General features: G+C 42.7%; 1 protein-coding gene across 1 annotated transcript; it reads left to right on the top strand.

Moving 5' to 3' along the window:
- The first annotated feature begins 37,215 nt into the window (after window positions 1–37,215).
- LOC138351166 (uncharacterized) lies at window positions 37,216–55,046 on the top strand. The gene is made up of 3 exons (XM_069302807.1): window positions 37,216–37,413; window positions 40,693–40,905; window positions 54,936–55,046. The coding sequence occupies exons 1-3, from the start codon at window positions 37,216–37,218 to the stop codon at window positions 55,044–55,046; spliced, it is 522 nt and encodes a 173-aa protein (XP_069158908.1).
- The last annotated feature ends 17,043 nt before the right edge of the window (window positions 55,047–72,089 follow it).

Here is a 72,089-nt window from a genome sequence, read left to right on the forward strand (position 1 = left end):
AGATGAAGGAGCTACGACAGATGAAGGAGCTACGACAGATGAAGGAGCTACGACAGATGAAGGAGCTACGACAGATGAAGGAACTACGACAGATGAAGGAACTACGACAGATGAAGGAACTACGACAGATGAAGGAACTACGACAGATGAAGGAGCTACGACAGATGAAGGAGCTACGACAGATGAAGGAGCTACGACAGATGAAGGAACTATGACAGATGAAGGAACTACGACAGATGAAGGAACTACGACAGATGAAGGAGCTACGACAGATGAAGGAACTATGACAGATGAAGGAACTACGACAGATGAAGGAGCTACGACAGATGAAGGAGCTACGACAGATGAAGGAACTATGACAGATGAAGGAACTACGACAGATGAAGGAGCTACGACAGATGAAGGAGCTACGACAGATGAAGGAACTATGACAGATGAAGGAACTACGACAGATGAAGGAACTACGACAGATGAAGGAGCTACGACAGATGAAGGAACTATGACAGATGAAGGAACTACGACAGATGAAGGAGCTACGACAGATGAAGGAGTTACGACAGATGAAGGAACTACGACAGATGAAGGAGTTACGACAGATGAAGGAGCTACGACAGATGAAGGAGCTACGACAGATGAAGGAACTATGACAGATGAAGGAACTACGACAGATGAAGGAACTGCGACAGATGAAGGAGCTACGACAGATGAAGGAACTATGACAGATGAAGGAACTACGACAGATGAAGGAGCTACGACAGATGAAGGAACTATGACAGATGAAGGAACTACGACAGATGAAGGAACTACTACAGATGAAGGAGCTACGACAGATGAAGGAACTATGACAGATGAAGGAACTACGACAGATGAAGGAACTACGACAGATGAAGGAGCTACGACAGATGAAGGAGCTACGACAGATGAAGGAGTTACGACAGACGAAACACCATCAAGAAGAAGCAAATGCTGAGCGCAGCAATAGAAAGTTGTCGTCCTAGAATGTGGTAAAGGACAGGGGTCTTAAAAAGACATTGACAAAGTCGCCTACAGATATCATAAAGACTTCCAACTCATTCGCCGTGCTGGCAGACCAACGCTGTGTGGAGACGGGAGTTCCCTCGAACGTCAAGACAACGAAAGGGGCGCAGGTCCCTCAAGGTACTCACAAAGTAACGGAAGTACCTAAGCAAATTTTGGTTGTTGGAGATTCCCAGGTGAGGTATCTGAATAGATCTTTTTGCGCCAGAGATAGGGGGAACAGGTTAAGGGTTTGCTATCCGGGAGCAGAAATTGGAGATATTGTTAACAACATGGACGATATTATGGCTGGAAATGGGAACAAACTCATTATTTGTATTAGTGCAGGGGGGTAATGATGTTGGACGAGTTAGGAGTGAGGAACTGATACAGAGGTTTTAGACAGTCATAGAACTAGTTAGGAGCAAGGGAGGAATCCCAATCATATGTGGCATTCTTCCAAGAAAGGAAGGTGGAAATGAATGATTGTCGAGGGCACTTGGTGTCAATTGCCGACTGGACAAATATTGCAAATCAAATGCAATATCATTCATATATAACTGGGAACACTTCTATGGGAGGAATGACATGTATGCTCGGGATGGGGTGCATCTATCTAAGGCTGGGGTTGTTGCTGTTGCGAACTCGTTGGAACCTGTGGTTGGAGGCGTTTGAACATAAGAAAAAAGGCAACTGCAGAAGGCCTATTGGCCCATACGAGGCAGCTCCTATCTATAACCACCACAATCCTACTCATATACATGTCCAACCCGCACTTGAAACAATCGAGGGACCCCACCTCCACCACGTTACGCGGTAATTGGTTCCACAAATCAACAACCCTGTTACCGAACCAGTATTTACCCAAGTCTTTCCTAAATCTAAATTTATCCAATTTATACCCTTTGTTTCATGTTCTGTCTTGTGTTGATACTTTTAATACCCTATTAATATCCCCTCTGTTGTGTCCATTCATTCACTTGTAAACCTCTATCATGTCACCCCCTAACTCTTCGCCTTTCCAGTGAATGCAATTTAAGCTTTGTTAATCTTTCTTCATATGAAAGATTTCTAATTTGGGGAATTAACTTAGTCATCCTATGCTGGACACGTTCAAGTGAATTTATATCCATTCTATAGTACGGCGACCAAAACTGAACTGCATAATCTAAATGGGGCCTAACCAGAGCAAGATATAGCTGAAGAACCACACCAGGTGTCTTGTTACTAACGCTTCGATTAATAAATCCCTGTGTCCTATTTGCCTTATTACGAACATTCATGCATTGATCCTTTTGTTTTAAATTCTTACTAATCATAACTCCCAGATCCTTTTCGCAATCCGACTTCGCAATCTCAACACCATCTAGCTCGTATCTTGTAACTCTATCATCATTACCTAGCCTCAGAACTTTACATTTATCAGCATTAAACTGCATCTGCCAATCTTTTGACCATTTCAAAACCCTATTTAGATCAACTTGAAGTGATAGTGAGTCTTCTTGTGTGTTAATTTTCCTACCGATTTTTCTATCAACGGCAAATTTGCAGATGTTGCTACTCAAACCAGAATATTTGGTTTGAGTAGCAGAAAAAATCATTTATATATATTATAAACAACAGAGATCCCAGGACAGAGCCTTGAGGCACTCCACTAACAACATTATCCCACTCTGACTTAGCCCCATTTATACTAACTCTCTGTTTCCTTTGGAATAGCTATGCCCTAATCCAACTTAATATAGCACCCCCAATACCATGAGCCTCTATTTTTTAAGCCAGTCTTTCATGTGGCACTGTATCAAAAGCTTTGCTAAAGTCAAGGTACACAACATCACAATCCTTACCACTGTCAACTGCCTCAACTATGCAACTATGTTGCATAGCTGCCTCAACTATGCTATGTTTGTTTGGTTTTAAACTGTTAGTAGATAGTGGTATGGGAATTGATATTGAGAAAGGAGGTAATAAAAGTACGTGTTTGTGGGAGAAACAAATTGGCACAATGATAAGGAAAGGAATGGGACCTCAAAATAACAATATACTTATGGGTATATTACACGAACAGTAGGAGTCTAAGAAACAAAATAAACAATTTAAATGCTCTTGTTTGCACAAAAAATAGATATTATGACACTTACCGAAACGTGGATGAATGTAGAAAATAGAGAACTATTAGCTGGATTTCAAATAAATGGATTTAAACTATTTCACACAGAAAACTATGTTAGATGAGAAGTGGGAGTAGCTATATATATATATTAGGAAAATTTTGAAATGTAGTCTCAAAGAGGGAATCAAAACTGAGTCACACACAGAAACTATTTGGATAAAATTAAACGAAAAAGCAAATAATCTTTTTATAGGAGTTATATTCAAGCCACCAAATTTAGACAGAATGGAAGCAAAGCACCTAGGGGATGAAATATCTAGAGCATCTAGGTTTAACAATATTTGTGCCATGGGAGACTTGTATTTTAGTGGAATAAACTGGATTAACAGAACAGGGAATAACGAAGCAGAAGATTTTATAGAATTAATTGACGATTGCTTTCTTACGCAACACATTAAAGAACCAACTCGGGAAAATAGTATTTTAGATTTAGTGTTAACTAACAGGGAAACACTATTATAGTATAATAGTGGATGTACGCTATTATACTCTTAGAGAGAATATTGACATAGTAGCACTCCAGGAAACTGGGGATAGGGATGGTAGCATTCTGAGGCTAAATGGCTATAGAGGTTTTCACTTATATGCTGATGGAGGAACTAGGGGGGTCTCATGTTATGTCAAAAGTACCATACCTGCCGAGATAACTGGAATCCCTCAGAGATATAGAGGTTGTTACGGCCCTCTCGGGTCGCAACCGGGTTCTTTCTCTGATGTTGTTAGAGGTAGGGTATCCGGCCCCAAGCTAGTAGTGGCTTTCCAGGGATGTGATCCGTAACGCAAGTAAATTAAAGGGGAAGGGAAATAAAGGCAAAAAACTTAATAATATAATTATTACCGTCACCATAAATAAAATATAAAAGATTACACGGGGGAGGTATAAACACTAGAATGTACAACGTAGTCTTCTTCTGAAGACTCTGGACGTTCACAGTGCTCAACGATGCTAAGCTCTTGGTCCTCTTGTGGCCTCACGACGAATCCTTCGATTCTCTTGAGTCTACCCTGGCCACAGGCCAGCCAAATCACAGTTCCACTGGGGGCACCATCGTGGAGGCCATCAACCACAAGTCCAGCTGGTAGCTGGCAGGTTCCAATCAGCAACGCTGGTTAGGCCACTCCACGACCGATACTAGGGTAGCGAGCCCTAGTCAGGAGCCTCGTGTGATCCCACAGACCACTCTCCTCGCCACAACACCCCAGTGGTTAATCGTCTCCACCAGTCAGTCCCGGGTACGACAATCCCTCAGCTGCCTCGTCACAGACAGGCTAACACCACAGTGTTCATCCGGGGGGGTGACTCACAGCTGCTGCAGCAAATACCTGGAGACAAGACGGCTGCCTTGGGTAGACTGATCCAACTTCCATTACAGCAGTCCCAGGTCGACTCTGTAAGCAGACACGTCATCAGTAACAGGGACACTCTAGGGCACCTCACTTACCGGCTCAGACCCAAACGCCCACCTATCCACTCCATAGATGGCGTTGCTGTCTAAGCGCCACCTCACCAGAGGTCAGCAGCGGCTGTGTTATGGGCTGATCAGGACGGGAAACTAGCCCTTGTGGCTGGTATTTCCTGTCCTCACTTGATGGCGCCGTCCATTTGGAGGGGGTTTCGGGAGCTGACCCACAGATGGCGTGGTTGTCACTGCTCCGGGCTCGGACGCTAGACTTGGGTCCGTAACACCTCCCCACCAAAAAGAATTTGGTTTGGGGTTCTATAAAGAAAGACACAAACCAAATTAGTACGCGGATACAACTCCAAATGGACTCACGTACTTTATAAACTGGAATGGCGAGGATGTCTTTTCCACAGAACTGTACTACTGGAGAACTCTGGCACAGATGAAACTTGAAGATGGTAGGCAATGACCTGCCTGTTGCAACTTCCCACACCATCACCGAGATGTCAATCCGAAGCATAATCTCACATCTCCCGAGTAAGGATCGATATCTACGCAATCTGGGGCGACTCGACACTTCCTTGTGTCATGGTACCGATGATGGCTGGTCACAGACGGCTTTTCTAGTACCGGTCCGGTAGTCCTTCAGGGAGACGGGAACCTAGAATACAGGGGTCGGATTATTTAGAGTCACAGCGACAGTTAAATCAGTACTCACAGCATACTCTTCTACTAGGCCCACACCTAGTCCCAACAGGGCTGCTCGTACATCGAGGATGGCATTCGCTCTGCCAGCGTCAGGTCGACCAACGTTCCGTATAACGCTGCATTTAGGCTCAGCAATCACGCGGGGGGTGTCAACCTGTCGGAAACAGTCACTCATAATATCACATCTCGTACCTCCTGTATCTACCATCACCTTCCAGGTCCCTTCTTTGCCTGCAACACTTGCAGTGCAAATCTCCAATCCCTGGGATCTCTTCACGATGTTCATGGGAGCCATCATCCGTCGGGTCGTCCACTGGTCCTTACTGAGAGCACACACGAGAATAAAACAAAATACCGCTAGGAAACATTTGGTTAACTGAGGGATTAGCTTCCTGAGCCTGTAATGTCCATAGCCAGCTATAACCATTAGCCTGGTTTGGACCGAAGAGGGCACTAAAACCTTCGCACATACCTCACATACCTCCGACGTCTGGGGAATCTCTGGCCGGTTCAATGAACGGTGTACCTTGCCATACCGCAAGTACTCATCCGCCTTCACTCCAGACTCTTTGGTATCCGTGGGTGCTTGCACACGAGACCTCTCTTCATGCTCAGTCGCTTCTGCCATCGTAACCTCATGTTCCTTATCGGGAGAAGAATCAGGAGACTCTGCTAGAATGCTCTCAATCTATCGGGTAGAGGAAAAATTAAACATAGTATTTAATTCTGGGTCTGTCTGTACCTGGACATTACCACTGCCTGCTGTTACCTCAGACCTTGCTGTTCCGGCTGACTCGTCCACAATCCTGGGGTGTTTGTAGTCCCAAGCTGTTACCAAGTCGTTGGCTAGTATCACGTCAATCCCAGCTATAGGGAGGGTATCGACTACTGCCAACGCACATGTGCCGCTGAAGTAAGGCGAGTCGAGATGTACCGGCACTATGGGGGCGACATACTGCGTCCTAGGAAACCCGACTAGGACAACCTTTTGTCTCCTATCCACACTCACTCCCTCGGGTAACGAGCTACTCACGATCAGGGACTGGGCTGCTCCACTGTCTCTGAGCACTACAACAGATCTACCAGTATGACCACTCGATACATACCCGCTTGAAGTGTGAGGGGAAAACAATCTGGATTCTTCCTGACTAGTCATCAGGGACGGGGTTCCCTCTGGTGGTGTCACACAGCTCACTAACATCACCTCCCTACGTGGGCCGCTACCTCTTCTGCCTCGGCACATAGCAGCTACATGCCCTCTCTGCCCACAAGTCCAGCACACCATATTCCTCCTCGGACTCCGGTGTTTCGGACTGTTAGGACTAGTCCTTCGAGGGCTACTTGGGGGAGTCTTCTCAGCGCTTCGTGGGATGGGTCTCTCCTCTTCCTGATGAGGTTTGTCAAACCGGCAGGGGTAATTCCTCGGGACGTACTTAGCAGAAGGCCTATGCGTTAGGATGTATTCCTCAGCCATGGTGGCTGCCGCACTCAAGGTCTCTACCTGCTGTTCCTCTAGGTACGTCTTTAGATCTCCAGACAGACAGTCTTTGAAGTCCTCAAACAGTATGAGCTGCTCGAGGTCTTCTTTGGTCTCCACCTTCCGAGAGGTACACCATTCCTGGAAAAGTCGCTCCTTGATTGTGGCGAATTCGGTGAAAGTGTGCTCTGAGGTCTTCTTCAGGTTTCTGAACTTTTGCCTGTAAGCCTCGGGTACCAATTGGTAAGCCATGAGCACTACCTTCTTCACCATGTCATAATCGCCAGAGTCATCAAGGGACAACGTGGAGTAGGCGATTTGGGCCTTCCCAGTCAAGACAGACTGTATCATGATGGCCCAATTCTCCTTTGGCCACTCCAAAGAGGCTGCGACTTTCTCGAAGGCCGCGAAGAACTTCGAAACTTCCTTCTCGTTGAACTTCGGGACCATTTTGATGTTCCTTACTGGATCGAAAACACTTGTTTCCATTCTTTGCCTCCCACCGCCTTATCGCAATACTTCTAGCTCATGTTGTCTCTCTTTTTCCTTTTCTTCTCTATCTCGCTCTTCTCTTTCTCGTTTCTCTGCTCTTTCTCGCTCTTCTCTTCTTTCTTCTCGTTCTAATTCTAAACGCCTCATCTCTAATTCTTTTCCTAATCTCTCTCTTTCCATTTCTAATTTCTTATCTTCTCTCTCTCTAGCTTTCTCTTCTCTCTCTTTTGCGATTTCTAGCTTTTTCCATTCTATTTCACGGTGGATCTCTAGTTCACGCATTTTCACAGTAAGTAAACTTATATTTAGTTCACTCTCATCACTTTCGAAAACACCACCCTTACCTTCCTTTTCAGTGGAAGCTATCTCCTCACCTTCTTTTGTACTTTGTGCCTCACTTTCTTGTTTCTCCTCGGCCTTCAAATGCTTGTGAACCTTGGACAAGATCTCCACACGGGAATCACTGGCACGTATCTTAATCTCCAGGTAGGCACTTACTAACACGAGTTCCTGTTTTCCCAGATATTTCAATCCGGCAAGACAGTCCTCTCTGTTCAGAAAAGCCTGAACATCGTCCAGATCATCGATGGTAGCTTTTTCTGCCAATGTCACTGAGATGGAGCACTAGCACTTAACACACCACTTTCACTTTAGCATTTCACGCACCGAGCACTGTTCTACGTCAATATTGCACTTTATCGCACCTAGCGCCTCACTTGCCAATATTGCACGTAATCACCAGGCACCGCACTACACAATATTGCACTTAATCACAGCGAGCACCGCATTACACAATATTGCACTTAATCACAGCGAGCACCGCATAGGACGTATAACGTCCTAATAGTCACACACAGGGGGAATTATTTACAGGGCTTGCGCCACTTCACCACCCCTGTCAAACATACTTGACAAGGGGTCGGATCCCGCTGGGGATGCCAATTATGTTACGGCCCTCTCGGGTCGCAACCGGGTTCTTTCTCTGATGTTGTTAGAGGTAGGGTATCCGGCCCCAAGCTAGTAGTGGCTTTCAAGGGATGTGATCCGTAACACAAGTAAATTAAAGGGGAAGGGAAATAAAGGCAAAAAACTTACTAATATAATTATTACCGTCACCATAAATAAAATATAAAAGATTACACGGGGGAGGTATAAACACTAGAATGTACAACGTAGTCTTCTTCTGAAGACTCTGGACGTTCACGGTGCTCAACGATGCTAAGCTCTTGGTCCTCTTGTGGCCTCACGACGAATCCTTCGATTCTCTTGAGTCTACCCTGGCCACAGGCCAGCCAAATCACAGTTCCACTGGGGGCACCGTCGTGGAGGCCATCAACCAAAAGTCCAGCCGGTAGCTGGCAGGTTCCAATCAGCAACGCTGGTTAGGCCACTCCACGACCGATACTAGGGTAGCGAGCCCTAGTCAGGAGCCTCGTGTGATCCCACAGACCATTCTCCTCGCCACAACACCCCAGTGGTTAAGCGTCTCCACCAGTCAGTCCCGGGTACGACAATCCCTCAGCTGCCTCGTCACAGACAGGCTAACACCACAGTGTTCATCCGGGGGGGTGACTCACAGCTGCTGCAGCAAATACCTGGAGACAAGACGGCTGCCTTGGGTAGACTGATCCAACTTCCATTACAGCAGTCCCAGGTCGACTCTGTAAGCAGACACGTCATCAGTAACAGGGACACTCTAGGGCACCTCACTTACCGGCTCAGACCCAAACGCCCACCTATCCACTCCATAGATGGCGTTGCTGTCTAAGCGCCACCTCACCAGAGGTCAGCAGCGGCTGTGTTATGGGCTGATCAGGACGGGAAACTAGCCCTTGTGGCTGGTATTTCCTGTCCTCACTTGATGGCGCCGTCCATTTGGAGGGGGTTTCGGGAGCTGACCCACAGATGGCGTGGTCGTCACTGCTCCGGGCTCGGACGCTAGACTTGGGTCCGTAACAGAGGTATTGAAAGTATTAGCTTGCGGATACAATTAAAGGACCGAGAGTTAAATTTCATTAATCTATACATCTCTGATAGCTCCCTTGATTTAAGATACTTGCCAGATTTCTTCTTTTCTGAAGATACACTTGTGGTAGGGGATTTTAATGCCAGACATCCAGCTTTAGGATCAAGGGGTAAAGCAAATAGGAATGGTTGCAGATGGTACCAGTTTTTGCAGGAACATGAAGATGTTCAACTGCTGGGCGAGCCCTCTCCTACTCATTTGAGGGGAGGGAGATTAGATTATGCTTGTTTGATAAATGCTGAGGGCATAGAGGGGAATTGTCTTACTGTGGATGAAATGCTAAGTGATCATTTTGCATTACAAATACAGCTTAAACTAGATAAAAAGCATGCCTGCCTTCAGAGGAAAAGGTTAAAGTTTAATGAGGGAGAATTAAGGGGTCTTGTTGGCCATATTAAGTCTTAGTATGATACTTATGAGCCAGTTTCGGCAGAAGCATTTTATGAAGATTTAATTAAGGAGGTAGATGTATTTAATGCAACATTGAACCGGAAACCATCTAGTATAAAAAGGCATCCCCCCAGAAAAGAAAATTATACACATGACCAGATGCATAAGGGGTGGACATTGACAATGAGGAGAGCTCACAGGGATTGGAATAGAAATGGTAGGACTGAGGAAGGGAAGAATGCTTTACTGGCAGTTGCTAGGCTGTGTGGGGAGAAGAGAAAGGAAATTAGGAGCAAGTATTGGCAGGAATTTGCAGAGAAATTTGGGAGTAACAGAAACTTGAAGGAAATCTGGCAAGACATAAATAAAATAAGGGGTAAAAAGCATAATTTTGTTGCACATCCAGACCCGCAAGGAATTGCAAATGGGCTCGTAAATAAATGGGCGGAAGCTGCCAAACTTAGTTCATTACCCGCTGTAACGAGAGAGTCATTAGATTCTTGGAAAGATCTAAGAAAATATTTTATACTTATAGCAGGTAACAGTGGTGATGTCACTTGCACAGGTATTACCAGAGAAGAACTAATAACGGCGATTAAAGTTGGGAAATCTACCGCACCTGGGGAGGATGGAGTAACTTATGAAATACTTAATGAACTTGCCATTATGACGAAAAGCCCACTTTTAGACCTCTTTAATATTAGTTATAAAGAGGGCAGTATTCCCAGTAAATGGAAAAAAGCTATGATCATCCCTATCCCTAAAGCCAATGGAGAGTATAGACCTGTGTCTTTAACCTCGTGTTTTTGTAAAATGATGGAGAGGATCATTTTAAATAGACTTTTATATATAATAGGTGATCAGCTGTCTAGTAATTTGTTCGGGTTCCTCAAAGGAAAAAGTACCTCTGATTGTATTATTAAATGTCTAGCTAATGAAAATGATTATTATAGAATTTTCATTGATTTACAAGGAGCTTTTGATAAAGCCAACAAAGAGGTTATTTTATATGAATTAGCTGGTCTTGGTGTTAAAGGGCGATTATTGCGCTGGATAGGGGATTATCTTTACGAAAGGAAGGCTCAGGTGTGGTATCAAGGTTGTATGTCAGGTGTGAGGTCTTTTGAACTCGGCACACCTCAGGGAGGAGTGTTGAGTCCCACCCTGTTTAATGTACTAATGAATAAGATAGCATCTGAGAGATACTCAAATGGGGTAACTCCGATCATATATGCCGATGATATTTCAAAGGTTCAAACAGTGTTGGACAATTTCGGAAACCTGTGTCACCATATGGGACTGGTGGTTAATGAAAACAAAACTAAGTTTGAATGTAGAAGTCGGAGCCCCATTGTATTGAAAATAAACGGTAAAAATATAGAGAGAGTTAATATATATAAATATTTAGGCATATATGTTGTATATACCCATGAGAGTTTGGAAGCTGAGATGAACAGACTGTTGGGTCAATGTCGTAAGAGATTACAACCTCTGAAGACCTTGGCATGCTCTGGAAAGGGAGTGGGAGTCCCTGTGCTACGAATGATATACTTGAGTACTGTAAGATCTCTTATTGATTATGCTTCACCTGTCATTTCTTGTTTTGGTAAAGGTAGGATGGGCAAGTTGGAGAAGGTACAAAATGAAGCCATGAGAATTATCTTAGGATGCCCACGAAATGCTATGATTGAGATAATGAGGATGGAGTTGAATCTGCAGAGTATTGGGGATAGAATTGAAGAGATAAATGTAGCCTCTGCCATTAGATTAATGAGAGGTGGGGAGCTAATGAATTAATCCTCTCGGTTCAAAAGGTGGGAAGTAGTGAACAGTGTATGATGAAGAAGAGAGTATATATGAATAAATTATGTTATAAAGTATGATGTTATTACAGAGTGTATTGCTGTGCCCAAGAGAAAATTTACACCACCATGGGAGGATTGTAATGTAGATGTAGTAATTACTCCTTTGCATAAGAAAAAAAGTATGTATGAGATAGGAGAGCTGAGGGCAACATATGATTGTATAATTAGAAAACTGCCTACAGAAAACACTCTACATGTATATTGTGATGGGTCAGTAGCTAGGGATGGGAAGGCAGGATGTGGAGTCTTGATCAGGGAGTACACTGACATCGGCACTGTAGATACTATTATTGGACGCCGCTTAACTGACAATGTCTCTTCAACACAGGCTGAACTCCAAGGAGTATTAGCAGGATTACAGGAAGTAGTCAAATGTGGTAAAAATGCTTGCTTCTTTATTGACAGCAGAGGAGCGTTAGTCTTTAAATAGCAGACGCCCAGTATATCAGAATATTGTGATAGAGTGTAGAGAGAATGTTAAGAAATTAGAAAAAACTGGGTATAAAGTAAGATTCATGTGGATCCCTTCACATGTGGGAATACTGTTGAATGAGGTAGTTGATGACATAGCGAAGAGAGCCACTGAAAAAACTCTTGTTGATGTTGTATGTCAGTTAACCTTGAAACAAATAAAAACAAGAATCAAGATGATCCAAGAGGGTGAAGAAATGGTAAAGAGAATGGCAATGGTGGACAGTAGTAACACACTTAAGAATTATTCAATAATAAATACAAATTCGTCCTTCACTTATGGTAAAGGAAAGTCTACTTGGAAGGATTCAATTTACATGAGATTAAGATTAGGATATAAATATATCTGGCAATACGGTGTTGATGTCAGTGAAAAAGATAAGGAGTGTAAATTATGTAGTATCAGGCACTCAGTATAGTGTGGAGGAAGAGCTTGGACACGGGGGAGATACCAGATGCACTTAAAGTAGCAGACATAGCCCCTCTACACAAGGGAGGGAGCAAAGTATTGGCAAAAAATTATAGACCAGTTGCACTAACATCGCACATCATAAAAGTATTTGAGAGAGTGATTAGGAGTCAGGTCACCAATTTCATGGAGACCAATGACCTTCACAACCCAGGCCAACATGGATTTCGAGCGGGAAGATCGTGCCTCTCACAGCTACTTGAGCACTACGACAAAGTCACTGAGGCATTAGAAGAGAAACAGAATGCTGATGTGATATACACGGACTTCGCAAAGGCTTTCGATAAATGTGACCATGGCGTGATAGCACACAAAATGAAGTCAATGGGAATAACCGGTAAAGTAGGACGCTGGATACTCAGTTTCCTGTCAAACAGGACTCAGTGAGTAACGGTCAACCATATAAAATCTAGTCCAAGTGCAGTGAAAAGCTCTGTACCTCAGGGTACAGTCCTTGCACCGCTGCTTTTCCTTATTCTCATATCAGATATAGACAAAAATACAAGTCACAGCTTCGTATCATCCTTTGCAGATGACACAAAAATCAGTATGAAAATTACCTCGGCTGAGGACATTGGAAAACTTCAAGCTGATATTAATAAAGTTTTCGACTGGGCATCAGAAAATAACATGATGTTTAACAGTGAGAAATTCCAGGTACTCAGGTACGGTAAAAATGAGGACCTTAAACATAATACAGAGTACAAAACACAATCAAATGTACCCATAGTAGGAAAACAGCATGTAAAGGATTTGGGAATAATAATGTCTGACGACCTAACGTTTAAGGAGCATAACCAAGCAAATATTGTGACAGCCAGAAAAATGATAGGATGGATTATGAGAACTTTCAAATCCAGGGATCCCATCACAATGGTTGTACTCTTCAAGTCACTTGTGTTGTCCCGTCTTGAGTACTGTTCAGTACTCACCTCCCCCTTCAGAGCAGGAGAGATTGCTGAAACAGAGGGAATACAGAGAACATATACGGCACGCATAGACGCAATAAAGCACCTAAATTATTGGGATCGTCTCAAAGCCCTCCAAATGTACTCACTAGATAGAAGACGAGAGAGATATGAAATCATATACACCTGGAAGATACTGGAGGGCCAAGTACCAAATCTACACAGTAAAATAACAACGTACTGGAGTAAACGATATGGAAGAAAATGTAGAATAGAACCAGTGAAGAGCAGAGGTGCCATAGGCACAATCAGAGAATACTGTATAAACATCAGAGGTCCGCGGTTGTTCAACGTCCTCCCAGCAAGCATAAGAAATATTGCCGGAACAACCATGGACATTTTCAAGAGGAAACTAGATTTATTCCTCCAAGGAGTGCCGGACCAACCGGGCTGTGGTGGGTATGTGGGCCTGCGGGCCGCTCCAAGCAACAGCCTGGTGGACCAAACTCTCACAAGTCAAGCCTGGCCTCGGGCCGGGCTTGGGGAGTAGAAGAACTCCCAGAACCCCATCAACAGGTATCAACCAGGTATCTAGTATGCCCCACGCCCACACCTTAGAACATTATGTATTAGAGTGTCAACTTATTGAAAACTATAGAAATAAGGAAATAAATAGTGTACCACATCAAATTGTTTGGATGTGTGATAATGTTATGATAGACAGTATACTTAGGAGCTACAAGAATTTTGCCCCAAGAGTGTAACAATTATATGCTGTACTTACTATATTAACTTGGAATGTTAAATGGGATTCTTGTAATGTTATTTGTCTATTTGTACTCACTGCATTTGTGCGCCCCTTGAGGGACTTGAAGTAGAGGGGGGTAGAAATAGCCTAAGCTACTCTACCCCTTTGAGATGTATTTATTGCTTATCTCAATAAACATACTTGAACTTGAATTGAACAGGGAAACACAAATTAATGACATTGAAATAGGGACTTAACTAGGGAACAGTGATCACAAAGAAATCAGATTTAGCATGGAATGGAATAAATCTGTAGGAGAAAATTTTGTTAAAGTGCCAGATTTTCGAAAAGCTGATTTTAATAGCCTAAGGAAACGTGAACCTAGCGATAGGTGATATAAAAATGGATTTCGATGTGGATTCAAAATATAACTTATTTAAATATATTTTAAACGAAGCTCAGGAACGTAGTATAACATACAAATTGAATAGATCGAATACTAAAGACCCGAAATGGATAACAAAGGATCTGAAGAATCTTATAGGTAGAAAGAGAGCATGGTACAAAAGGAATAAGAATAGAGAAGTCAGTTTAGAACATTTTAAATAAATGACAGAGGCAGCATAATCAATAAGAGATCTCACAGTATGCCATGTGATTACTATTGGATGTGAAATGTAAAATATGATTAATATTTGTGTACTGTATGGGTTTGTGAGCCCCTTGAGGGACCTTACACAGAGGGTAGAAATAGCCTTAGCTACTCTATCCTTTTGAGATGTATTGCATTACCTAATAAAAGTATTCCCTCTACGTCTCATATCTAAACTTTACCTTCACCTGTGCCTCTCCATCTTTACTTACCCCCAACACTTAAGACCACGGTAGAGTTTTGGTCTACAAAATGATCTGGGGAAATTCTGGCATGAACCTCTCCTACTGTCAGTACTGCTACCTATGTTTAGGTTTTGTGCCCATTGGGCATCCAAAATATAGCGATATGACTGAACGTGTAAACCCACGTATAAAAGTATTACATGCTGGGGGCGCTCCTCTTTTTAATAATTACGACAGATATTAAAATATTGCAGTCTTATATACTACCGTAAGTTTATGTAATAAATATTTACTGGTTTTCTTAAATTTTATTGCAATTGTAGATTACACAATAACTTGTAATTACAGATTTAATATTTTTACTATGAAAGAACCAAACATTCCGAATATTTGATTAAAGATTTTAAATTTTCATTGACTAAGAAAACGAATTTCTTTTTTCATGGTAGACTTAAGCGCATCACGTTAATGATCGCTGAACTTCGTTTTCTTTATCGTCGGCGACTCTTGGGCGACCACCGCCAACTTCAGTAATCTTCCACCAGACTCACACTTTATGATTAAATGTTGGATACGGCGACAGAGAAAGGCTCGTTGACTTGATGCTCCACAAGCAAGATGAATGCAACTTGCTATTTACTGAGTCTGAGTTACTCTCGACCCTAAACAAAGGTACAGCCACATTCCTGGTGAGAATTTATTTATTTATTTATTTATATACAAGAAGGTACATTGGGTTTATTAGAGTACAGAGACTTGAGGTTATACATTCTTGTAAAGCCACTAGCACGCTTAGTGTCTCCGACAGATCCTTAATCTAACATAATTATAAGAAGGTAATTTCTAGCAAAATTTAAAAAAAATTACAGGTCCATTGTAAGAAAGTACAAAAATACATTGTAAGAAAGTAAAAAAAAAATATATTGCAAGATGGTACAAGAATGCATTGTAAGGAAGTATGAAAAAAATACATTGTATAAGAAATTTGGCAGAAAAATAGTACGTACATTAAAATAAATTTAAGGTTTACCTACCGGTACATTTTAGCATAATTTGAGGATTATTGAAAAGATATAATGTAGAAAACTATGTGTATAACATGATACAAAATAACATAAATCATTTCAATGGTAAAGTTGTATGGCATAGTACATATTATAGGAAATTGGGGAACACTAGATACAGTGCGAGTTTCAAGCACCAGGTAGAAAACTATGAAGATGAAATCAGCTACAGTTTTATTTTGTTTTTTTGAATAAGGCAAAAGTTTGACAGCTTTTCAATTTGTTAGAAAGTGAGTTCCATTGACTAGGTACCTTTATTTGCATAGAGTGTTTACACAGATTAAGTTTGACTCTGAGGATATTGTAATTGGGACTGGATAAGGTCTCTCCTTCAAACACTACTCAGCCCTTAGTTAACTAAAACTTAGAGACCCCAGAGCTCCACTATACTCATCAGTCCACTCCTCGTGATCTTCGACGGTTGATCGCCTTATATACTACACACACGAGAATGCTGTACTGGGCCCCTAGCACATTCCAGGATCTTCTCACCTGCCACCACCTGAATCCGCTTCCTTCATTAGCCAACTAATTGACAGTGAAACAGGAAACCATCAATAAGGTATAATTCGCCAAATATGGATCCCCAATCAGTTATAAAGGGAGGGATAAATTTATGTTAAGTGTGGAATTAAATCGAGACCAAGGGAGTATATATATATATTAAGTAAATGCTTACTGGGTTGCAGAGAGTGCCTAGTGAAAGGCACGGGGTCCTGACACCAAACAGAATGTAAAGTAACCGCTGGGGATTAATTCTACTAAACATCATAAATACTAAACAAGATATATTAAACTAAGCTTATCAAATGAAAACAAAAAGGAAACACGCCCTATCTGAACACTCCCTAACTGAAATGCATCCTACTGAAATATGAGTTAAAATCAACTGTACTAAACTCTTAAGCACGTTACCATAACCTAAGACCAGCCTGATGTTCGCCTGGCCTTCTGGAGGTGAGATGGGGACCCCAGGATGCTCCACACCACACTACCAGATGGTAGTGTGGTGTGAGATTCAGATTTCGTCAGATTCATCTACACGTTCACTGAATTCTGATAATCTGCCGACGTCATTATGTATGAGGTCAATTTTTTTTTTATTGGAGTTAAAATTAACGTAGATATATGACCGAACCTAACCAACCCTACCTAACCTAACCTAACCTATCTTTATAGGTTAGGTTAGGTTAGGTAGCCGAAAAAGTTAGGTTAGGTTAGGTTAGGTAGGTTAGGTAGTCGAAATGCAATTAATTCATGAAAACTTGGCTTATTAGGCAAATTGGGCCTTGCATAGTAGGCCGAGAAGTGCGTTCTGGCTACTAGGCACGACATATATATATATATATATATATATATATATATATATATATATATATATATATATATATATATATATATATATATGTAGTGCCTAGTAGCCAGAACGCACTTCTCGGCGTACTATGCAAGGCCCGATTTGCCTAATAAGCCAAGTTTTACTGAAGTAATATATTTTCTCTATTTGTTTTCTTATGAAATGATAAAGCTACCCATTTCATTATGTATGAGGTAATTTTTTTTTTTTTATTGGAGTTAAAATTAACATAGATATGTGACCGAACCTAACCAACCCTACCTAACCTAACCTAACCTATCTTTATAGGTTAGGTTAGGTAGCCGAAAAAGTTAGGTTAGGTTAGGTTAGGTAGGTTAGGTAGTCGAAAAACAATTAATTCATGAAAACTTGGCTTATTAGGCAACTCGGGCCTTGCATAGTAGGCTGAGAAGTGCGTTCTGGCTACTAGGTACGACATATACATATATATACATATATATATACATGTCGTACCTAGTAGCCAGAATGCACTTCTCGGCCTACTATGCAAGGCCCGATTTGCTTAATAGGCCGAGTGATTTTCTTCATTTTCAATCATTTTTTCCAAATAGTTTATTTGAATTAATATTATTATTTTATATTAAGGCCATTATTTATTGTCGTAGTTGTGTTAGTTTAGGTTAGGTTAAGATAGGTTAGGTTAGGTTAGGTAGGATTGGTTAGGTTCTGTCATGTATCTACGTCAGTTTAAACTCAAATTTATAAAAATTAACTTATATACAATGAAATGGACAGATTTATCATTTCATTAGAAAAAACTTGGAAAAATATTTAAATTCAGGAAAACTTAGGTTATTAAGCAAATCGGGATTTGCATAGTAGGCCAAGTACGACGTTCTGGCTACTAGGTACAACATACATATATATACATATATATGTATATATATTGTCAGGGTTCACCATATGATGGTGAGCAACAGTATACAAGATATCCTCTCAACGGTCGCACTATTAGCGATAACCATTACTCACCATAGCCCTGTGGGTCTTCACTCCATTCTCACGGCGCCACTGTACGCCAGGAGAGTACCCCAGTCGATCACCAACCGGCCTTAGAAGTTAGAGATGAGTGGGGACACAGTTTGCTCTTTCAACTGTGTGCCCGCCCCGGCAAGGGCTCTACTATTAACCACAAGGTCGCCAACTGGTGTTTCCTGTGTCCAGTAACACGTCAGTGGTATTGTGGAAGTGTGGTAACAGCGGCAAGAACGCACTCAATAGATCTGATATCAGGCAGGTATGTATCTATCACTCTCACCTTTGTAATAGTTAGGTAGCAGCAAGAATTATGGAGGGGTAATACAAACGAGAAGAAATTTTGTATTTTACTTAAAACTCAAGAGATCATATTCATATATCCACAGGCGAACAAGTACAAGCAGGAGTCGCTCTCTCTCTCTCCACATATAATTTGGGCACACTATATGGCAACACGCTCTCCCTCTCGCGTCAAATGTCAAAATCAGCTGAGCAATTCTCACCGCGCGAATGTTCGTTTATCTGTTTGGCTGGCGTGAGGCGCCTGTTTCTTTAAATTCTCAACTATCACTGTATTAACACACAACACGATTACTGCTATAATGGCAATAGAACGCAGGTGAATCACTACACTGATCTTGAGCTCAATCACATATTTCTATATTAATGAACATAATAATTCACTATCATGGCGTAACACACTGTACTTCATATAATGATAATGAATGCTACAAGATATAATACTGGAGTTCTCAGTAATTCCTTTCGTAGGCGAATATTCAATTGATCACTGCACACATGAGAAATTATTCAACACACAAGCATGTATATATATATAGATAAATCATAGATATCAATAATAGTAATAATATCAATACTGGGCACATAGCCTAACACCAATAACTGGTTCACTTTATATATATATATATATTCTCTGGCATAAGTTATACCATAAATGTCACATGAAAGAATTCATCAACTAACACAGCAAACTCTTCAATAATAACACAGGTGTATCCACACACCGCAAATATCCTGTGAGAGCTTTCTCCAGCCCCACTTCTCACAACTGTGTCCTACCGTGACATTGGTGAGCCTTGCTCACGACATACAAAATACTCTGGCTAAATAATATAGCTGACTAAAGGGGAATTGGGAGGGAAACTAGATTCACCTACTTCCACCTATCCTCCGGTGAGAGTTGAGTTGTAGCTCCTGGTCCAGGCTCCCGCCTCGTGTAGGGAATGCCCCCACACACACCCTGTCATGTCCTCCAGGAACCCAATCAACGTCCCAAAATAAACGCGTCGTCTCCGTGTTCTGTCCTCCGCGGGTCCGTGCCCCTCCTCCTCCACGTCTTGTAGGGTTGGAGTCGGTCTCCCGGCCGTCAACTTCTCCTCCCAACTACGGCTGCCAACCTACATCTCGGCTGCAGTCGTACGGATTCCCAATTAGTATCTTCTTTCACTGCTTCCCAGTGGATTGGCCCAACTGCTACGTCGTCACTGTGAAGCTATCAGACGTCCCAGACGATACTGCCTAGACTTCACCTGCACAGCACCCGACCCTGGAACACTTGATGCTCAATACTCCGTCAATTCCCTCTTTGGTCCACACATGGAATGAATGAAGACCTCTCGGCGTACTTGCAGACTACGGGTGACGCGTAAGATCCACGGGAATGGCGTATTACTGTCATATTGACAGGATCAACCTTCACACATCCGTCCACCTTGACGTGTCATGACAGACTGATTCCCTCACGGAGGATTGGCCCAGCCACTACGTCATCACTGTGAAGCTATCAGCCGTCGCATACGTTGCTGCCTAGACATCACCTGCACAACACCTGTCCCGGGAGCACTTGTTGCTCAATATTCTGTCAATTCCCTCTCTGGTCCAACACATGAACGAAGGAAGACCCCACAGGTGCTGTCAGACCGCTGGTGATGCGTAAGTCCTCCGGAGACGGGGTAAACTGTCCACCTGACAGGACCCCCCAGCGCACGTCCGACCTCCTTGACGTGCTGTCTTAGACTGGTGGTGCCACCGCGGCGCGATGACCGGACCCCCCTTTCCTTCGTGACGTCATACTTGCCAAGAGAGGTTTTTATTGGCTCCCTGTGCTACGTCGCTGTCGGTGACCAATCTGACGTCACACAGTTTTAGCGGCAAAACGGAGGGGCCAGAGCCATATTGGCTTCCCAAAGGGCCTATACCACAGGCCAAAATACTCTTATTTTACAAATTTCTCGCCACCTCGGGAACACTACACTCTCCCACATATATCAAACTGATGCCTGCGACGTAGAGAACGCCCGGGTAAAGTGGACATGACTCTTACAGCAGGCATGGGAGAAATATAAGGGGGGGATCACCGTCACAATATATATGTATATATATATATATATATATATATATATATATATATATATATATATATATATATATATATATATATATATATATATGTATATATATATATATATATATATATATATATATATATATGTATATATATATATATATATATATATATATATATATATATATATATATATATATATATATATATATATATATATATATATATATGTCGTACCTAGTAGCCAGAACTCACTTCTCAGCCTACTATTCAAGGCCCGATTTGCCTAATAAGCCAAGTTTTCCTGAATTAATATATTTACTATAATTTTTTTCTTATGAAATGATAAAGCTACCCTTTTCTCTATGTATGAGGTAAATTTTTTTTTATTGGAGTTAAAATTAAAGTAGATATATGACCGAACCTAACCAACCCTACCTAACCTAACCTATATTTATAGGTAAGATTAGGTTAGGTAGCCAAAAAAAGCTAGGTTAGGTAAGGTTAGGTAGGTTAGGTAGACGAAAAAACATTAATTCATGAAAACTTGGCTTATTAGGCAAATCGGGCCTTGAATAGTAGGCTGAGAAGTGCGTTCTGGCTATTAGGTACGACATATATATATATATATATATATATATATATATATATATATATATATATATATATATATATATATATATATATTCTCTCTCTACCCTGCTCTTAAACCTTTTGTTTCTAATTTTCGTTCAGCATTTTCTATTTTTCACATGTGGTTATTCTGTATATATATATATATATATATATATATATATATATATATATATATATATATATATATATATATATATATATTTATATATATATATATATATATATATATATATATATATATATATATATATATATATATATATATATATGTTTCATTGAATATGACCGCATATTCTGTATTAATTATTTTCTGGTTTAGGGCTTCTATCCCTCTAACTATTTTCTTAGCATCAGGGCCTAATTGAAATAGGAGTTCTCCAAAACTCATTTTCGTACTTTTAAGGTGAAGAAAAGAAGTGATTTACTATAGAGTGTATTACACTTATTTTGTATAATTTGCACGACGTTTCGAACCTCCATGGTTCATTCTCAAGTGAACAGATCTTACAATACTAGTTGATTTTATACCCGCATTAGGTCAGGTGATAATACAATGAAGGTGAAAACATGGGGGGATACATAAGGGATAAACATAAGGGCTGCAGAAGGCTTATTGGCCCATACGAGGCATCTCCTATCTAAACACAAAGATTAATCCAGTGTAATTGGCCTGTTATGTTGGACATTGTCTTCTGTGTTGGCATCGATATGTTCTTGTCTTGTCCTTACTCTCATGGTGGGTAGAGTAAATAGTTCCGTGATTTGGGTGTTCATGGTAGGTCGCTCTATTCTTATGTGAATTGCCTCAAGAATTTGTAATCTTCTTGAATCTTGGGTTTTGTCTATTATGCAAGTATTCTTGTTCAACATTTCTCTTGTTAGAGTAATGTCATGGGCTTGTCTCATGTGATTCCTAGGGGCACCGGATTGAAGATGGCATGTCAAACGCCTCGTCAGCTTAGTCGACGTCATACCTATGTACTTACATTGAAGGTTACATCCTTCGTGGGGGCAAGTGTACATGTATACAACGCTTGACTGCTGTAGAGGGTTCTCCGTCGGCTTCGGGCTGTTTTTGATAAGGAGTTCGGAAGTCTTCTTGGTTTTGTAGAATATTATCAGGTTTATGTTTTGGTTAGGAGTAGTGCTTTTTACTCCTTTACGGATTATTTCTTTCATTATTCTTTCCTCTTTTATATGTTCACTGTGCATGGTTGATTTGTAATATAATTTTATTGGGGGTGTTGTGGTTTCTGTTCTAGGTTCTGAATTATACCAACGGTCCAAGTGTCTTCTTATAGCAGCGTTTATTTCCGCGTTGCTATATCCGTTGTTCACCAATACCTGAGTTACTCTTTCAAACTCTCTACTCACGTAGAGAGTAGATAACATGTTTGAAAGATAACATAACATGTTTGAAAGAAAACCTGCTGCCAGTATACACCAATATATATATATATATATATATATATATATATATATATATATATATATATATATATATATATATATATATATATATATATGTCGTACCTAGTAGCCAGAACGCACTTTTTGGCCTACTATGCAAGTCCCGATTTGCCTAATAAGCCAAGTTTTCCTGAATTAATATATTTTCTCTAATTTTGTTCTTATTAAATGATAAAGCTACCCATTTCAGTATGTATGAGGTCAATTTTTTTTTATTGGAGTTAAAATTAACTTAGATATATGACCGAACCCAACCAACCCTACCTACCCTAACCTAACCTATCTATATAGGTTAGGTTTGGTTAGGTAGTCGAAAAAGTTAGGTTAGGTTAGGTAGGTTAGGTAGTCGAAAAACAATTAATTCATGAAAACTTGGCTTATTAGGCAAATCGGGCCTTGCATAGTAGGCTGAGAAGTGCATTCTGGCTACTAGGTACGACATATATATATATATATATATATATATATATATATATATATATATATATACATATATATATATATATATATATATATATATATGTCGTACCTAGTAGCCAGAACGCACTTCTCAGCCTACTATGCAAGGCCCGATTTGCCTAATAAGCCAAGTTTTCATGAATTAATTGTTTTTCGACTACCTAACCTACCTAACCTAACCTAACCTAACTTTTTCGGCTACCTAACCAAACCTAACCTATAAAGATAGGTTAGGTTAGGTTAGGTGGGGTTGGTTAGATTCGGTCATATATCTACGTTAATTTTAATTCCAATAAAAAAAAATGACCTCATACATAATGAAATGGGTAGCTTTATCATTTCATAAGAAAAAAATTAGAAAAAATATATTAATTCAGGAAAACTTGGCTTTTTAGGCAAAACGGGCCTTGAATAGTAGGCCAAAAAGTGAGTTCTGGCTACTAGGTACGACATATATATATATATATATATATATATATATGTCGTACCTAGTAGCCAGAACGCACTTCTCAGCCTACTATGCAAGGCCCGATTTGCCTAATAAGCCAAGTTTTCATGAATTAATTGTTTTTCGACTACCTAACCTACCTAACCTAACCTAACCTAACTTTTTCGGCTACCTAACCTAACCTAACCTATAAAGATAGGTTAGGTTATGTTAGGTAGGGTTGGTTAGGTTCGGTCATATATCTACGTTAATTTAAACTTCAATAACAAAAAATTGATCTCATACATAATCAAATGGGTAGCTTTATCATTTCATAAGAAAAAAATTAAAGAAAATATATTAATTCAAGAAAACTTGGCTTATTAGGCAAATCGGGCCTTGCATAGTAGGCTGACACGTGCGTTCTGGCTACTAGGTACGACATATATATATATATATATATATATATATATATATATATATATATATATATATATATATATATATATATATATATATATATATATATATGTCGTACCTAGTAGCCAGAACTCACTTTTTGGCCTACTATTCAAGGCCCGTTTTGCCTAAAAAGCCAAGTTTTCCTGAATTAATATATTTTTTCTAATTTTTTTCTTATGAAATGATAAAGCTACCCATTTCATTATGTATGAGGTCATTTTTTTTTATTGGAATTAAAATTAACGTAGATATATGACCGAATCTAACCAACCCCACCTAACCTAACCTAACCTATCTTTATAGGTTAGGTTTGGTTAGGTAGCCGAAAAAGTTAGGTTAGGTTAGGTTAGGTAGGTTAGGTAGTCGAAAAACAATTAATTCATGAAAACTTGGCTTATTAGGCAAATCGGGCCTTGCATAGTAGGCTGAGAAGTGCGTTCTGGCTATTAGGTACGACATATATATATATATATATATATATATATATATATATATATATATATATATATATGTCGTACCTAGTAGCCAGAACGCACTTCTCAGCCTACAATGCAAGGCCGGATTTGCCTAATAAGCCAAGTTTTCCTGAATTAATATATTATCTTTAATTTTTTTCTTATGAAATGATAAAGCAACCCATTTCATTATGTATGAGGTCAATTTTTTTTTATTGGAGTTAAAATTAACGTAGATATATGACCGAACCTAACCAACCCTACCTAACCTAACCTAACCTATCTTTAAAGGCTAGGTTAGGTTAAGTAGCCGAAAAAGTTAGGTTAGGTTAGGTTAGGTAGGTTAGGTAGTCGAAAAACAATTAATTCATGAAAACTTGGCTGATTAGGCAAATCGGGCCTTGCATAGTAGGCTGAGAAGTGCGTTCTGGCTACTAGGTACGACATATATATATATATATATATATATATATATATATATATATATATATATATATATATATATATATATATATATGTCGTACCTAATAGCCAGAACGCACTTCTCAGCCTACTATTCAAGGCCCGATTTGCCTAATAAGCCAAGTTTTCATGAATTAATGTTTTTTCGTCTACCTAACCTACCTAACCTAACCTAACCTAGCTTTTTTTGGCTACCTAACCTAACCTTACCTATAAATATAGGTTAGGTTAGGTTAGGTAGGGTTGGTTAGGTTCGGTCATATATCTACGTTAATTTTAAGTTCAATAAAAAAAAATTGACCTCATACATAGAGAAAAGGGTTGTTTTATCATTTCATAAGAAAAAAATTATAGTAAATATATTAATTCAGGAAAACTAGGCTTATTAGGCAAATCGGGCCTTGAATAGTAGGCTGAGAAGTGAGTTCTGGCTACTAGGTACGACATATATATATATATATATATATATATATATATATATATATATATATATATATATATATATGTATATATATGTCGTATCTAGTAGCCAGAACTCACTTCTCAGCCTACTATACATGGCCCGATTTGCCTAATAAGCCAAGTTTTCCTGAATTAATATATTTTCTCTAAATTTTTTCTTATGAAATGATAAAGCTACCCATTTCATTATGTATGAGGTCAATTTTTTTTCATTGGATTTAAAATTAACGTAGATATATGACCGAACCTAACCAACCCTACCTAACCTAACCTAACCTATCTCTATAGGTTAGGTTGGGTTATGTAGCCGAAAAAGTTAGGTTAGGTTAGGTTAGGTAGGTTCGGTAGTCGAAAAACAATTAATTCATGAAAACTTGGCTTATTAGGCAAATCGGGCCTTGCATAGTAGGCTGAGAAGTGAGTTCTGGCTACTAGGTACGACATATATATATATATATATATATATATATATATATATATATATATATATATATATATATATATATATATATATATATATATATATATATATATGAATTTCATGAATTATTTGTTTTTCGACTACCTAACCTAACTTTTTCGGCTACTTAACCTAACCTAACCTATAAAGATAGGATAGGTTAGGTTAGGTAGGGTTGGTTAGGTTCAGTCATATATCTACGTTAATTTTAACTCCAATTAAAAAAAATTGATCTCATACATAATGAAATGGGTAACTTTATCATTTCATAAGAAACAAATTAGAGAAAAATATATTAATTCATGAAAACTTGGCTTATTAGGCAAATCGAGCCTTGCATAGTAGGCTGAGAAGTGCGTTCTGGCTACTAGGTACGACATACACACACATATATATATATATATATATATATATATATATATATATATATATATATATATATGTCGTACCTAGTAGCCAGAACTTACTTCTCAGCCTACTATTCAAGGCCCGATTTGCCTAATAAGCCTAGTTTTCCTGAATTAATATATTTACTATAATTTTTTTCTTATGAAATGATAAAGCAACCCTTTTCTCTATGTATGAGGTCAATTTTTTTTTATTGGAGTTAAAATTAACGTAGATATATGACCGAACCTAACCAACCCTACCTAACCTAACCTAACCTATATTTATAGGTAAGGTTAGGTTAGGTAGCCAAAAAAAGCTAGGTTAGGTTAGGTTAGGTAGGTTAGGTAGACGAAAAAACATTAATTCATGAAAACTTGGCTTATTAGGCAAATCGGGCCTTGAATAGTAGGCTGAGAAGTGCGTTCTGGCTATTAGGTACGACATATATATATATATATATATATATATATATATATATATATATATATATATATATATATATATATATATATATATATATATATATATATATATATATATATATGTTAGTATATTTTGGTAACAGTCTCTCTTGTAAACATATATTATTAAATATGACCGAAAAAGTAAGATTAATAATTCTAATACGAATTTTCTCAATATTTCTTTTGTTTCTTTATACTGTCGATGGTAATTGAAAAATCAATTCTCCAAAATTCATTTTTATTTCTAGTCTGACGCTACACTTGAACGCGTTTCGTAATAACCTATTACATTTTCAAAGACTTTAGTTTACACACACACAACTGTAATACTAAACAGAGTTTTACTATGCTAACATTTAAACAGCTTTGTCTTATATACTCGCATTTGGGTGAGATGATATGTTACAACAGCTTTGTATGAAGTGAACAAACTTTCAACACAAGACAGAACACGGTGCAATGGGTATAAATTGGATAAATGAAAGGGAAGTATGGAAGTAACTGCAAAGGGCCTATTGGCCCATATTTCTTGATGCTTCTATATTGGTGTGGAGTCTTGAAGTGGGTAGAATATAGTTGTGCATTTATTGGCTGTTGATTGCTGGTGTCGACTTCTTAATGTGTAGTGCCTCGCAGATATCAAGCCGCCTGCTATTGCTGTATCTATCGATGATTTCCGTGTTTTTTGTTAAGACTTCTCTGGTGATGGTCTGGTTGTGGGAAGAGATTATATGTTCCTTAAAGGAGCCCTGTTGCTTATGCATCGCTAATCGCCTGGAAAGAGATGTTGTTGTCTTGCCTATATACTGAATTCTTTGAGGCTTACAGTCCCCAAGTGGGCATTTGAAGGCATAGACGACGTTGGTCTCTTGTAAAGCGTTCTGCTTTGTGTCTGGAGAGTTTCTCATGAGAAGGTTGGCCGTTTTTTTTATTTGGTAAATTGACGATTTACTATAAAACCAAAAAAACATTCAAATGAAATTCGTGACATAGTTAGTATAGAGTGCATGTTGCTATTATGTGCAACAGATGGCGCTGTTTTTCAAAAACGCATGTTTTTACCTGTCACAGAGTTGGCATCTATATAGTAGGTATATAAAAACACGCTCATATTCGAATGGAATGTTGTGTCAGAATTTCAAAGCAATCGGTGAAAAACTTTGGGAGATTACAGCATGTGTTGCTCTTACATCCAACAGATGGCGATGTTTTAAAAAAAAAAAAGCATGTTTTCTCCGGTCACAGGTAAGGCATGTATATAGTAGGTATATAAAACACTCGCCTCTTTGAATGCAACGGCGTGTTAAAATTTCAAAGCAATCGGTAAAGAGGTTTCGAAGATTTCTCTCACATGAAAAACACAGTTTTACAAAAAAAATGTTTTTTTCCATCACAGACGTGACATCAATATAATATTATATAAAAATCTGCTCGGATGTGAATGGAACGCTGTGTAAAAATTTCAAAGCAATCGGTGAAGAACTTTCCGAGATTAGCGATTTTGAACAAACGAACATTTCCATTTTTATTTATATATATATAACTGATCTCTGAAATATTTTTATAAAATTGAACTCTGAAAAGTTTTGAATTTCTTCCATAAGAAACCTTTAAGAACTTTGCGGTAATATTTGCCTCGAATTTTCTCCATAAGAACTCTTTAAGAACTCAGAGGCAATATTCCCAAAAAAACTAATATTGCCGCTGCGCTGTCATCCCTACTACTCACAACCACCACAATCACTATCGCTGCCATCATCACTATCACCACCATCATCACAATACCGCCACTATGACCATCACCACCACAGTCACTATCACTGCCATCATCACAATCACCACCACCACCACAATCAATATCACCACCCCTCATCACAATCACCACCATTATAATAATAATAATAAATAATAATAAATTTTTATTTAGGTAAGGTACATACATACAAGAGATTTTACAAAGTTTGTTGGATTAATAGATAGAGCTAGTACACACAATGCCTCAAGCCATTATTACGCAAAGCGTTTCGGGCAGGAAAAACATTAATGACTAAAGCTTAATACTAATGGGTATAAAGAATAAAATGTGTTGAGAACAAATAAAAATAGAGATAAAACAGGGGGGAACATGGCTGAAAAAGCAGCACAAGTACAATTAGGTCGACAAACAGCATTATTTAAAAAAAAAAAAAAGACATGGGTTGCCAACAGAGGGGTAAGGTAGGTTACAGGGAATTTATTAGGTAGTGCTTCGTTTTTATCTTAAACTGGTTGAGAGAGGTACAGTCTTTAACATGGTTGGGAAGGTCATTCCACAATCTGGGTCCCTTGATTTGTAGAGCATTTCTAGATTGATTAAGTCGTACTCTTGGAATATCAAAACTGTATTTATTTCTGGTGTGGTGCCCATGGGTTCTGTTACAACCTTCAATGAAGCTTTTGAGGTCAGGATTGGCATTACAGTTCAGCGTTTTATATATGTATAATACACATGAGAGAATGTGCAGTGACTTAATATCTAACATATTCAGAGATTTGAGAAGGGGTACCGAGTGATGTCTCGGGCCAGAGTTGGATATTGTCCTAATAGCAGCTTTGTGTTGAGTAATTAGAGGACGTAAATGATTTTGGGTAGTAGAACCCCAAGCACAAATACCATAGTTGAGATATGGATAGATGAGGGAGTAATAGAGTCAACAGGGCAGGGCGGGGTACATAATATCTGATTTTAGAAAGAATGCCAACAGTTTTTGAAACTTTTTTTGATATATTTAGAATGTGTCCCTGGAAATTCAGCTTGTGGTCAATGAGAACGCCAAGGGACTTGCCATCTAATTTGTTGCAAATTTGGGTATTGTTTATTTTGAGATTTATTTGATTAGAGGATTTATTGCCAAACAGAATATAGAAAGTTTTGTCAATATTAAGGGTGAGTTTGTTGGCAGTTAGCCAAAGATGGACTCTATTTAGCGCAGTATTTACTGTGGCATTTAGAGCAAGGGGGTCAGGACTGGAGTAAATGAAGGTTGTGTCGTTAGCAAATAGAATTGGTTTGAGGTGTTGGGAGGCATTTGGAAGGTCATTAATGTAGATGAGAAAGAGGAGAGGGCCAAGTATGCTGCCCTGAGGAACACCAATGTTGATGGGTAGGGTGAGAGAAATTGAATTATTCACAGAAACATACAGCAGCCTGTCAGTAAGGTAAGATTTGAGGTATTGCACGGAGTGTCCTCTGACTCTATAATGATGTAATTTAAGAAGAAGGTTTTGGTGGTTGACAGTGTCAAAACCCTTACGCAGGTCCACAAATAACCCAACAGGGAACTCATTTTTATCAAGAGCTGCATGAATCAAGTTAATCATACTAATAAGTGCATCGTTAGTGCTTTTTTGGGTCTGAAGCCATATTGACAAGAGGTAAGTATATTGTGTTTGGCTAGATAAGAGTAAAGCTGCTTGTAGATTAGTTTTTCAAATATTTTTGACAAGTTAGGCAGGATTGATATAGGTATGTAGTTGTTATCATCTGTGAGATCACCACATTTGTGGACAGGGGTTACTTTTGCTTTTTTTAGAATGTCTGGAAAGGTTTGGAGTTCAAGTGACTTGTTGAAGAGCAATGCAATAGCAGGGGCTAAAGATCTGGAGGCTTTTTTGTAAATTAAAGTTGGTATCTTCCCAAGGGCACTAGACTTGGTTTTAAGGGAAAGGATTATCTCGTTGGCATCAGTGGAATTAGTAGGCTTTAGGTACAGAGACTGTGGATAGTTACCTGTAAGATAGTCCTTAACATCAGTACTGGAAGATGGAATATCATTTGCAAGGGACGACCCAAAGGAAGAGAAGAACCTATTGAACTCAATAGCAGAATCAGAGGCTGAAAGCTGACCATCGTTATTGGACAGGAGTTTTGGTTTGTTATTTAAAATCTTCTTAGATCCCAATATTTGTGAAATTGTGCTCCAAGTTTTTTTAATGTTGCTCTTTATTTGGGTAAATTTATCTTCATAGTATTTAGTTTTGGCTCGTCTAATTATTTTAGATAGCAATAACGAGTAATTCTTTAAGAATTCTTTGGAGACGGTTCCTAACCTATACTTCTTCTCAAGGTCATGTTTTTTATTAATGGATTTAAGTATTCCCTTTGTAAGCCAAGGATTGTTAAGCCTTTTGATTGTGACTTGTTTTGTAAGCATAGGACAGTGGGTGTTATAAAGGCTAAGAGTTGTTTGAAGAAAAGATTGCACTGCTAGATTGATGTCCCCTATGTTACCTAACTCGGACTCCCAGTTGACATTATCAGCAGCACTTATAAAATTGTTTATAGCAGTTTCATTGTGCAGCCTGAAGCTTAACTCCCTTGACTCAAGAGGCGGTTTGTTAATGTTAGTTAAGAGAAATGTGGGGTAATGGTCTGTAGTGCTATCGGTGATTATACCTGAAGTAAGTGGAGAGGTTATGTTGGTCCAGATGCGTTCTAGAGTCGTGGCAGTACAAAGTGATTCTAGTAGGTCTAGTGATTAAGAGTATGAGGAAGCAGGAATTCATACAGTTGAGGAAGCTAACAGCAGTAGGGTGTTCAGGCTCGCAGAGGTCAATATTAAAGTCCCCTGCGATAATTAGATGGTCTTTGTTCAGTCTGTTATCTAGTATTAGATTTCTAAGGTTTGAATTGAATTCGGACACATCAGTGTTCGGAATTCTATAGACTGCACCCACAGACAGGACAGACTCGGCACCCGTGACTCTGAAACTGGCGAAGATATACTCCCCACAGCAGTCTCTAGTTCTAATTATTTTTAAGCATGTTAGTTCTTGGTGGTAGTAAAGAGCAGTACCACCACCTCTGAATTTGACGACAGTTGTGAATTGCCGAGTAGTTAGGCATGTTAAAGAGTTGAGTAGTATCCTCTTTCAACCACGTTTCAGTAAGTATAATAAAAGAGAATTTGTTGTCAATAGTTTCAATCAAGGCACTAACATCATCGAAGTGTTTACCTAGGAATCTAACGTTCAAGTTGATTACAGAGATATTGTGATTATGTGTTAATACATTGTTTACATCATGTGCTGTAAAATATCTGCAATTTTGATCATTGAAGTGATGATTGTCATAGATAGTGGATAAGAGGTTTAGTTCTGGGTCTATACTTGTCTGCATAAAAAGGCTGGTTGCAGGAAAACAAGGCAAGAATGGCAAATTACAAAATAGAAAACAAAGAAAAAGTAGAATAAAAATTCTAAAGTAATATAAACTTAATGGTAATTTAAGTAATAAAACCTTAATGGGAACTATTAATGTAAAAAATGAACTAGAATAATTAATAACAATAGATGACCAAAAAAGTAAAAAAAACAATTATGAAATCTATAAGATGAAAAGCTTGCTTACTATACTATTATAAGTACGCTATAGTTGAATACTAAAGTTACACTAAAACAAACTGAGGTAGTTTAAATGGAGATACACTCAGGAACACTGGATAATGAAGTTAATACTAGAGGACACAGGCAAAGCCAGTGTACTATGGAACATGGGAGTAAAAAGAAAAAAGACAATAATAAAGATGACAATATATTTTTTTTTTTTAACTAAAGTTAAAACCTTTTGAAAGGAAAGGCAGAGCTAAAGTACACAATGGTAGTTAAATGAGATTATAATTTTAATTCAGGCTATACAGCCGCTATCTCACAGTCACTGAGGAAAGAATTAAGGTGAGCTTCAGTGGTTATTGAATAGGTTTTTCCACTGTCAGTCCTCCTAGCTATAATTTTACCATCTCGCACAAAACAGTGTTTAATTATAGAGGAATTTTTGCAGAAACCTCGCAGTTTAAAAAAGAGATTTTGCCTGAACCTGGTCAGACATTCATTCACATAAACAGTGGATTTACTAGCGACTGCAGATGAGATAAGATCAGACTTGCGGGAGCAGCTATCTAGTTTTATTCGTATTCTCCTGTTATTAGTACCAGATGATTTGGTACCCACTCTATAAGCTGATTTGATATCATTTTTTTTTGGATCGAATACCTTAACTTATCCTGCAATACCTTGATCACGATGGCAGCACAGTCTTCTCCATCAGTTTCTTGGGGAAAATCACGTGAAGAGATAATTACAGACTCAAGTAGTTTCTGTTGGTCTGTCTCGTCTTGGGTAACAGTGTGTTGTTGTTGTAGGTTGTTCAGATGGTTCTCAAACTGTTGCAATATATCTTCCTGTTTTTTAGTGGTTTCATCTGGATTAAAGTTAGTAACTGTGTTCTTGAGGAGGTTTAATTCTTGTTCGAGGTGGACGACTTTGGTAGATAGTTCTTGATTGTTCTTGAGTAAGTCACCAGCTTCATTCTGCAAAGATAATAATGAGCCTTGCAGGTTCATTATTAAGGCCGACTGCTCTTTGATTACTGTCATTTGATCTTCATGTACTTGAGTTAATAACTTGAGCCAAGGGTTATCAGCAAGGCGCTTGAAATCAGAACAAGGGGCAGCTGCTCGTTTAAGTTGGTCCATATGGCTATATAACAGTTGCATGGCCCGTGTCGGAGACGGCGCTGCGCCCAGCTGAGATTGTTTGTTATTGTTGACGGGGGGAGAGTCGGTACCCCCCACGGCGGCCACCGAGGGGGAGATAGCTGAACTAATCATATTGCTAGCCTGGCTAGTAGGGTTATTCCTGTTTGGTGTGCTTCCTTTCTTAAGGGCCTTACCGGTCTTATTATGCATGGTAGCAGGATAAATGTAGGCAGGAACAGTAGGGAAGACTCGTTGATGAGGCAGCAGTGAACGTCGGGTACAGCTTCCTAGCTCCAGGAAGCAACACTAGTGAGGTCGAAATGAGAAAATACGGGTTGGTCTTGTTGGTTTTTTCAATCACATTTGGGTCACTGTTTACTTAACTGCTTTTGGGTGATGCTACATCATTTGTTGGTAGCCGAGAGGTCAAGGATCAGCTGATAAAAGAGGAGGGAGGGCAGGGTCGACAGGTGTTGTTGACGTTCGTTCGAGGCTTATGACCATCACCACAACCACTATCACCACTATCATCACAATTGGAGCCACTATGGCCATCAGCACCACAACCACTATCTCCAGCTACACACTACCATCAGGGTGGGTAGCTGGAGCTCCAATTGTCCTGATACTGAAAAGAGAAGTTGTAGTGAGTGAACGGGTGCTGGTGAGGGAGCTGTGTAGAGCTCTGAAGGCAGAGGTGGATATTCTGTGGGAGAAGCTACGACACATGAAGGAGCTACGACACATGAAGGAGCTACGACACATGAAGGAGCTACGACACATGAAGGAGCTACGACACATGAAGGAGCTACAACACATGAAGGAGCTACAACACATGAAGGAGCTACGACACATGAAGGAGCTACGACACATGAAGGAGCTACGACACATGAAGGAGCTACGAAAGAAGAAGGAGCTACGACAGATGAAGGAGCTACGACACATGAAGGAGCTACGAAAGAAGGAGCTACGACACATGAAGGAGCTACGACACATGAAGGAGCTACGACATATGAAGGAGCTACGACACATGAAGGAGCTACGACACATGAAGGAGCTACGACACATGAAGGAGCTACGACACATGAAGGAGCTACGAAAGAAGAAGGAGCTACGACACATGAAGGAGCTACGACACATGAAGGAGCTACGACACATGAAGGAGCTACGAAAGAAGGAGCTACGACACATGAAGGAGCTACGACACATGAAGAAGCTACGACACATGAAGGAGCTACGACACATGAAGGAGCTACGACACATGAAGGAGCTACGACACATGAAGGAGCTACGACACATGAAGGAGCTACGACACATGAAGGAGCTACGAAACATGAAGGAGCTACAACACATGAAGGAGCTACGACACATGAAGGAGCTACGAAAGAAGGAGCTACGACACATGAAGGAGCTACGACACATGAAGGAGCTACGACACATGAAGGAGCTACGACACACGAAGGAGCTACAACACATGAAGGAGCTACAACACATGAAGGAGCTACGACACATGAAGGAGCTACGACACATGAAGGAGCTACGACACATGAAGGAGCTACGAAAGAAGAAGGAGCTACGACAGATGAAGGAGCTACGACACATGAAGGAGCTACGAAAGAACTAGCTACGACACATGAAGGAGCTACGACACATGAAGGAGCTACGACACATGAAGGAGCTACGACACATGAAGGAGCTACGAAAGAAGAAGGAGCTACGACACATGAAGGAGCTACGACACATGAAGGAGCTAAGACACATGAAGGAGCTACGAAAGAAGGAGCTACGACACATAAAGGAGCTACGACACATGAAGGAGCTACGACACATGAAGGAGCTACGACACATGAAGGAGCTACAACACATGAAGGAGCTACGACACATGAAGGAGCTACGACACATGAAGGAGCTACGACACATGAAGGAGCTACGACAGATGAAGGAGCTACGACAGATGAAGAAGCTACGACACATGAAGGACCTACGACAAATGAAGGTGCTACGACAGATGAAGGAGCTACGACAGATGAAGGAGCTACGACAGATGAAGGAACTACGACACATGAAGGAGCTACGACACATGAAGGAGCTATGACACATGAAGGAGCTACGAAAGAAGAAGGAGCTACGACACATGAAGGAGCTACGACACATGAAGGAGCTACGACACATGAAGGAGCTACGACACATGAAGGAGCTACGACACATGAAGGAGCTACGACACATGAAGGAGCTACGACACATGAAGGAGCTACGACACATGAAGGAGCTACAACACATGAAGGAGCTACAACACATGAAGGAGCTACGACACATGAAGGAGCTACGACACATGAAGGAGCTACGACACATGAAGGAGCTACGACACATGAAGGAGCTACGACACATGAAGGAGCTACGACACATGAAGGAGCTACGACACATGAAGGAGCTACAACACATGAAGGAGCTACGACACATGAAGGAGCTACGACACATGAAGGAGCAACGACACATGAAGGAGCTACGAAACATGAAGGAGCTACGAAAGAAGAAGGAGCTACGACACATGAAAGAGCGACGAAAGAAGGAGCTACGACACATGAAGGAGCTACGACACATGAAGGAGCTACGACACATGAAGGAGCTACGACACATGAAGGAGCTACGACACATGAAGGAGCTACGACACATGAAGGAGCTACGACATATGAAGGAGCTACGAAAGAAGAAGGAGCTACGACACATGAAGGAGCTACGAAAGAAGGAGCTACGACACATGAAGGAGCTACGACACATGAAGGAGCTACGACACATGAAGGAGCTACGACACATGAAGGAGCTACAACGCATGAAGGAGCTACGACACATGAAGGAGCTACGACACATGAAGGAGCTACGACACATGAAGGAGCTACGACAGATGAAGGAGCTACGACAGATGAAGGAGCTACGACACATGAAGGAGCTACGACACATGAAGGACCTACGACAAATGAAGGTGCTACGACAGATGAAGGAGCTACGACACATGAAGGACCTACGACAAATGAAGGTGCTACGACAGATGAAGGAGCTACGCCAGATGAAGGAGCTACGACAGATGAAGGAACTACGACACATGAAGGAGCTACGACACATGAAGGAGCTACGACACATGAAGGAGCTACGAAAGAAGAAGGAGCTACGACAGATGAAGGAGCTACGAAAGAAGAAGGAGCTACGACAGATGAAGGAGCTACGACACATGAAGGAGCAACGAAAGAAGAAGGAGCTACGACACGTGAAGGAGCTACGAAAGAAGAAGGAGCTACGACACATGAAGGAGCTACGACACATGAAGGAGCTTCGAAAGAAGAAGGAGCTACGACACATGAAGGAGCTACGAAAGAAGAAGGAGCTACGGCAGATGAAGGAGCTAAGACAGATGAAGGAGCTACGACACGTGAAGGAGCTACGACACATGAAGGAGCAACGAAATAAGAAGGAGCTACGACACGTCAAGGAGCTACGACACATGAAGGAGCTACGGCAAATGAAGGAGCTACGACACATGAAGGAGCTTCGAAAGAAGAAGGAGCTACGACACATGAAAGAGCTACGACAGATAAAGGAGCTACGACACATGAAGGAGCTACGAAAGAAGAAGGAGCTACGACAGATGAAGGAGCTACGACACATGAAGGAGCAACGAAAGAAGAAGGAGCTACGACACGTGAAGGAGCTACGACACATGAAGGAGCTACGACACATGAAGGAGCTACGACACATGAAGGAGCTTCGAAAGAAGAAGGAGCTACGACACATGAAGGAGCTACGAAAGAAGAAGGAGCTACGACAGATGAAGGAGCTACGACACGTGAAGGAGCAACGACAGATGAAGGAGCTACGAAAGAAGAAGGAGCTACGACAGATGAAGGAGCTACGAAAGAAGAAGGAGCTACGACAGATGAAGGAGCTACGACACATGAAGGAGCAACGAAAGAAGAAAGAGCTACGACACGTGAAGGAGCTACGAAAGAAGAAGGAGCTACGACAGATGAAGGAGCTACGACACATGAAGGAGCTACGAAAGAAGAAGGAGCTACGACAGATGAAGGAGCTACGACACATGAAGGAGCAACGAAAGAAGAAGGAGCTACGACACGTGAAGGAGCTACGACACATGAAGGAGCTACGACAGATGAAGGAACTACGACAGATGAAGGAACTACGACAGATGAAGGAACTACGAATGATGAAGGAACTACGACAGATGAAGGAACTACGACAGATGAAGGAACTACGACAGATGAAGGAACTACGACAGATGAAGGAGTTACGACAGATGAAGGAGCTACGACAGATGAAGGAACTACGACAGATGAAGGAACTACGACAGATGAAGGAACTACGACAGATGAAGGAACTACGACAGATGAAGGAACTACGACAGATGAAGGAACTACGACAGATGAAGGAGCTACGACAGATGAAGGAACTACGACAGATGAAGGAGCTACGACAGATGAAGGAGCTACGACACATGAAGGAGCTACGACACATGAAGGAACTACGAAAGAAGAAGGAGCTACGACACATGAAGGAGCTACGACACATGAAGGAGCTACGACACATGAAGGAGCTACGACACATGAAGGAGCTACGACACATGAAGGAGCTACGAAAGAAGGAGCTACGACACATGAAGGAGCTACGACACATGAAGAAGCTACGACACATGAAGGAGCTACGACACATGAAGGAGCTACGACACATGAAGGAGCTACGACACATGAAGGAGCTACGACACATGAAGGAGCTACGACACATGAAGGAGCTACGAAACATGAAGGAGCTACAACACATGAAGGAGCTACGACACATGAAGGAGCTACGAAAGAAGGAGCTACGACACATGAAGGAGCTACGACACATGAAGGAGCTACGACACATGAAGGAGCTACGACACACGAAGGAGCTACAACACATGAAGGAGCTACAACACATGAAGGAGCTACGACACATGAAGGAGCTACGACACATGAAGGAGCTACGACACATGAAGGAGCTACGAAAGAAGAAGGAGCTACGACAGATGAAGGAGCTACGACACATGAAGGAGCTACGAAAGAACTAGCTACGACACATGAAGGAGCTACGACACATGAAGGAGCTACGACACATGAAGGAGCTACGACACATGAAGGAGCTACGAAAGAAGAAGGAGCTACGACACATGAAGGAGCTACGACACATGAAGGAGCTAAGACACATGAAGGAGCTACGAAAGAAGGAGCTACGACACATAAAGGAGCTACGACACATGAAGGAGCTACGACACATGAAGGAGCTACGACACATGAAGGAGCTACAACACATGAAGGAGCTACGACACATGAAGGAGCTACGACACATGAAGGAGCTACGACACATGAAGGAGCTACGACAGATGAAGGAGCTACGACAGATGAAGAAGCTACGACACATGAAGGACCTACGACAAATGAAGGTGCTACGACAGATGAAGGAGCTACGACAGATGAAGGAGCTACGACAGATGAAGGAACTACGACACATGAAGGAGCTACGACACATGAAGGAGCTATGACACATGAAGGAGCTACGAAAGAAGAAGGAGCTACGACACATGAAGGAGCTACGACACATGAAGGAGCTACGACACATGAAGGAGCTACGACACATGAAGGAGCTACGACACATGAAGGAGCTACGACACATGAAGGAGCTACGACACATGAAGGAGCTACGACACATGAAGGAGCTACAACACATGAAGGAGCTACAACACATGAAGGAGCTACGACACATGAAGGAGCTACGACACATGAAGGAGCTACGACACATGAAGGAGCTACGACACATGAAGGAGCTACGACACATGAAGGAGCTACGACACATGAAGGAGCTACGACACATGAAGGAGCTACAACACATGAAGGAGCTACGACACATGAAGGAGCTACGACACATGAAGGAGCAACGACACATGAAGGAGCTACGAAACATGAAGGAGCTACGAAAGAAGAAGGAGCTACGACACATGAAAGAGCGACGAAAGAAGGAGCTACGACACATGAAGGAGCTACGACACATGAAGGAGCTACGACACATGAAGGAGCTACGACACATGAAGGAGCTACGACACATGAAGGAGCTACGACACATGAAGGAGCTACGACATATGAAGGAGCTACGAAAGAAGAAGGAGCTACGACACATGAAGGAGCTACGAAAGAAGGAGCTACGACACATGAAGGAGCTACGACACATGAAGGAGCTACGACACATGAAGGAGCTACGACACATGAAGGAGCTACAACGCATGAAGGAGCTACGACACATGAAGGAGCTACGACACATGAAGGAGCTACGACACATGAAGGAGCTACGACAGATGAAGGAGCTACGACAGATGAAGGAGCTACGACACATGAAGGAGCTACGACACATGAAGGACCTACGACAAATGAAGGTGCTACGACAGATGAAGGAGCTACGACACATGAAGGACCTACGACAAATGAAGGTGCTACGACAGATGAAGGAGCTACGCCAGATGAAGGAGCTACGACAGATGAAGGAACTACGACACATGAAGGAGCTACGACACATGAAGGAGCTACGACACATGAAGGAGCTACGAAAGAAGAAGGAGCTACGACAGATGAAGGAGCTACGAAAGAAGAAGGAGCTACGACAGATGAAGGAGCTACGACACATGAAGGAGCAACGAAAGAAGAAGGAGCTACGACACGTGAAGGAGCTACGAAAGAAGAAGGAGCTACGACACATGAAGGAGCTACGACACATGAAGGAGCTTCGAAAGAAGAAGGAGCTACGACACATGAAGGAGCTACGAAAGAAGAAGGAGCTACGGCAGATGAAGGAGCTAAGACAGATGAAGGAGCTAAGACAGATGAAGGAGCTACGACACGTGAAGGAGCTACGACACATGAAGGAGCAACGAAATAAGAAGGAGCTACGACACGTCAAGGAGCTACGACACATGAAGGAGCTACGGCAAATGAAGGAGCTACGACACATGAAGGAGCTTCGAAAGAAGAAGGAGCTACGACACATGAAAGAGCTACGACAGATAAAGGAGCTACGACACATGAAGGAGCTACGAAAGAAGAAGGAGCTACGACAGATGAAGGAGCTACGACACATGAAGGAGCAACGAAAGAAGAAGGAGCTACGACACGTGAAGGAGCTACGACACATGAAGGAGCTACGACACATGAAGGAGCTACGACACATGAAGGAGCTTCGAAAGAAGAAGGAGCTACGACACATGAAGGAGCTACGAAAGAAGAAGGAGCTACGACAGATGAAGGAGCTACGACACGTGAAGGAGCAACGACAGATGAAGGAGCTACGAAAGAAGAAGGAGCTACGACAGATGAAGGAGCTACGAAAGAAGAAGGAGCTACGACAGATGAAGGAGCTACGACACATGAAGGAGCAACGAAAGAAGAAAGAGCTACGACACGTGAAGGAGCTACGAAAGAAGAAGGAGCTACGACAGATGAAGGAGCTACGACACATGAAGGAGCTACGAAAGAAGAAGGAGCTACGACAGATGAAGGAGCTACGACACATGAAGGAGCAACGAAAGAAGAAGGAGCTACGACACGTGAAGGAGCTACGACACATGAAGGAGCTACGACAGATGAAGGAACTACGACAGATGAAGGAACTACGACAGATGAAGGAACTACGAATGATGAAGGAACTACGACAGATGAAGGAACTACGACAGATGAAGGAACTACGACAGATGAAGGAACTACGACAGATGAAGGAGTTACGACAGATGAAGGAGCTACGACAGATGAAGGAACTACGACAGATGAAGGAACTACGACAGATGAAGGAACTACGACAGATGAAGGAACTACGACAGATGAAGGAACTACGACAGATGAAGGAACTACGACAGATGAAGGAGCTACGACAGATGAAGGAACTACGACAGATGAAGGAGCTACGACAGATGAAGGAGCTACGACACATGAAGGAGCTACGACACATGAAGGAACTACGAAAGAAGAAGGAGCTACGACACATGAAGGAGCTACGACACATGAAGGAGCTACGACACATGAAGGAGCTACGACACATGAAGGAGCTACGAAAGAAGGAGCTACGACAGATGAAGGAGCTACGAAAGAAGAAGTCTCCGTGGTGTAGTGGTAAGACACTCGCCTGGCGTTCCGCGAGCGCTATGTCATGGGTTCGTATCCTGGCCGGGGAGGATTTACTGGGCGCAATTCCTTAACTGTAGCCTCTGTTTAACGCAACAGTAAAATGTGTACTTGGATGAAAAAACGATTCTTCGCGGCAGGGGATCGTATTCCAGGGACCATAGGATTAAGGACTTGCCCGAAACGCTACGCGTACTAGTGGCTGTACAAGAATGTAACAACTCTTCTATATATCTCAAAAAAAAAAAAAAAAAAAAAAAAAAAAAAAAAAAAAAAAGGAGCTACGACAGATGAAGGAGCTACGACACATGAAGGAGCAACGAAAGAAGAAGGAGCTACGACACATGAAGGAGCTACGACACATGAAGGAGCTACGACACATGAAGAAGCTACGAAAGAAGAAGGAGCTACGACACATGAAGGAGCAACGAAAGAAGAAGGAGCTACGACACGTGAAGGAGCTACGAAAGAAGAAGGAGCTACGACACATGAAGGAGCTACGACACATGAAGGAGCTACGACACATGAAGGAGCTTCGAAAGAAGAAGGAGCTACGACACATGAAGGAGCTACGAAAGAAGAAGGAGCTACGACAGATGAAGGAGCTACGACAGATGAATAGCTACGACACGTGAAGGAGCTACGACACATGAAAGAGCTACGACAGATGAAGGAGCTACGACACATGAAGGAGCTACGAAAGAAGAAGGAGCTACGACAGATGAAGGAGCTACGACACATGAAGGAGCAACGAAAGAAGAAGGAGCTACGACACGTGAAGGAGCTACGACACATGAAGGAGCTACGACACATGAAGGAGCTACGACACATGAAGGAGCTTCGAAAGAAGAAGGAGCTACGACACATGAAGGAGCTACGAAAGAAGAAGGAGCTACGACAGATGAAGGAGCTACGACAGATGAAGGAGCTACGACACGTGAAGGAGCTATGACAGATGAAGGAGCTACGACAGATGAAGGAGCTACGATACATGAAGGAGCTACGAAAGAAGAAGGAGCTACGACAGATGAAGGAGCTACGACACATGAAGGAGCAACGAAAGAAGAAGGAGCTACGACACGTGTAGGAGCTACGACACATGAAGGAGCTACGAAAGAAGAAGGAGCTACGACACATGAAGGAGCTACGACAGATGAAGGAGCTACGAAAGAAGAAGGAGCTACGACACATGAAGGAGCTACGAAAGAAGAAGGAGCTACGACACATGAAGGAGCTACGACACATGAAGGAGCTACGAAAGAAGAAGGAGCTACGACACATGAAGGAGCTACGACAGATGAAGGAGCTACGAAAGAAGAAGGAGCTACGACACATGAAGGAGCTACGAAAGAAGAATGAGCTACGACACATGAAGGAGCTACGACACATGAAGGAGCTACGAAAGAAAAAGGAGCTACGACACATGAAGGAGCTACGACACATGAAGGAGCTACGACAGATGAAGGAGCTACGACAGATGAAGGAACTACGACAGATGAAGGAACTACGACAGATGAAGGAACTTCGACAGATGAAGGAACTACGACAGATGAAGGAACTACGACAGATGAAGGAACTACGACAGATGAAGGAACTACGACAGATGAAGGAACTACGACAGATGAAGGAACTACGACAGATGAAGGAACTACGACAGATGAAGGAACTATGACAGATGAAGGAACTACGACAGATGAAGGAGCTACGACAGATGAAGGAGCTACGACACATGAAGGAGCTACGACACATGAAGGAGCTACGACACATGAAGGAGCTACGACACATGAAGGAGCTATGACACATGAAGGAGCTACGAAAGAAGGAGCTACGACACATGAAGGAGCTACGACACATGAAGGAGCTACGACACATGAAGGAGCTACGAAAGAAGGAGCTACGACACATGAAGGAGCTACGACACATGAAGAAGCTACGACACATGAAGGAGCTACGACACATGAAGGAGCTACGACACATGAAGGAGCTACGACACATGAAGGAGCTACGACACATGAAGGAGCTACGACACATGAAGGAGCTACGAAACATGAAGGAGCTACAACACATGAAGGAGCTACGACACATGAAGGAGCTACGACACATGAAGGACCTACGACACATGAAGGAGCTACGACACATGAAGGAGCTACGACACATGAAGGAGCTACGACACAAGAAGGAGCTACAACACATGAAGGAGCTACAACACATGAAGGAGCAACGACACATGAAGGAGCTACGACACATGAAGGAGCTACGACACATGAAGGAGCTACGAAAGAAGAAGGAGCTACGACAGATGAAGGAGCTACGACACATGAAGGAGCTACGAAAGAACTAGCTACGACACATGAAGGAGCTACGACACATGAAGGAGCTACGACACATGAAGGAGCTACGACACATGAAGGAGCTACGAAAGAAGAAGGAGCTACGACACATGAAGGAGCTACGACACATGACGGAGCTACGACACATGAAGGAGCTACGACACATGAAGGAGCTACGAAAGAAGGAGCTACGACACATGAAGGAGCTACGACACACGAAGGAGCTACGACACATGAAGGAGCTACGACACATGAAGGAGCTACAACACATGAAGGAGCTACGACACATGAAGGAGCTACGACACATGAAGGAGCTACGACACATGAAGGAGCTACGACAGATGAAGGAGCTACGACAGATGAAGGAGCTACGACACATGAAGGAGCTACGACAGATGAAGGAGCTACGACAGATGAAGGAGCTACGACACATGAAGGACCTACGACAAATGAAGGTGCTACGACAGATGAAGGAACTACGACAGATGAAGGAGCTACGACAGATGACGGAACTACGACACATGAAGGAGCTACGACACATGAAGGAGCTACGACACATGAAGGAGCTACGAAAGAAGAAGGAGCTACGACACATGAAGGAGCTACGACACATGAAGGAGCTACGACACATGAAGGAGCTACGACACATGAAGGAGCTACGAAAGAAGGAGCTACGACACATGAAGGAGCTACGACACATGAAGGAGCTACGACACATGAAGGAGCTACGACACATGAAGGAGCTACAACACATGAAGGAGCTATGACACATGAAGGAGCTACGACATATGAAGGAGCTACGACACATGAAGGAGCTACGACAGATGAAGGAGCTACGACAGATGAAGGAGCTACGACACATGAAGGAGCTACGACAGATGAAGGAGCTACGACAGATGAAGGAGCTACGACACATGAAGGAGCTACGACACATGAAGGACCTACGACAAATGAAGGTGCTACGACAGATGAAGGAGCTACGACAGATGAAGGAGCTACGACAGATGAAGGAACTACGACACATGAAGGAGCTACGACACATGAAGGAGCTACGACACACGAAGGAGCTACGAATGAAGAAGGAGCTACGACACATGAAGGAGCTACGACAGATGAAGGAGCTACGACACATGAAGGAGCTACGACACATGAAGGAGCTACGACACATGAAGGAGCTACGACACATGAAGGAGCTACGACACATGAAGGAGCTACAACACATGAAGGAGCTACGACACATGAAGGAGCTACGACACATGAAGGAGCTATGACACATGAAGGAGCTACGACACATGAAGGAGCTACGACACATGAAGGAGCTACGACACATGAAGGAGCTACGACACATGAAGGAGCTACAACACATGAAGGAGCTACGACACATGAAGGAGCTACGACACATGAAGGAGCTACGACACATGAAGGAGCTACGAAAGAAGAAGGAGCTACGACAGATGAAGGAGCTACGACACATGAAGGAGCTACGAAAGAAGGAGCTACGACACATGAAGGAGCTACGACACATGAAGGAGCTACGACACATGAAGGAGCTGCGACACATGAAGGAGCTACGACACATGAAGGAGCTACGAAAGAAGAAGGAGCTACGACACATGAAGGAGCTACGACACATGAAGGAGCTACGACACATGAAGGAGCTACGACACATGAAGGAGCTACGACACATGAAGGAGCTACGAAAGAAGGAGCTACGACACATGAAGGAGCTACGACACATGAAGGAGCTACGACACATGAAGGAGCTACAACACATGAAGGAGCTACGACACATGAAGGAGCTACGACACATGAAGGAGCTACGACACATGAAGGAGCTACGACAGATGAAGGAGCTACGACATATGAAGGAGCTACGACACATGTAGGAGCTACGACACATGAAGGACCTACGACAAATGAAGGTGCTACGACAGATGAAGGTGCTACGACAGATGAAGGAGCTACGCCAGATGAAGGAGTACGACACATGAAGGAGCTACGACACATGAAGGAGCTACGACACATGAAGGAGCTACGAAAGAAGAAGGAGCTACGACACATGAAGGAGCTACGACACATGAAGGAGCTACGACACATGAAGGAGCTACGACACATGAAGGAGCTACGAAACATGAAGGAGCTACAACACATGAAGGAGCTACGACACATGAAGGAGCTACGACACATGAAGGACCTACGACACATGAAGGAGCTACGACACATAAAGGAGCTACGACACATGAAGGAGCTACGACACAAGAAGGAGCTACAACACATGAAGGAGCTACAACACATGAAGGAGCTACGACACATGAAGGAGCTACGACACATGAAGGAGCTACGACACATGAAGGAGCTACGACACATGAAGGAGCTACGACACATGAAGGAGCTACGACACATGAAGGAGCTACGACACATGAAGGAGCTACGAAAGAAGGAGCTACGACAGATGAAGGAGCTACGAAAGAAGAAGTCTCCGTGGTGTAGTGGTAAGACACTCGCCTGGCGTTCCGCGAGCGCTATGTCATGGGTTCGTATCCTGGCCGGGGAGGATTTACTGGGCGCAATTCCTTAACTGTAGCCTCTGTTTAACGCAACAGTAAAATGTGTACTTGGATGAAAAAACGATTCTTCGCGGCAGGGGATCGTATTCCAGGGACCATAGGATTAAGGACTTGCCCGAAACGCTACGCGTACTAGTGGCTGTACAAGAATGTAACAACTCTTCTATATATCTCAAAAAAAAAAAAAAAAAAAAAAAAAAAAAAAAAAAAAAAAAAAAAAAAAAAGGAGCTACGACAGATGAAGGAGCTACGACACATGAAGGAGCAACGAAAGAAGAAGGAGCTACGACACATGAAGGAGCTACGACACATGAAGGAGCTACGACACATGAAGAAGCTACGAAAGAAGAAGGAGCTACGACACATGAAGGAGCAACGAAAGAAGAAGGAGCTACGACACATGAAGGAGCTACGACACATGAAGGAGCTACGACACATGAAGGAGCTTCGAAAGAAGAAGGAGCTACGACACATGAAGGAGCTACGAAAGAAGAAGGAGCTACGACAGATGAAGGAGCTACGACAGATGAATAGCTACGACACGTGAAGGAGCTACGACACATGAAAGAGCTACGACAGATGAAGGAGCTACGACACATGAAGGAGCTACGAAAGAAGAAGGAGCTACGACAGATGAAGGAGCTACGACACATGAAGGAGCAACGAAAGAAGAAGGAGCTACGACACGTGAAGGAGCTACGACACATGAAGGAGCTACGACACATGAAGGAGCTACGACACATGAAGGAGCTTCGAAAGAAGAAGGAGCTACGACACATGAAGGAGCTACGAAAGAAGAAGGAGCTACGACAGATGAAGGAGCTACAACAGATGAAGGAGCTACGACACGTGAAGGAGCTATGACAGATGAAGGAGCTACGACAGATGAAGGAGCTACGATACATGAAGGAGCTACGAAAGAAGAAGGAGCTACGACAGATGAAGGAGCTACGACACATGAAGGAGCAACGAAAGAAGAAGGAGCTACGACACGTGTAGGAGCTACGACACATGAAGGAGCTACGAAAGAAGAAGGAGCTACGACACATGAAGGAGCTACGACAGATGAAGGAGCTACGAAAGAAGAAGGAGCTACGACACATGAAGGAGCTACGAAAGAAGAAGGAGCTACGACACATGAAGGAGCTACGACACATGAAGGAGCTACGAAAGAAGAAGGAGCTACGACACATGAAGGAGCTACGACAGATGAAGGAGCTACGAAAGAAGAAGGAGCTACGACACATGAAGGAGCTACGAAAGAAGAATGAGCTACGACACATGAAGGAGCTACGACACATGAAGGAGCTACGAAAGAAAAAGGAGCTACGACACATGAAGGAGCTACGACACATGAAGGAGCTACGACAGATGAAGGAGCTACGACAGATGAAGGAACTACGACAGATGAAGGAACTACGACAGATGAAGGAACTTCGACAGATGAAGGAACTACGACAGATGAAGGAACTACGACAGATGAAGGAACTACGACAGATGAAGGAACTACGACAGATGAAGGAACTACGACAGATGAAGGAACTACGACAGATGAAGGAACTACGACAGATGAAGGAACTATGACAGATGAAGGAACTACGACAGATGAAGGAGCTACGACAGATGAAGGAGCTACGACACATGAAGGAGCTACGACACATGAAGGAGCTACGACACATGAAGGAGCTACGACACATGAAGGAGCTATGACACATGAAGGAGCTACGAAAGAAGGAGATACGACACATGAAGGAGCTACGACACATGAAGGAGCTACGACACATGAAGGAGCTACGAAAGAAGGAGCTACGACACATGAAGGAGCTACGACACATGAAGAAGCTACGACACATGAAGGAGCTACGACACATGAAGGAGCTACGACACATGAAGGAGCTACGACACATGAAGGAGCTACGACACATGAAGGAGCTACGAAACATGAAGGAGCTACAACACATGAAGGAGCTACGACACATGAAGGAGCTACGACACATGAAGGACCTACGACACATGAAGGAGCTACGACACATGAAGGAGCTACGACACATGAAGGAGCTACGACACAAGAAGGAGCTACAACACATGAAGGAGCTACAACACATGAAGGAGCTACGACACATGAAGGAGCTACGACACATGAAGGAGCTACGACACATGAAGGAGCTACGAAAGAAGAAGGAGCTACGACAGATGAAGGAGCTACGACACATGAAGGAGCTACGAAAGAACTAGCTACGACACATGAAGGAGCTACGACACATGAAGGAGCTACGACACATGAAGGAGCTACGACACATGAAGGAGCTACGAAAGAAGAAGGAGCTACGACACATGAAGGAGCTACGACACATGACGGAGCTACGACACATGAAGGAGCTACGACACATGAAGGAGCTACGAAAGAAGGAGCTACGACACATGAAGGAGCTACGACACACGAAGGAGCTACGACACATGAAGGAGCTACGACACATGAAGGAGCTACAACACATGAAGGAGCTACGACACATGAAGGAGCTACGACACATGAAGGAGCTACGACACATGAAGGAGCTACGACAGATGAAGGAGCTACGACAGATGAAGGAGCTACGACACATGAAGGACCTACGACAAATGAAGGTGCTACGACAGATGAAGGAACTACGACAGATGAAGGAGCTACGACAGATGACGGAACTACGACACATGAAGGAGCTACGACACATGAAGGAGCTACGACACATGAAGGAGCTACGAAAGAAGAAGGAGCTACGACACATGAAGGAGCTACGACACATGAAGGAGCTACGACACATGAAGGAGCTACGACACATGAAGGAGCTACGAAAGAAGGAGCTACGACACATGAAGGAGCTACGACACATGAAGGAGCTACGACACATGAAGGAGCTACGACACATGAAGGAGCTACAACACATGAAGGAGCTATGACACATGAAGGAGCTACGACATATGAAGGAGCTACGACACATGAAGGAGCTACGACACATGAAGGAGCTACGACACATGAAGGAGCTACGACACATGAAGGAGCTACGACACATGAAGGAGCTACAACACATGAAGGAGCTACGACACATGAAGGAGCTACGACACATGAAGGAGCTACGACACATGAAGGAGCTACGACACATGAAGGAGCTACGACACATGAAGGAGCTACGACACATGAAGGAGCTACGACACATGAAGGAGCTACGACACATGAAGGAGCTACAACACATGAAGGAGCTACGACACATGAAGGAGCTACGACACATAAAGGAGCTACGACACATGAAGGAGCTACGAAAGAAGAAGGAGCTACGACAGATGAAGGAGCTACGACACATGAAGGAGCTACGAAAGAAGGAGCTACGAAAGAAGGAGCTACGACACATGAAGGAGCTACGACACATGAAGGAGCTACGACACATGAAGGAGCTACGACACATGAAGGAGCTGCGACACATGAAGGAGCTACGACACATGAAGGAGCTACGAAAGAAGAAGGAGCTACGACACATGAAGGAGCTACGACACATGAAGGAGCTACGACACATGAAGGAGCTACGACACATGAAGGAGCTACGACACATGAAGGAGCTACGACACATGAAGGAGCTACGAAAGAAGGAGCTACGACACATGAAGGAGCTACGACACATGAAGGAGCTACGACACATGAAGGAGCTACGACACATGAAGGAGCTACAACACATGAAGGAGCTACGACACATGAAGGAGCTACGACACATGAAGGAGCTACGACACATGAAGGAGCTACGACAGATGAAGGAGCTACGACAGATGAAGGAGCTACGACACATGTAGGAGTTACGACACATGAAGGACCTACGACAAATGAAGGTGCTACGACAGATGAAGGAGCTACGACACATGAAGGACCTACGACAAATGAAGGTGCTACGACAGATGAAGGAGCTACGCCAGATGAAGGAGCTACGACACATGAAGGAGCTACGACACATGAAGGAGCTACGAGACATGAAGGAGCTACGAAAGAAGAAGGAGCTACGACACATGAAGGAGCTACGACACATGAAGGAGCTACGACACATGAAGGAGCTACGACACATGAAGGAGCTACGAAAGAAGGAGCTACGACAGATGAAGGAGCTACGAAAGAAGAAGGAGCTACGACAGATGAAGGAGCTACGAAAGAAGAAGGAGCTACGACAGATGAAGGAGCTACGACACATGAAGGAGCAACGAAAGAAGAAGGAGCTACGACACGTGAAGGAGCTACGAAAGAAGAAGGAGCTACGACACATGAAGGAGCTACGACACATGAAGGAGCTTCGAAAGAAGAAGGAGCTACGACACATGAAGGAGCTACGAAAGAAGAAGGAGCTACGGCAGATGAAGGAGCTACGACAGATGAAGGAGCTACGACACGTGAAGGAGCTACGACACATGAAAGAGCTACGACAGATGAAGGAGCTACGACACATGAAGGAGCTACGACACATGAAGGAGCTACGAAAGAAGAAGGAGCTACGACACATGAAGGAGCTACGACACATGAAGGAGCTACGACACATGAAGGAGCTACGACACATGAAGGAGCTACGACACATGAAGGAGCTACGAAAGAAGGAGCTACGACAGATGAAGGAGCTACGAAAGAAGAAGGAGCTACGACAGATGAAGGAGCTACGAAAGAAGAAGTCCCCGTGGTGTAGTGGTAAGACACTCGCCTGGCGTTCCGCGAGCGCTATGTCATGGGTTCGTATCCTGGCCGGGGAGGATTTACTGGGCGCAATTCCTTAACTGTAGCCTCTGTTTAACGCAACAGTAAAATGTGTACTTGGATGAAAAAACGATTCTTCGCGGCAGGGGATCGTATTCCAGGGACCATAGGATTAAGGACTTGCCCGAAACGCTACGCGTACTAGTGGCTCTACAAGAATGTAACAACTCTTGTATATATCTCAAAAAAAAAAAAAAAAAAAAAAAAAAAAAGGAGCTACGACAGATGAAGGAGCTACGACACATGAAGGAGCAACGAAAGAAGAAGGAGCTACGACACATGAAGGAGCTACGACACATGAAGGAGCTACGAAAGAAGAAGGAGCTACGACACATGAAGGAGCTACGAAAGAAGAAGGAGCTACGACAGATGAAGGAGCTACGACAGATGAAGGAGCTACGACACGTGAAGGAGCTACGACATATGAAAGAGCTACGACAGATGAAAGAGCTACGACACATGAAGGAGCTACGAAAGAAGAAGGAGCTACGACACATGAAGGAGCAACGAAAGAAGAAGGAGCTACGACACGTGAAGGAGCTACGAAAGAAGAACGAGCTACGACACATGAAGGAGCTACGACACATGAAGGAGCTACGACACATGAAGGAGCTTCGAAAGAAGAAGGAGCTATGACACATGAAGGAGCTACGAAAGAAGAAGGAGCTACGACAGATGAAGGAGCTACGACAGATGAAGGAGCTACGACACGTGAAGGAGCTACGACACATGAAAGAGCTACGACAGATGAAGGAGCTACGACACATGAAGGAGCAACGAAAGAAGAAGAAGCTACGACACGTGAAGGAGCTACGACACATGAAGGAGCTACGACACATGAAGGAGCTACGACACATGAAGGAGCTTCGAAAGAAGAAGGAGCTACGACACATGAAGGAGCTACGACACATGAAGGAGCTACGAAAGAAGAAGGAGCTACGACAGATGAAGGAGCTACGACAGATGAAGGAGCTACGACACGTGAAGGAGCTACGACAGATGAAGGAGCTACGACAGATGAAGGAGCTACGACACATGAAGGAGCTACGAAAGAAGAAGGAGCTACGACAGATGAAGGAGCTACGACACATGAAGGAGCTACGAAAGAAGAAGGAGCTACGACACATGAAGGAGCTACGACAGATGAAGGAGCTACGAAAGAAGAAGGAGCTACGCCACATGAAGGAGCTACGAAAGAAGAAGGAGCTACGACACATGAAGGAGCTACGACACATGAAGGAGCTACGAAAGAAGAAGGAGCTACGACACATGAAGGAGCTACGAAAGAAGAAAGAGCTACGACACATGAAGGAGCTACGACACATGAAGGAGCTACGAAAGAAGAAGGAGCTACGACACATGAAGGAGCTATGACAGATGAAGGAACTACGACAGATGAAGGAGCTACGACAGATGAAGGAACTACGACAGATGAAGGAGCTACGACAGATGAAGGAGCTACGACAGATGAAGGAGCTACGACACATGAAGGAGCTACGAAAGAAGAAGGAGCTACGACACATGAAGGAGCTACGACACATGAAGGAGCTACGAAAGAAGGAGCTACGACAGATGAAGGAGCTACGAAAGAAGAAGGAGCTACGACAGATGAAGGAGCTACGAAAGAAGAAGGAGCTACGACAGATGAAGGAACTACGACAGATGAAGGAGCTACGACAGATGAAGGAGCTACGACAGATGAAGGAGCTACGACACATGAAGGAGCTACGAAAGTAGGAGCTTCGACAGATGAAGGAGCTACGACAGATGAAGGAGCTACGACAGATGAAAGAGCTACGACAGATGAAGGAGCTACGACACATGAAGGAGCTACGAAAGTAGGAGCTTCGACACATGAAGGAGCTACGACAGATGAAGGAGCTATGACAGATGAAGGAGCTACGACAGATGAAGGAGCTACGACAGATGAAGGAGCTACGACAGATGAAGGAACTACGACAGATGAAGGAGCTACAACAGATGAAGGAGCTACGACAGATGAAGGAACTACGACAGATGAAGGAATTACGACAGATGAAGGAACTACGACAGATGAAGGAACTACGACAGATGAAGGAACTACGACAGATGAAGGAACTACGACAGATGAAGGAACTACGACAGATGAAGGAACTACGACAGATGAAGGAACTACGACAGATGAAGGAACTACGACAGATGAAGGAGCTACGACAGATGAAGGAGCTATGACACATGAAGGAGCTACGACACATGAAGGAGCTACGAAAGAAGAAGGAGCTACGACACATGAAAGAGCTACGAAAGAAGGAGCTACGACAGATGAAGGAGCTACGAAAGAAGAAGGAGCTACGACAGATGAAGGAGCTATGAAAGAAGAAGGAGCTACGACAGATGAAGGAGCTACGACACATGAAGGAGCAACGAAAGAAGAAGGAGCTACGACACGTGAAGGAGCTACGAAAGAAGAAGGAGCTACGACACATGAAGGAGCTACGACACATGAAGGAGCTACGACACATGAAGGAGCTACGAAAGAAGAAGGAGCTACGACACATGAAGGAGCTACGAAAGAAGAAGGAGCTACGACAGATGAAGGAGCTACGACAGATGAAGGAGCTACGACACGTGAAGGAGCTACGACACATGAAAGAGCTACGGCAGATGAAGGAGCTACGACACATGAAGGAGCTACGAAAGAAGAAGGAGCTACGACAGATGAAGGAGCTACGACAGATGAAGGAGCTACGACACATGAAGGAGCTACGAAAGAAGAAGGAGCTACGACAGATGAAGGAGCTACGACACATGAAGGAGCAACGGAAGAAGAAGGAGCTACGACACGTGAAGCAGCTACGACACATGAAGGAGCTACGAAAGAAGAAGGAGCTACGACACATGAAGGAGCTACGACACATGAAGGAGCTACGAAAGAAGAAGGAGCAACGACACATGAAGGAGCTACGAAAGAAGAAGGAGCTCCTTCGAAGGAGCTACGACACATGAAGGAGCTACACATGAAGGAGCTACGACACATGAAGGAGCTACGAAAGAAGAAGGAGCTACGACACATGAAGGAGCTACGACACATGAAGGAGCTACGAAAGAAGAAGGAGCTACGACACATGAAGGAGCTATAACAGATGAAGGAGCTACGACAGATGAAGGAACTACGACAGATGAAGGAGCTACGACAGATGAAGGAGCTACGACAGATGAAGGAACTACGACAGATGAAGGAACTACGACAGATGAAGGAACTACGACAGATGAAGGAACTACGACAGATGAAGGAACTACGACAGATGAAGGAACTACGACAGATGAAGGAGCTTATACAGATGAAGGAGCTACGACACATGAAGGAGCTACGAAAGTAGGAGCTTCGACAGATGAAGGAGCTACGACAGATGAAGGAGCTATGACAGATGAAGGAGCTACGACAGATGAAGGAGCTACGACAGATGAAGGAGCTACGACAGATGAAGGAGCTACGACAGATGAAGGAGCTACGACAGATGAAGGAACTACGACAGATGAAGGAACTACGACAGATGAAGGAACTACGACAGATGAAGGAACTACGACAGAAGAAGGAACTACGACAGATGAAGGAACTACGACAGATGAAGGAACTACGACAGATGAAGGAACTACGACAGATGAAGGAACTACGACAGATGAAGGAACTACGACAGATGAAGGAGTTACGACAGATGAAGGAACTACGACAGATGAAGGAACTACGAAAGAAGAAAGAGCTACGACACATGAAGGAGCTACGAAAGTAGGAGCTTCGACAGATGAAGGAGCTACGACAGATGAAGGAGCTACGACAGATGAAGGAGCTACGACAGATGAAGGAACTACGACAGATGAAGAACTACGACAGATGAAGGAACTACGACAGATGAAGGAGCTACGACAGATGAAGGAGCTACGACAGATGAAGGAGTTACGACAGATGAAGGAGCTACGACACATGAAGGAGCTACGAAAGAAGAAGGAGCTACGACAGATGAAGGAGCTACGACACATGAAGGAGCAACGGAAGAAGAAGGAGCTACGACACGTGAAGCAGCTACGACACATGAAGGAGCTACGAAAGAAGAAGGAGCTACGACACATGAAGGAGCTACGACACATGAAGGAGCTACGAAAGAAGAAGGAGCAACGACACATGAAGGAGCTACGAAAGAAGAAGGAGCTCCTTCGAAGGAGCTACGACACATGAAGGAGCTACACATGAAGGAGCTACGACACATGAAGGAGCTACGAAAGAAGAAGGAGCTACGACACATGAAGGAGCTACGACACATGAAGGAGCTACGAAAGAAGAAGGAGCTACGACACATGAAGGAGCTATAACAGATGAAGGAGCTACGACAGATGAAGGAACTACGACAGATGAAGGAGCTACGACAGATGAAGGAGCTACGACAGATGAAGGAACTACGACAGATGAAGGAACTACGACAGATGAAGGAACTACGACAGATGAAGGAACTACGACAGATGAAGGAACTACGACAGATGAAGGAACTACGACAGATGAAGGAGCTTATACAGATGAAGGAGCTACGACACATGAAGGAGCTACGAAAGTAGGAGCTTCGACAGATGAAGGAGCTACGACAGATGAAGGAGCTATGACAGATGAAGGAGCTACGACAGATGAAGGAGCTACGACAGATGAAGGAGCTACGACAGATGAAGGAGCTACGACAGATGAAGGAGCTACGACAGATGAAGGAACTACGACAGATGAAGGAACTACGACAGATGAAGGAACTACGACAGATGAAGGAACTACGACAGAAGAAGGAACTACGACAGATGAAGGAACTACGACAGATGAAGGAACTACGACAGATGAAGGAACTACGACAGATGAAGGAACTACGACAGATGAAGGAACTACGACAGATGAAGGAGTTACGACAGATGAAGGAACTACGACAGATGAAGGAACTACGAAAGAAGAAAGAGCTACGACACATGAAGGAGCTACGAAAGTAGGAGCTTCGACAGATGAAGGAGCTACGACAGATGAAGGAGCTACGACAGATGAAGGAGCTACGACAGATGAAGGAACTACGACAGATGAAGAACTACGACAGATGAAGGAACTACGACAGATGAAGGAGCTACGACAGATGAAGGAGCTACGACAGATGAAGGAGTTACGACAGATGAAGGAACTACGACAGATGAAGAACTACGACAGATGAAGGAACTACGACAGATGAAGGAGCTACGACAAATGAAGGAGCTACGACAGATGAAGGAGCTACGACAGATGAAGGAGCTACGACAGATGAAGGAACTACGACAGATGAAGAACTACGACAGATGAAGGAACTACGACAGATGAAGGAGCTACGACAGATGAAGGAGCTACGACAGATGAAGGAGTTACGACAGACGAAACACCATCAACCATCAATCACCAGCGTTGATGCCCGAAACGCTTTGCATAATAGTGGCTTTAGGCATTGTATGTACTAGCTCTACCTATAAGTCAACCAATCCTTGTAAAAATTTATTGTATGTATGTACCTTACCTAAATAAAATTGTATTGTATTGTATTGTATCAAGAAGAAGCAAATGCTGAGCGCAGCAATAGAAAGTTGTCGTCCTCGAATGTGGTAAAGGACAGGGGTCTTAAAAAGACATTGACAAAGTCGCCTACAGATATCATAAAGACTTCCAACTCATTCGCCGTGCTGGCAGACCAACGCTGTGTGGAGACGGGAGTTCCCTCGAACGTCAAGACAACGAAAGGGGCGCAGGTCCCTCAAGGTACTCACAAAGTAACGGAAGTACCTAAGCAAATTTTGGTTGTTGGAGATTCCCAGGTGAGGTATCTGGATAGATCTTTTTGCGCCAGAGATAGGGGGAACAGGTTAAGGGTTTGCTATCCGGGAGCAGAAATTGGAGATATTGTTAACAACATGGACGATATTATGGCTGGAAATGGGAACAAACTCATTATTTGTATTAGTGCAGGGGGGTAATGATGTTGGACGAGTTAGGAGTGAGGAACTGATACAGAGGTTTTAGACAGTCATAGAACTAGTTAGGAGCAAGGGAGGAATCCCGATCATATGTGGCATTCTTCCAAGAAAGGAAGGTGGAAATGAATGATTGTCGAGGGCACTTGGTGTCAATTGCCGACTGGACAAATATTGCAAATCAAATGCAATATCATTCATATATAACTGGGAACACTTCTATGGGAGGAATGACATGTATGCTCGGGATGGGGTGCATCTATCTAAGGCTGAGGTTGTTGCTGTTGTGAACTCGTTGGAACCTGTGGTTGGAGGCGTTTGAACATAAGAAAAAAGGCAACTGCAGAAGGCCTATTGGCCCATACGAGGCAGCTCCTATCTATAACCACCCAATCCTACTCATATACATGTCCAACCCGCACTTGAAACAATCGAGGGACCCCACCTCCACCACGTTACGCGGTAATTGGTTCCACAAATCAACAACCCTGTTAACGAACCAGTATTTACCCAAGTCTTTCCTAAATCTAAATTTATCCAATTTATACCCTTTGTTTCGTGTTCTGTCTTGTGTTGATACTTTTAATACCCTATTAATATCCCCTTTGTTGTGTCCATTCATTCACTTGTAAACCTCTATCATGTCACCCCTAACTCTTCGCCTTTCCAGTGAATGCAATTTAAGCTTTGTTAATCTTTCTTCATATGAAAGATTTCTAATTTGGGGAATTAACTTAGTCATCCTACGCTGGACACGTTCAAGTGAATTTATATCCATTCTATAGTACGGCGACCAAAACTGAACTGCATAATCTAAATGGGGCCTAACCAGAGCAAGATATAGCTGAAGAACCACACCAGGTGTCTTGTTACTAACGCTTCGATTAATAAATCCCTGTGTCCTATTTGCCTTATTACGAACATTCATGCATTGAACCTTTTGTTTTAAATTCTTACTAATCATAACTCCCAGATCCTTTTCGCAATCCGACTTCGCAATCTCAACACCATCTAGCTCGTATCTTGTAACTCTATCATCATTACCTAGCCTCAGAACTTTACATTTATCAGCATTAAACTGCATCTGCCAATCTTTTGACCATTTCAAAACCCTATTTAGATCAACTTGAAGTGATAGTGAGTCTTCTTGTGTGTTAATTTTCCTACCGATTTTTCTATCATCGGCAAATTTGCAGATATTGCTACTCAAACCAGAATATTTGGTTTGAGTAGCAGAAAAAATCATTTATATATATATTATAAACAACAGAGATCCCAGGACAGAGCCTTGAGGCACTCCACTAACAACATTATCCCACTCTGATTTAACCCCATTTATACTAACTCTCTGTTTCCTTTGGAATAGCTATGCCCTAATCCAACTTAATATAGCACCCCCAATACCATGAGCCTCTATTTTTTAAGCCAGTCTTTCATGTGGCACTGTATCAAAAGCTTTGCTAAAGTCAAGGTACACAACATCACAATCCTTACCACTATCAACTGCCTCAACTATGCAACTATGTTGCATAGCTGCCTCAACTATGCTATGTTTGTTTGGTTTTAAACTGTTAGTAGATAGTGGTATGGGAATTGATATTGAGAAAGGAGGTAATAAAAGTACGTGTTTGTGGGAGAAACAAATTGGCACAATGATAAGGAAAGGAATGGGACCTCAAAATAACAATATACTTATGGGTATATTACACGAACAGTAGGAGTCTAAGAAACAAAATAAACAATTTAAATGCTCTTGTTTGCACAAAAAATAGATATTATGGCACTTACCGAAACGTGGATGAATGTAGAAAATAGAGAACTATTAGCTGGATTTCAAATAAATGGATTTAAACTATTTCACACAGAAAACTATGTTAGATGAGAAGTGGGAGTAGCTATATATATATATTAGGAAAATTTTGAAATGTAGTCTCAAAGAGGGAATCAAAACTGAGTCACACACAGAAACTATTTGGATAAAATTAAACGAAAAAGCAAATAATCTTTTTATAGGAGTTATATTCAAGCCACCAAATTTAGACAGAATGGAAGCAAAGCACCTAGGGGATGAAATATCTAGAGCATCTAGGTTTAACAATATTTGTGCCATGGGAGACTTGTATTTTAGTGGAATAAACTGGATTAACAGAACAGGGAATAACGAAGCAGAAGATTTTCTAGAATTAATTGACGATTGCTTTCTTACGCAACACATTAAAGAACCAACTCGGGAAAATAGTATTTTAGATTTAGTGTTAACTAACAGGGAAACACTATTATAGTATAATAGTGGATGTACGCTATTATACTCTTAGAGAGAATATTGACATAGTAGCACTCCAGGAAACTGGGGATAGGGATGGTAGCATTCTGAGGCTAAATGGCTATAGAGGTTTTCACTTATATGCTGATGGAGGAACTAGGGGGGTCTCATGTTATGTCAAAAGTACCATACCTGCCGAGATAACTGGAATCCCTCAGAGATATAGAAGTTGTTACGGCCCTCTCGGGTTCTTTCTCTGATGTTGTTAGAGGTAGGGTATCCGGCCCCAAGCTAGTAGTGGCTTTCCAGGGATGTGATCCGTAACGCAAGTAAATTAAAGGGGAAGGGAAATAAAGGCAAAAAACTTAATAATATAATTATTACCGTCACCATAAATAAAATATAAAAGATTACACGGGGGAGGTATAAACACTAGAATGTACAACGTAGTCTTCTTCTGAAGACTCTGGGCGTTCACGGTGCTCAACGATGCTAAGCTCTTGGTCCTCTTGTGGCCTCACGACGAATCCTTCGATTCTCTTGAGTCTACCCTGGCCACAGGCCAGCCAAATCACAGTTCCACTGGGGGCACCGTCGTGGAGGCCATCAACCACAAGTCCAGCCGGTAGCTGGCAGGTTCCAATCAGCAACGCTGGTTAGGCCACTCCACGACCGATACTAGGGTAGCGAGCCCTAGTCAGGAGCCTCGTGTGATCCCACAGACCACTCTCCTCGCCACAACACCCCAGTGGTTAATCGTCTCCACCAGTCAGTCCCGGGTACGACAATCCCTCAGCTGCCTCGTTACAGACAGGCTAACACCACAGTGTTCATCCGGGGGGGTGACTCACAGCTGCTGCAGCAAATACCTGGAGACAAGACGGCTGCCTTGGGTAGACTGATCCAACTTCCATTACAGCAGTCCCAGGTCGACTCTGTAAGCAGACACGTCATCAGTAACAGGGACACTCTAGGGCACCTCACTTACCGGCTCAGACCCAAACGCCCACCTATCCACTCCATAGATGGCGTTGCTGTCTAAGCGCCACCTCACCAGAGGTCAGCAGCGGCTGTGTTATGGGCTGATCAGGACGGGAAACTAGCCCTTGTGGCTGGTATTTCCTGTCCTCACTTGATGGCGCCGTCCATTTGGAGGGGGTTTCGGGAGCTGACCCACAGATGGCGTGGTCGTCACTGCTCCGGGCTCGGACGCTAGACTTGGATCCGTAACACCTCCCCACCAAAAAGAATTTGGTTTGGGGTTCTATAAAGAAAGACACAAACCAAATTAGTACGCGGATACAACTCCAAATGGACTCACGTACTTTATAAACTGGAATGGCGAGGATGTCTTTTCCACAGAACTGTACTACTGGGGAACTCTGGCACAGATGAAACTTGAAGATGGTAGGCAATGACCTGCCTGTTGCAACTTCCCACACCTTCACCGAGATGTCAATCCGAAGCATAATCTCACATCTCCCGAGTAAGGATCGATATCTACGCGATCTGGGGCGACTCGACACTTCCTTGTGTCATGGTACCGATGATGGCTGGTCACAGACGGCTTTTCTAGTACCGGTCCGGTAGTCCTTCAGGGAGACGGGAACCTGGAATACAGGGGTCGGATTATTTAGTCACAGCGACAGTTAAATCAGTACTCACAGCATACTCTTCTACTAGGCCCACACCTAGTCCCAACAGGGCTGCTCGTACATCGAGGATGGCATTCGCTCTGCCAGCGTCAGGTCGACCAACGTTCCGTATAACGCTGCATTTAGGCTCAGCAATCACGCGGGGGGTGTCAACCTGTCGGAAACAGTCACTCATAATATCACATCTCGTACCTCCTGTATCTACCATCACCTTCCAGGTCCCTTCTTTGCCTGCAACACTTGTAGTGCAAATCTCCAATCCCTGGGATATCTTCACGATGTTCATGGGAGCCATCATCCGTCGGGTCGTCCACTGGTCCTTACTGAGAGCACACACGAGAATAAAACAAAATACCGCTAGGAAACATTTGGTTAACTGAGGGATTAGCTTCCTGAGCCTGTAATGTCCATAGCCAGCTATAACCATTAGCCTGGTTTGGACCGAAGAGGGCACTAAAACCTTCGCACATACCTCACATACCTCCGACGTCTGGGGAATCTCTGGATGTTCAATGAACGGTGTACCTTGCCATACCGCAAGTACTCATCCGCCTTCACTCCAGACTCTTTGGTATCCGTGGGTGCTTGCACACGAGACCTCTCTTCATGCTCAGTCGCTTCTGCCATCGTAACCTCATGTTCCTTATCGGGAGAAGAATCAGGAGACTCTGCTAGAATGCTCTCAATCTGTCGGGTAGAGGAAAAATTAAACATAGTATTTAATTCTGGGTCTGTCTGTACCTGGACATTACCACTGCCTGCTGTTACCTCAGACCTTGCTGTTCCGGCTGACTCGTCCACAATCCTGGGGTGTTTGTAGTCCCAAGCTGTTACCAAGTCGTTGGCTAGTATCACGTCAATCCCAGCTATAGGGAGGGTATCGACTACTGCCAACGCACATGTGCCGCTGAAGTAAGGCGAGTCGAGATGTATCGGCACTAAGGGGGCGACATACTGCGTCCTAGGAAACCCGACTAGGACAACCTTTTGTCTCCTATCCACACTCACTCCCTCGGGTAACGAGCTATTCACGATCAGGGACTGGGCTGCTCCACTATCTCTGAGCACTACAACAGATCTACCAGTATGACCACTCGATACATACCCGCTTGAAGTGTGAGGGGAAAACAATCTGGATTCTTCCTGACTAGTCATCAGGGACGGGGTTCCCTCTGGTGGTGTCACACAGCTCACTAACATCACCTCCCTACGTGGGACGCTACCTCTTCTGCCTCGGCACATAGCAGCTACATGCCCTCTCTGCCCACAAGTCCAGCACACCATATTCCTCCTCGGACTTCGGTGTTTCGGACTGTTAGGACTAGTCCTTCGAGGGCTACTTGGGGGAGTCTTCTCAGCGCTTCGTGGGACGGGTCTCTCCTCTTCCTGATGAGGTTTGTCAAACCGGCAGGGGTAATTCCTCGGGACGTACTTAGCAGAAGGCCTATGCGTTAGGATGTATTCCTCAGCCATGGTGGCTGCCGCACTCAAGGTCTCTACCTGCTGTTCCTCTAGGTACGTCTTTAGATCTCCAGACAGACAGTCTTTGAAGTCCTCAAACAGTATGAGCTGCTCGAGGTCTTCTTTGGTCTCCACCTTCCGAGAGGTACACCATTCCTGGAAAAGTCGCTCCTTGATTGTGGCGAATTCGGTGAAAGTGTGCTCTGAGGTCTTCTTCAGGTTTCTGAACTTTTGCCTGTAAGCCTCGGGTACCAATTGGTAAGCCATGAGCACTACCTTCTTCACCATGTCATAATCGCCAGAGTCATCAAGGGACAAAATGGAGTAGGCGATTTGGGCCTTCCCAGTCAAGACAGACTGTATCATGATGGCCCAATTCTCCTTTGGCCACTCCAAAGAGGCTGCGACTTTCTCGAAGGCCGCGAAGAACTTCGAAACTTCCTTCTCGTTGAACTTCGGGACCATTTTGATGTTCCTTACTGGATCGAAAACACTTGTTTCCATTCTTTGCCTCCCACCGCCTAATCGCAATACTTCTAGCTCATGTTGTCTCTCTTTTTCCTTTTCTTCTCTCTCTCGCTCTTCTCTTTCTCGTTTCTCTGCTCTTTCTCGCTCTTCTCTTCTTTCTTCTCGTTCTAATTCTAAACGCCTCATCTCTAATTCTTTTCCTAATCTCTCTCTTTCCATTTCTAATTTCTTATCTTCTCTCTCTCTAGCTTTCTCTTCTCTCTCTTTTGCGATTTCTAGCTTTTTCCATTCTATTTCACGGTGGATCTCTAGTTCACGCATTTTCACAGTAAGTAAACTTATATTTAGTTCACTCTCATCACTTTCGAAAACACCACCCTTACCTTCCTTTTCAGTGGAAGCTATCTCCTCACCTTCTTTTGTACTTTGTGCCTCACTTTCTTGTTTCTCCTCGGCCTTCAAATGCTTGTGAACCTTGGACAAGATCTCCACACGGGAATCACTGGCACGTATCTTAATCTCCAGGTAGGCACTTACTAACACGAGTTCCTGTTTTCCCAGATATTTCAATCCGGCAAGACAGTCCTCTCTGTTCAGAAAAGCCTGAACATCGTCCAGATCATCGATGGTAGCTTTTTCTGCCATTGTCACTGAGATGGAGCACTAGCACTTAACACACCACTTTCACTTTAGCATTTAACGCACCGAGCACTGTTCTACGTCAATATTGCACTTTATCGTACCTAGCGCCTCACTTGCCAATATTGCACGTAATCACCAGGCACCGCACTACACAATATTGCACTTAATCACAGCGAGCACCGCATTACACAATATTGCACTTAATCACAGCGAGCACCGCATAGGACGTATAACGTCCTAATAGTCACACACAGGGGGAATTATTTACAGGGATTGCGCCACTTCACCACCCCTGTCAAACATACTTGACAAGGGGTCGGATCCCGCTGGGGATGCCAATTATGTTACGGCCCTCTCGGATCGCAACCGGGTTCTTTCTCTGATGTTGTTAGAGGTAGGGTATCCGGCCCCAAGCTAGTAGTGGCTTTCAAGGGATGTGATCCGTAACGCAAGTAAATTAAAGGGGAAGGGAAATAAAGGCAAAAAACTTAATAATATAATTATTACCGTCACCATAAATAAAATATAAAAGATTACACGGGGGAGGTATAAACACTAGAATGTACAACGTAGTCTTCTTCTGAAGACTCTGGACGTTCACGGTGCTCAACGATGCTAAGCTCTTGGTCCTCTTGTGGCCTCACGACGAATCCTTCGATTCTCTTGAGTCTACCCTGGCCACAGGCCAGCCAAATCACAGTTCCACTGGGGGCACCGTCGTGGAGGCCATCAACCAAAAGTCCAGCCGGTAGCTGGCAGGTTCCAATCAGCAACGCTGGTTAGGCCACTCCACAACCGATACTAGGGTAGCGAGCCCTAGTCAGGAGCCTCGTGTGATCCCACAGACCACTCTCCTCGCCACAACACCCCAGTGGTTAAGCGTCTCCACCAGTCAGTCCCGGGTACGACAATCCCTCAGCTGCCTCGTCACAAACAGGCTAACACCACAGTGTTCATCCGGGGGGGTGACTCACAGCTGCTGCAGCAAATACCTGGAGACAAGACGGCTGCCTTGGGTAGACTGATCCAACTTCCATTACAGCAGTCCCAGGTCGACTCTGTAAGCAGACACGTCATCAGTAACAGGGACACTCTAGGGCACCTCACTTACCGGCTCAGACCCAAACGCCCACCTATCCACTCCATAGATGGCGTTGCTGTCTAAGCGCCACCTCACCAGAGGTCAGCAGCGGCTGTGTTATGGGCTGATCAGGACGGGAAACTAGCCCTTGTGGCTGGTATTTCCTGTCCTCACTTGATGGCGCCGTCCATTTGGAGGGGGTTTCGGGAGCTGACCCACAGATGGCGTGGTCGTCACTGCTCCGGGCTCGGATGCTAGACTTGGGTCCGTAACAGAGGTATTGAAAGTATTAGCTTGCGGATACAATTAAAGGACCGAGAGTTAAATTTCATTAATCTATACATCTCTGATAGCTCCCTTGATTTAAGATACTTGCCAGATTTCTTCTTTTCTGAAGATACACTTCTGGTAGGGGATTTTAATGCCAGACATCCAGCTTTAGGATCAAGGGGTAAAACAAATAGGAATGGTTGCAGATGGTACCAGTTTTTGCAGGAACATGAAGATGTTCAACTGCTGGGCGAGCCCTCTCCTACTCATTTGAGGGGAGGGAGATTAGATTATGCTTGTTTGATAAATGCTGAGGGCATAGAGGGGAATTGTCTAACTGTGCATGAAATGCTAAGTGATCATTTTGCATTACAAATACAGCTTAAACTAGATAAAAAGCATGCCTGCCTTCAGAGGAAAAGGTTAAAGTTTAATGAGGGAGAATTAAGGGGTCTTGTTGGCCATATTAAATCTTAGTATGATACTTATAAGCCAGTTTCGGCAGAAGCATTTTATGAAGATTTAATTAAGGAGGTAGATGTATTTAATGCAACATTGAACCGGAAACCATCTAGTATAAAAAGGCATCCCCCCAGAAAAGAAAATTATACACATGACCAGATGCTTAAGGGGTGGACATTGACAATGAGGAGAGCTCACAGGGATTGGAATAGAATTGGTAGGACTGAGGAAGGGAAGAATGCTTTACTGGCAGTTGCTAGGCTGTGTGGGGAGAAGAGAAAGGAAATTAGGAGCAAGTATTGGCAGGAATTTGCAGAGAAATTTGGGAGTAACAGAAACTTGAAGGAAATCTGGCAAGACATAAATAAAATAAGGGGTAAAAAGCATAATTTTGTTGCACATCCAGACCCGCAAGGAATTGCAAATGGGCTCGTAAATAAATGGGCGGAAGCTGCCAAACTTAGTTCATTACCCGCTGTAACGAGAGAGTCATTAGATTCTTGGAAAGATCTAAGAAAGGACTTTATACTTATAGCAGGTAACAGTGGTGATGTCACTTGCGCAGGTATTACCAGAAAAGAACTAATAACGGCGATTAAAGTTGGGAAATCTACCGCACCTGGGGAGGATGGAGTAACTTATGAAATACTTTATGAACTTGCCATTATGACGAAAAGCCCACTTTTAGACCTCTTTAATATTAGTTATAAAGAGGGCAGTATTCCCAGTAAATGGAAAAAAGCTATGATCATCCCTATCCCTAAAGCCAATGGAGAGTATAGACCTGTGTCTTTAACCTCGTGTTTTTGTAAAATGATGGAGAGGATCATTTTAAATAGACTTTTATATATAATAGGTGATCAGCTGTCTAGTAATTTGTTCGGGTTCCTCAAAGGAAAAAGTACCTCTGATTGTATTATTAAATGTCTAGCTAATGAAAATTATTATTATAGAATTTTCATTGATTTACAAGGAGCTTTTGATAAAGCCAACAAAGAGGTTATTTTATATGAATTAGCTGGTCTTGGTGTTAAAGGGCGATTATTGCGCTGGATAGGGGATTATCTTTACGAAAGGAAGGCTCAGGTGTGGTATCAAGGTTGTATGTCAGGTGTGAGGTCTTTTGAACTCGGCACACCTCAGGGAGGAGTGTTGAGTCCCACCCTGTTTAATGTACTAATGAATAAGATAGCATCTGAGAGATACTCAAATGGGGTAACTCCGATCATATATACCGATGATATTTCAAAGGTTCAAACAGTGTTGGACAATTTCGGAAACCTGTGTCACCATATGGGATTGGTGGTTAATGAAAACAAAACTAAGTTTGAATGTAGAAGTCGGAGCCCCATTGTATTGAAAATAAACGGTAAAAATATAGAGAGAGTTAATATATATAAATATTTAGGCATATATGTTGGATATACCCATGAGAGTTTGGAAGCTGAGATGAACAGACTGTTGGGTCAATGTCGTAAGAGATGACAACCTCTGAAGACCTTGGCATGCTGTGGAAAGGGAGTGGGAGTCCCTGTGCTACGAATGATATACTTGAGTACTGTAAGATCTCTTATTGATTATGCTTCACCTGTCATTTCTTGTTTTGGTAAAGGTAGGATGGGCAAGTTGGAGAAGGTACAAAATGAAGCCATGAGAATTATCTTAGGATGCCCACGAAATGCTATGATTGAGATAATGAGGATGGAGTTGAATCTGCAGAGTATTGGGGATAGAATTGAAGAGATAAATGTAGCCTCTGCCATTAGATTAATGAGAGGTGGGGGAGCTAATGAATTAATCCTCTCGGTTCAAAAGGTGGGAAGTAGTGAACAGTGTATGATGAAGAAGAGAGTATATATGAATAAATTATGTTATAATGTTATAAAGTATGATGTTATTACAGAGTGTATTGCTGTGCCCAAGAGAAAATTTACACCACCATGGGAGGATTGTAATGTAGATGTAGTAATTACTCCTTTGCATAAGAAAAAAAGTATGTATGAAATAGGAGAGCTGAGGGCAACATATGATTGTATAATAAGAAAACTGCCTACAGAAAACACTCTACATGTATATTGTGATGGGTCAGTAGCTCGGGATGGGAAGGCAGGATGTGGAGTCTTGATCAGGGAGTACACTGACATCGGCACTGTAGATACTGTTATTGGACGCCGCTTAACTGACAATGTCTCTTCAACACAGGCTGAACTCCAAGGAGTATTAGCAGGATTACAGGAAGTAGTCAAATGTGGTAAAAATGCTTGCTTCTTTATTGACAGCAGAGGAGCGTTAGTCTTTAAATAGCAGACGCCCAGTATATCAGAATATTGTGATAGAGTGTAGAGAGAATGTTAAGAAATTAGAAAAAACTGGGTATAAAGTAAGATTCATGTGGATCCCTTCACATGTGGGAATACTGTTGAATGAGGTAGTTGATGACAGAGCGAAGAGAGCCACTGAAAAAAACTCTTGTTGATGTTGTATGTCAGTTAACCTTGAAACAAATAAAAACAAGAATCAAGATGATCCAGGAGGGTGAAGAAATGGTAAAGAGAATGGCAATGGTGGACAGTAGTAAAACACTTAAGAATTATTCAATAATAAATACAAATTCGTCCTTCACTTATGGTAAAGGAAAGTCTACTTGGAAGGATTCAATTGACATGAGATTAAGATTAGGATACAAATATATCTGGCAATACGGTGTTGATGTCAGTGAAAAAGATAAGGAGTGTAAATTATGTAGTATCAGGCACTCAGTATAGTGTGGAGGAAGAGCTTGGACACGGGGGAGATACCAGATGCACTTAAAGTAGCAGACATAGCCCCTCTACACAAGGGAGGGAGCAAAGCATTGGCAAAAAATTATAGACCAGTTGCACTAACATCGCACATCATAAAAGTATTTGAGAGAGTGATTAGGAGTCAGGTCACCAATTTCATGGAGACCAATGACCTTCACAACCCAGGCCAACATGGATTTCGAGCGGGAAGATCGTGCCTCTCACAGCTACTTGAGCACTACGACAAAGTCACTGAGGCATTAGAAGAGAAACAGAATGCTGATGTGATATACACGGACTTCGCAAAGGCTTTCGATAAATGTGACCATGGCGTGATAGCACACAAAATGAAGTCAATGGGAATAACCGGTAAAGTAGGACGCTGGATACTCAGTTTTCTGTCAAACAGGACTCAGCGAGTAACTGTCAACCATATAAAATCTAGTCCAAGTGCAGTTAAAAGCTCTGTACCTCAGGGTACAGTCCTTGCACCGCTGCTTTTCCTTATTCTCATATCAGATATAGACAAAAATACAAGTCACAGCTTCGTATCATCCTTTGCAGATGACACAAAAATCAGTATGAAAATTACCTCGGCTGAGGACATTGGAAAACTTCAAGCTGATATTAATAAAGTTTTCGACTGGGCATCAGAAAATAACATGATGTTTAAAAGTGAGAAATTCCAGGTACTCAGGTACGGTAAAAATGAGGACCTTAAACATAATACAGAGTACAAAACACAATCAAATGTACCCATAGTAGGAAAACAGCATGTAAAGGATTTGGGAATAATAATGTCTGACGACCTAACGTTTAAGGAGCATAACCAAGCAAATATTGCGACAGCCAGAAAAATGATAGGATGTATTATGAGAACTTTCAAATCCATGGATCCCATCACAATGGTTGTACTCTTCAAGTCACTTGTGTTGTCCCGTCTTGAGTACTGTTCAGTACTCACTTCCCCCTTCAGAGCAGGAGAGATTGCTGAAATAGAGGGAATACAGAGAACATATACGGCACGCATAGACGCAATAAAGCACCTAAATTATTGGGATCGTCTCAAAGCCCTCCAAATGTACTCACTAGAAAGAAGACGAGAGTGATATCAAATCATATACACCTGGAAGATACTGGAGGGCCAAGTGCCAAATCTACACAGTAAAATAACAACGTACTGGAGTGAACGATATGGAAGAAAATGTAGAATAGAACCAGTGAAGAGCAGGGGTGCCATAGGCACAATCAGAGAACACTGTATGAACATCAGAGGTCCGCGGTTGTTCAACGTCCTCCCAGCAAGCATAAGAAATATTGCCGGAACAACCATGGACATTTTCAAGAGGAAACTAGATTTATTCCTCCAAGGAGTGCCGGACCAACCGGGCTGTGGTGGGTATGTGGGCCTGCGGGCCGCTCCAAGCAACAGCCTGGTGGACCAAACTCTCACAAGTCAAGCCTGGCCTCGGGCCGGGCTTGGGGAGTAGAAGAACTCCCAGAACCCCATCAACAGGTATCAACCAGGTATCTAGTATGCCGCACGCCCACACCTTAGAACATTATGTATTAGAGTGTCAACTTATTGAAAACTATAGAAATAAGGAAATAAATAGTGTACCACATCAAATTGTTTGGATGTGTGATAATGGTATGATAGACAGTATACTTAGGAGCTACAAGAATTTTGCCCCAAGAGTGTAACAATTATATGCTGTACTTACTATATTAACTTGGAATGTTAAATGGGATTCTTGTAATGTTATTTGTCTATTTGTACTCACTGCATTTGTGCGCCCCTTGAGGGACTTGAAGTAGAGGGGGTAGAAATAGCCTAAGCTACTCTATCCCTTTGAGATGTATTTATTGCTTATCTCAATAAACATACTTGAACTTGAATTGAACAGGGAAACACAAATTAATGACATTGAAATAGGGACTTAACTAGGGAACAGTGATCACAAAGAAATCAGATTTAGCATGGAATGGAATAAATCTGTAGGAGAAAATTTTGTTAAAGTGCCAGATTTTCGAAAATTATTATTATTAACATCTTTATTGACAAAATTAATTACAATTTTGCCTAATCTGAGGATTTTGATAGTCTTATTAAATTGAGGTTAATGCTAGTATTCACTGTCACGCAGGACAGAGGGTCATACATAAGACAATAGGTCTAAACTGTAGGCTGAAGCACATATATATCACGGTTACAATCAATGTTTTAATGTGTGGATATGTGAAAACAACTTTCTATTGTGCACTGCCACACACGGGCAGGGATGGGTTCATAAGTGATGCAGCTTAGAATATAAGTAGAAATTGTTCTTCATTCTTTAAAATGGACAAGCAAATTTTGGGTAAATTGTTAGGATGTCGTCCAGAACACCTGAGTCAATAAAATAGTTACACAGTTGGTGGTACAATAGGCCAGGAGGTCTAAAGTCCTTTACGGTTTCACATTCATCAATATAGTGTTCTAGTGAATGCATTAAAGGTTTATCACAGAGTTTACAATCTGAATATTCTGGTAGTGGCTCAGCCTCACTAACCTGCCAGATGTGTCTATAGCCAAGGCGAATTCGCGCAATGACTACATCACATTGCCTGGTCCGGTTACTGTGCTGACCATACTAATACCTATTATTACAAAACTTGTCATAACTTTTAATACTGCAGCTTTCAGGTCTCTGTGCATTTCTTAGTTCTTCTAAATCTGAATTAATTTCTTTAATTTGTATGTTTCTAATAACTGCATTAGATAGTCCAAAGTCATAATCAATGTTTTCTTTCCTGCAAGCCTCATTGGCCAATTGATCTACAAAGTCATGTTTTTCAACTCCAACATGGGATGGGATCCACACAAATTTTATACAAGAATTATTATCATTGGCAAAAATTACATTCCATTTAATATTACAAGCTACTTCCGACATACATTGTGATGGGTTATTTAAGGACTGCAGAGCACTTTTAGAGTCACAGAAAATAACTCCACCACCATTGAGCTTAAGGTATTCAGTGGCTAGATAAATACCCAATAGCTCGGTCTGTGTCGTGCTTGCCCAGTTGTTCAATCTCTGTGTACTAGTCATGATCATTTCATTCCCTTTATACACTGCACATGCACAACCTGTTCTACCAGTGCCTAACTGCACAGAGCCATCAGTAAAGGCATAGGATTCAGTCGGTTTGAGAATTTGAAGATGACTGTCAATAGCTTCTAATGTTATACATCTCAAAATGTCAGTGTTATACATTTGTTTTACACTGATGGGAGTATAATGCAGAGAGACCTCCACATCTTTCCAAGGGGGAATATAGTGAACAGTTTTATCAGGGTTAAGAGATACATTCAGTTTCTGAAGATTATAGGCACAACAACTGAGCCACACACTGTAGGGAGCTTTTTGCGGCGGATTGAGGGAACAGTCAGAATTGTTTAGAATGGATCTCAATTTAATTTGAATAGAGCTGGGGGGACCATTATTTTTCAAAGTTTTGGCGCAAAACATAGTACTAAGTAGAACTATTCTTTCGTAAATGGAAGGTAAGTTTAGTTCCTTTCTCATGTTAACAATTCTGACAGTTCTAGGACAACCCAGGATGATGCGCATGGCATCATTCTGTACTACATCTAGGCCTTGTAATTGTTTAGGAGAAAAATTAAGAAGATGCAAGGCATAATAATCAACAACAGATCGTATAAAGGCAATATAAAAACTACGAGCATA

Source organism: Procambarus clarkii, chromosome 5 (genome assembly GCF_040958095.1).
Source record: "Procambarus clarkii isolate CNS0578487 chromosome 5, FALCON_Pclarkii_2.0, whole genome shotgun sequence".
NCBI lineage: Eukaryota > Metazoa > Arthropoda > Malacostraca > Decapoda > Cambaridae > Procambarus > Procambarus clarkii.

Bases quoted from the DNA above. Each gene is read 5' to 3' on its own strand.
- LOC138351166 (XM_069302807.1), top strand. From the start codon at position 37,216: ATGAAGGAGCTACGAAAGAAGAAGGAGCTACGACAGATGAAGGAGCTA. The intron at 37,414-40,692 runs GTGAAGGAGCTA...CTTCGAAAGAAG, and splicing joins AGAAGAAAGAGCTACGACAC to AAGGAGCTACGACACATGAA. The intron at 40,906-54,935 runs GTGAAGGAGCTA...GAACTACGACAG, and splicing joins AGAAGAAAGAGCTACGACAC to ATGAAGGAACTACGACAGAT.